The sequence below is a fragment of the Triticum aestivum genome, chromosome 5B, assembly GCF_018294505.1.
Source record: "Triticum aestivum cultivar Chinese Spring chromosome 5B, IWGSC CS RefSeq v2.1, whole genome shotgun sequence".
NCBI classification, from domain to species: domain Eukaryota; kingdom Viridiplantae; phylum Streptophyta; class Magnoliopsida; order Poales; family Poaceae; genus Triticum; species Triticum aestivum.
Window position 1 is genome coordinate 425,376,804 of NC_057807.1, and position 71,844 is coordinate 425,448,647.

Below are 71,844 nucleotides of genomic sequence, written 5' to 3' on the forward strand. Positions count from 1 at the left end.
GATTGACAACAAGAAGACGCTCGAACCCGCATCGAGCGCCGAAGAGAAGCGCGGCGTCAATCCGACAAGCGCGCTGGGCCCTCTGTTGACATGCATGCGCCAGGGGAACCAGGCGACCTGCCGTACGCGGTAGGTTGTCCTGCTTTCACTCGTGAGCTGCGGCAAGTCCAGTGGCCCAGCACAAAGAACTTTAAGCCAGACGTACCAGAGAAGTACGACGGCAAGACGCATCCGTCGGAGTTCCTCAGCATCTACACCATTGCGGTACAGGCTGCCGGGGGACGAGATGACAAGATCCTTGCCAACTACTTCCCGCTGGTGCTCAAGCCCAACGTCAGATCCTGGCTCATGCACTTGCCGGACAACTCCATATCCTCTTGGGCTGATCTGTGCCATCAGTTTGTCGGCGCCTTTACAGGCGGACACAAGCCTCATGGGCAGGAGAGTGATCTTCATCTGCTCGCCCAGAAGGAAGGAGAGCCCCTGCGCAAGTACATTCAGAGATTCAGCAGTGTGCAGCACAACATCCTAGACGTCCACCCTGCCGCGGTGATCAGCGCGTTCCATCAGAACATGCGGAACCGCAGGATGCGGGAGGAAATGGCGATGTGCAAGATCAGGGACGTCAGTGGGTTATATGCACTGGCCGATAAGTGTGCACATGCTGAGGAAGGGAGGAGACTCCCCGGAGAGAATGTAGGAGCGGGAGGATCTGACAGTGAGGATGCTACCCCGCCCAGGAAAAACCGGCGGCGGAACAACAGAAGGAGGAAAGGCAAAGAGGTGCTAGTTGTTGAGCAGTCCGGCAACGGTGGTGGCGCCAAGGAAGCCAAAGCTGGTGACTCCGGCAAGGAGGTTGCCGCGGAGGTGGCGGTCGCCGACAAGAAGGACGGCACCAACAAGCAATATTGCAAGATCCACCGCACCAAGGGCCATGATCTCCAGAACTGTAAGAAAGTCAAACAGCTTGTTGAGCAACAGAAAGCTGAATACGAGCGGTGCGACAAGGAGAAGGCCCAGGAAGGTACTGGGGGATCCAGCAAGAAACGTCCCGGCCGAGGAGGACGTCGCGGCAAGGCCAAGCAGCGGCAAGGAGACAGACCTCCTCGCGGCCGCGACAAGGATGAAGATGACGACGACGATGAGGACATGAATGATGAGGAGACTGATGAGCAGGAGTTCCAGAAAGCCACAGAGGTCCTGTGCGTTGACGGTGGTGCTTCTCTGCATGCCTCGCACCGCCAGCTCAAGCAGTGGGTGCGGGAAGTTAATGCAGCAGAACCACCCGTCGAGTCACGCAAGCCTCTGAAATGGTCCGGCACGCCTATCATCTTCGACATTGAGGACCATCCTGATTGCATAACTGCGGTCGGGTGTTTGCCGATGCTGGTTTCACCAACAATCCGCAACCTCAAGGTCACTAAGATGCTAGTTGACGGCAGGGCCGGCTTGAACCTGATCTCCTCCACGGTGCTTCACAAACTCCAGATCCCTGACAGCAAGCTCGAAGAGACCGGTACATTTCAAGGAATCAACCCGGGAAGGAGCAAGCCAAAGGGAAAGATCACGTTGCCGGTAACATTTGGCAGCGAGATGAACTTCAGGACTGAGAGGGTCACGTTTGACGTTGCCGACTTTCCATTACCTTACAATGGAATCCTTGGCCGACCGGCACTCGCCAAGTTCATGGCAGCCTCTCACTATGCGTACAACGTACTGAAAATGCCAGGCCCGATAAGTGTCATCTCTGTCCATGGCGACAAGAAGGATGCTCTTGTCTGTGCCGACAAGATCTACCGGGAAGCAGCAGCCGCAGCAGAACGCAAGACACTTTCTGCTGAAGCTCCCGGGGGGAAGAAGAAGACCAATTCCGGCAAGAGCTCTGATGCCCACTCCGGCAAGCGCACCTCTTCGGAGTGCTGCGCTACCGTCGAGGACGCACCATCGAGCTCCACCGGCAAGCGTAAGAAGGCAATGGCAGCTCCACCTGAGACCAAGAAGGTGTCCTCCAAGGAGGACGGCACTGGTGGTACCTTCACCATCAACGCCACTCTTGACCCCAAATAGGAAAGCGCGCTCGTTGCTTTCCCGCGGGCGAATGTCGACGTGTTTGCGTGGCAACCGTCTGATATCCCCGGTGTTCCCAGGAAAGTAATTGAGCACCACCTTGTCGTCTGTCTTCATGCGCGGCCCGTCAAGCAGAGAGTCAGGAAGCAGGCAGTAGAGTGCCAAGAATTCATCGCAGAAGAAATCAAGAAGTTGGAAGCAGCAGGCCTTGTCAGAGGAGTACTCCATCCCACATGGTTGGCCAATCCTGTTGTTGTGCGCAAGGCTAACGGGAAATGGAGACTTTGTATTGACTTCACTGATGTTAATAAAGCTTGTCCCAAAGACCCATTTCCCTTGCCGCGTATTGACCAGATTGTTGACTCCACAGCCGGATGTGATTTGCTTTCATTTCTTGATGCATACTCAGGATACCATCAAATCTTCGTGGCAGAAGAAGATGAAGAGAAAACCGCATTTATCACCCCGTGTGGCACGTACTGCTTCGTACGGATGCCTTTTGGTTTGAAGAATGCTGGTTCAACATTCGCAAGGGTAGTCCACCATGCTTTGAGCCGCAAATGCACAGAAATGTGGAAGCTTACATGGATGACATAGTGGTCAAGAGCAAGAACAAGGCGACCCTGATTCAAGATTTAGACGAGACATTTGCAAATCTGTGCAAGATCAACCTCAAGCTTAACCCCGAGAAGTGCGTGTTTGGAGTCCCTTCCGGCAAGCTTCTCGGGTTCTTCGTGTCTCAGCGGGGAATTGAAGGCAATCCCGACAAGATCAAAGACATTGAGCAGATCGAAGCACCAAAGCGCGTCAAGGATGTACGAAGGCTCCCCAGTTGCGTGGCTGCTCTCAGCAGGTTTATCTCTAGATCTGCTGAGCGCGCCCTGCCATTTTTCAAAATTTTGAAAAAGGCAGGTCCAATGAAATGGACTCCGGAAGCGGAGGCTGCGCTGCAGGACTTGAAGAGATACCTGTCCTCCACTCCAACGCTTGTCGCACCTAAGCCGCAAGAGAAGTTGCTGCTGTATATAGCGGCAACCAATCAAGTGGTTAGTGATGCGTTAGTGGCGAGAGGGAGGCGGATGATGAGCCAGCAACCACGACAGATCCATCCAGCGACAAGCGGGGAGCTTCGCCGACAAGCTCTGGTCCCGACAAACATGGGTTTGCGCAGGAGCATGATAAGATGTCAAAGAGAATGGTGTAGCGCCCAGTTTACTTTGTCAGTTCTCTTCTGCAGGGGGCTAGATCAAGGTACTCTGGTGTGCAGAAGTTGCTTTTCGGCCTCCTCATGGCCTCGAGAAAGCTGCGCCATTACTTCCAAGCACATGAGATCACAGTCGTCACTCGCTTTCCGCTGAAGAGGATACTGCAAAATCCAGAAGCAACAGGCAGGATTGTCGAGTGGGCGTTGGAACTGTCAAGCTTTGGCCTCAAGTTTGAGAGCACTTCAACTATCCAAAGCAGAGCATTGGCAGAGTTCATAGCAGAGTGGACGCCAACCCCAGATGAAGAAATTCCAGAAACAAGCATCCCCGTCAAAGAGGCAAGCAAAGAGTGGCTGATGTACTTTGATGGTGCCTTCTCGCTGCAAGGCGCCGGTGCAAGCATGCTGCTTGTCGCACCCATCGGAGAGCACCTCAAGTATGTGGTCCAGATGCACTTTCCCAAGGAGCAAGCAACCAACAATACTGCAGAGTATGAAGGATTGCTTGCCGGACTCAGAATCGCAGCAGACCTTGGGATCAAGAAGCTCATTGTCAGGGGTGACTCACAGCTTGTCGTCCGCCAAGTGAACAAGAACTACCAGAGTCCGTTGATGGAAGCATATGTTGATGAAGTGAGGAAGCTAGAAGAGCACTTTGACGGCCTACAAATGGAGCATATCCCAAGAGCTCAGAATGACATTGCTGATGGCCTGTCAAAGTGCGCCGCACTAAAGTTACCTGTGGAACCAGGGATCTTTGTGCTTAAGTTGACTCAACCATCCGTAACACCATCAACTGGACAAAGCAAGAAGAGGAAGTTGGTTTCTGGTGACTACTTTCCGGCAGAGCTCCCCGTAGCCGCCGCCAAGAAAGTCCCCAAGATCAACACCAAGGAGGCTGAGGGGCAGTCTGCTCCGGCAAGCCTTATGGTTTGTTCCGTTTAAGCAGACGCTCCCGACAAGTTTTGCTCCGGCAAGCTTGCCGGGGAACATCAAGCTCCGGCAGGACCTCAAGTCCTTGTCGTGGAAGCAGATGTTCCCGCAGCAGCAGATGCGCCTTTAGTCCTTGTTGTCGAGCCACAAGCTCCAGCATGGGCACAACAGATTGTCCACTTCCTTCAGACAGGAGAACTTCCCGAAGAACAAGAAGAAGCAGAAAGAGTAGCCCGGCAGTCAAGTATGTACCAGTTTGTCGATAGCATACTGTACAGAAGAAGACTCACGGTGTGAAATTGAAGTGTATTCGCCGGGAAGATGGACAAAAGCTGTTGGCAGAGATACATGGAGGCATATGTGGCCACCACATTGGCGCAAGAGCACTTGCCGGCAAAGCTTTCCGGTAAGGTTTCTTTTGGCCGACAGCCCTCCAGGATGCAACTGCACAAGTAACCAAGTGTGAAGCGTGCCAATTCCACTCCAAACAGATACACCAGCCAGCTCAAGCTCTCCAGACGAGCCCTTTATCCTGGCCATTTTCGGTCTGGGGACTCGATATCCTCGGCCCCTTCCCCCGAGCTGTCGGGGGCTTTGAGTACTTGTACGTCGCAATCGACAAGTTCACAAAGTGGCCGGAAGTGCAGCCAGTGAGGAAGGTGACAACACAGTCAGCAGTCAAGTTCTTCAGGTCAATTGTTTGCCGTTTCGGGATCCCTAACAGGATCATCACCGACAACGGCACGCAATTCACGAGCCGCACCTTCATGCAGTACGTCCAAGACCTTGGCGCCAAGGTCTGCTTCGCTTCTGTTGCTCATCCAAGAAGCAACGGTCAAGCAGAGAGGGCAAATGCTGAAGTGCTGCGCGGGCTCAAGACCAGAACTTTCGACAGGCTGCACAGGTGCGGAAGGAACTGGATCGAGGAGCTGCCGGTGGTTCTTTGGTCGATCAGAACGACGCCAAATTGAGCCACTGGCCAGACACCTTTTGCTCTAGTCTATGGAGCAGAGGCAGTTCTCCCCACGGAACTCGTATACAGATCACCTCAAGTGCTCGCTTATGATGAGCTTGAGCAAGAACAACTGCGACAAGACGACACGCTGCTCCTTGAGGAAGATCATCTTCAGGCTGCTGTACGAGCTGCTCGATACCAGCAAGCTTTGCGCCGCTATCATAGCCGCAAAGTTAAAGCCAGAAGCTTCGAGGAAGGCGACCTTGTTCTTCGGCGCGTTCAGTCCGCCAAGAATACCAACAAGTTGACGCCGAAGTGGGAAGGCCCTTATCGGGTGAGACGAGTCACAAGGCCTGGCGCTGTCCACCTTGAGACCGAAGATGGCATTCCGGTGAGCAACTCCTGGAGCATAGAACATCTTCGTAAGTTTTTCCCATAGGGCGCGGTTGCCGGAACCCGTTCCGGCAACCACCTTTTGTACAAGTCTTGTCGCTGTTGCATGTAATCCTTTGTATAAAGCCGGGCGCAGATCCCGTGCATAAGTAAAACCCCATGTGCTCCGCACAACTTGTCCATTTCATGCGTTAGTTCCTTTCTTGCATGTGATTACCTGACACTTTGTGCAGCACCTACATCCGGTAAGTACTAACGAGCCGAAGGGCTCCATATCATTATTTTCTCTTCTTTCTTCTTTTTAACAAAGGAAAAGAAGGTTCCCCCGCACACATGTTTGCCGGGGGAGGATTAGAGAAGATTGTGGTATGGATCAGGCATCGTTCAAGCGAAGTCCTGCCTTGCCGGGAAGCAAACGACAGAAAAGTTAAGTTGCCAAAGTTTGAGAAATCACTTTTTAAATTTTTGAGTTATCTTCCTCGAACGACCCTGCTTTGTATGAAAAACCTGTGCGCGGAGGAACCAACTCGTGGCTAGTTGCGCCCTTACTTTGTTTCGAGTCCACTCAACAGCTTAAGCGTGCTGCATCTAGTCGCGACAAGGTTTCTTGTCGGAAGCAGCGCCGCCAGCAGGCTGCTGAAGTTCCGCACTCAGCGCTTGCGGCTCGGGCGCCTGCGCCGACAAGTTCCCTAGAAGCGTAGGGTAAAAACATACAAAGGAAGGGATCTAGTAGAGGAAATAACATAGCAATTGATAACAGAAATAAAGTTATATTACAAGATAACTTGTCGCAGCTCTAACAGACTGTTTTCATAACATGATTAACAGTGACAAGGGAAAAGAAGAAATGGACGGCCTAGTCTACCGTCCGCCCTTGACCCTCTTGATCTCGCTCACCTTGTCCACAATGGGTGCGACAAGAGCCTTGAGTGCATCCAGATCGGCGTCAGGCGGCAAGGACCTGAGGACGTTGGTGAAGCTGAGGCCTGGATTGCGGAAGGCTACCTTCATCAGCACCTTCTGGAGAACCCCGACACAGATTTTGCGCGACTCGTCGGCCAGCTGCTTTGGGATCCTCTCCCGGAGCCGCTGGAGTGCCGTCGCCACGCCCTTGAAGAACAGGCTGAGCTTGGCGCTGGGTTGAAGACTCTCGTCGGAAGGATACCCAAAATCCTCCATCCCCAGCTGCGCCAGCTCCTCGTTGATGACTGCGGCAATGTTCACCAGACCCTCGGTCCAGTGCTCCACAGTGTCTCTGAACGAGTTCTGGGTAACTGCAATGCTCTCCAGCAGCACCGCGTCAGCCTTGACCTTCTCCGACAAGGTCTTCTCCCGCTCCTTGGCGGCCTCCAGCGTCTGCGTCAGCGTGGCCAGCTTCAGCTCCAGGTCTGCTTTGGAATCCTTGGCGGCGCTGAGCTCCTTGCCCCTCTCAGCGAGAAGACCTTGCAGCTTACCGTGGGCGGCAACATCCTTCTCACGCTCACGCTTGAGCGCGGCAAGCTCCTCGCCGCTCTTCCCAATGTTGGCCTCCAGCTGCGCCACCTTCTCCACCAGCTCTTTCTTGGCGGCCTCTGCAATTGCCGCAGCGTCCTTTGCCTCCTTGAGCGCCCCGCCAAGTGGTTGCTCGCGCTCGGCGAGCTCTTCCTCGTAGCTGTCGAGGTTGGCCTTCCGCTGCACTAGTTCACCTTCCCGCGCGGACTGCTTCTCGGCGGCCAGCCTTTGCTCCTCCTCAGCCTCGGCCTTCTCGAGAAGGAAGGCCGTGCGCTCCACGTCGAGTCGCTCCCGCTCCTGCGCCAGGGACCGGAGAGCTTCTTGATTTTGGCCCCGGAGCTCCTCCGCACGCTTCTCCATGTCAACTCCCGCCTTCGCGACAAGCGCTTCCCGGGAAGCTAGTTTGGCTTGCCGGGCGCGGTAGAGTGACAGTAGCTTCCGCAGCAGCTGTTCCTCCTCAGGCTCACCGCTGCTGCTGCTGGGCGTGTCAACCAACGACAGTCCAGCAGAGGCGAGCACCTCCCCGTCGAAAGTTTCCCCCTCGACCGGCGCTCTAGAGCTCGACGCCCAGGGTAGTTTGATGAAGATACCGTCGCCGGCCTTCAAGTAAGCGCCGGGCTGGGGCTCCTCGGAGCCCAGCTCCGCAGAAGCAGCAGAGGGATCGGCGATCGGTGCAGCGCCTGGCGCTCCTGCGGCCTCAGGGTCGTCAGTGCGATCGCCCGACCCCTCGCCGGCTTCTGCGGCGGCAGCCCTGGCGGCCTCCTCGCCGGCGGCCTCGTCAGCACCGGCCCCTTCCTCGCCGGCGCCCTCTGTCTCCATTGGCTCAGCCGCAGATGGGTCTAAAGAACGAAGAAGGGAGGAAAATCAATCAAAAATCCAAGAGAGGAAAAACGGAAGAAGCAAAACCCAAGGGAAAGTTTCTGGGCAAGTGGATTACCTGCGCCAAGATCTGCAGTTGTGGCCTCGGTCGCCGCAGGATCAGCAGTGTCGTCCCTTGCCGGAGGGCACTCCCTTGCCGGGGACTCCTCCCTTGGCGGCGTAGTCGAAGCAGATGGCACCTCGGGACCAGCTTCCGGGCGCTCCTGATGTGGCTGCTCTGCTCCTACACAAATCAACAAGCAAGATATCAACAAGGGAAAAAGCACTCAAGCGCGCCCGGCAGCAGAAGGCTAAACTATGAACTTACGCTGGGGGCTGCGCTGGGGGCTGCTTTGAGGAGTGATTGCCGGGTCCGTCAAGATGGTCTCGGACCCACCTCCTGCTGACACGATGGGGTCATCCTCGATGACGATCACCGCGGCCTTGGCTCTCTTCGCCGCTCTCTGGGCCAGCGTCCTGAAAAGAAAGAAGTCCAGATTGGAGCAAGTCAGATACAAGATGTAAACAGCAAGATTGAAGAACTACAAGAGCACCAAAGAAACTTACGCTTCTTCCTCCTCGTCGGAGCTGAGCGCGGAAAGATCGAAGTCCGGCCCTCCTCCGGTGCGGCGAGGTGGAGGAGTAGGATCCCTTGCCCGCTTGGCGGGGGCGGTGGCGGTGGCCCGGGAAGATCCCGCTCCAGTCGCCGCTATTGCGTGAGGCGCTCCCGCGGCAACATTGCTTGCCGCGGTAGAGCGCGTCGCACGGCTCGGCGGCTGTTGACCCGGCTGCCGCCCCGCTGCGTCCCCGACCCTACGAAGGCGCCTTCTTGGCGGGGCCGGGGGCTCCGCCTGCGGCAAGTTTTCTGAAGGCTCGGGCTCCTCCTCGCCGGCCTCGCTCGGCTCGGCTTCGGAACCGGCAAGCTCCTCCTCGCCCATGAACTCCGCGCGCTCGGCAAGGTTTGCCGCCTCCGCAGCCTCCGCCTCCTCCACAGTGAACCCAAACGCGCCCGCGGCAGCTGCGGCCGCAGCCTCTTCCGCCCTAGTGGCGATGCGCTGCAGCTCCTCGTTGGTGGTGTCACGGGTGAGGCTCTTCTGCTCGTCAGCGTGGACCGGCACTTCCTCCAGGGTGTCGAAGAACGCTCGCACAACGTCATCCGCAGGCTCTTGCCAAGTTGGGACGATTCCATGTGAATCGCACAACGGCATCATGGCGCGGATCCGGTCAAGCGAAGAGTTATTGCACAAAGGAACTACGCCCCTCGGCAGTATGAATGGGTGCTGGGGGTCGCGTTTGAATAACTCCAAGAGCATTGCGTCCAGCTCCAAGACAGTGAAGTTGTAGTTGAGGCCCGGCCGCAGTCTCATGATGTCTGCTGAATTCTTGAATTCCCAAGCGGGCCTCCCCCTCTCCTGCAGGGGGGCAATGCGGCGGCGGAGGAAATCTACCCCGACAGCACCTACGGTGAGCCCGGCAAGCCTGAGGCGAAGAATCCTAGTGATGGCGATCTTCAGTCTCTCGTCTTTCGGGGCCACATTGCTCCAGTCATTGCCGCGCACTATTGGAGTTTGGCGCACGGCGGTGAAGGGCTGCGGATTCTCCTCAACGATCCAGCACAACTCCGCTCTCCACTCCTCCCACTTGCTGCGGAGCTCACCCTCCAAGTACGCCTCTTTCTTGCCGACTCTCGAGATCCAGGCAATCCCTCCGGCAAGCGGCTCTCCTCTCTCTACCCGAGGTATGAAGAAGTGGCGGAAAAGGGCAACACTAGGGTGGACTCCGACAAAGTTTTCGCACAAATGTGCGAAAACTGCCATGGTCAGGACAGCGTTGGGGGTGAAGTCAAGGAGGCGGAAGCCATATGTGTTCATGATATCACAGAAGAACTCCGAGAAGGGCGGACAGAGCCCGCAGTAGAAGAATAGCGCGAAGAACGGGTACCCGTTTGGAGCCAACTCCGAAGCAGCGGCCGGGAGTACCCTCGTGCGCGGATGCGCACGCGTCTCCGTCGCCCAAAAGAGGTAGAAGTACTCCCTCAGCTCCTGCACGCCGAGCTGGGGGGTGAAGATCGCTCGCTCCTTCCGCAGCGCCGCGAGCCACTGCGCCTCGGCCGACTTCACGCCCTTTCCCTTGTCGTCTTTCGGGGCCATGACGGAGGTGGTGAAGGTCGACGGCGTTGGTGATGCTGGTGGCAATGGGGGGCGGAGCGCTGCTCTCTCGGCTTCGAGAAGAAGGGGGGAGCGGCGGAGTTTCTTGAAGATGAAGTAGCAGCAACCAGCGAGGGGGAACGAACTGCCCCTGTTTCCTCTGCTTATAAAGAGGGACGGGGCGGACATTTCGGCCTTCCAAATAAACAACCACCCACGATCTCTCCCACGATGCTGCATTCAACGAGTGCCGTTATGGGAGAGCGCGGTGGATACGGAGCAAGATTCGGTGTGGCCCAGTCCGCGTGTGCCCGTGCCCTGACTTGGGCCTAGCCCAACAGCGCTCGGCACCGTGTCTGGCCCAGGCCCGGGGGCTCCTGTCGATGTACTAGAATAGGGGTACCCTAGTACCCCGAACTTGTGCACGGGCAGTTGCAGCACCCCGCGACAAGGCTTGCCGGGCGAATGCCAAGATCCCCCAAGGTTCCCTTGGAGCCATCCAAGAACAAAGTATTTAAGCTAAGGAGACAAGGCCCCGGCAAGAGGAGCTTGCCGGGAAGGCCAACCAAGGCGCTCCAAGGAACTTGCTGCGACGCGCCACGCGCTCCGGCAAGGCAACAAGGCCCCGGCAAGAGGAGCTTGCCGGGAAGACTAAACAAGGTACCCCGAGGCCCGGTGAGCGACGAGCTTCTGGACCCGACAAGATAACAACAGCGGCAAGGCGCTTGCCGCGACAGGCGGCCACTCTGTACCCACGCTCCAGCGCATCCACCAACGTGTCGCTCTGGGGGCCTCTCCGGGCGCGCGTGGCGGGAGGCTGTGCAGCCAGCGGTGCGCAGTGGCATGCAAAGCTGACAAGATCGCCATCGCGGCGAACGGTGGCGCCCCTAACGGTCCTTTTCTGCACTGTTCGGGGGACTCAGACGGGCATTTAATGTCCTTGTCCCCTGCCGTCAGGGTTAGGTAGGGTGCACTGTACAAGTAACTGTATCAACTACCTCGCTTTTTACGTTTTTACCCTCCTCTGCGTTGCCACCTGTCGGTGACCCCTTTAGCGTATAAAAGGAGGCCCATGCGCAACGTAGAGGAGGTTCGGACGATTCGCTTCGATTCATTCGTAGCCCAGAAAACATCACGCTCTCCCTCTGGAGAGCAAGAACACCAGATAATACAACCAGACAAGCAGCAGTAGGAGTGTTATCTCTCCGGAGAGCTCTGAAGCTGGGTAAACTGCTCGTGTGCCTCGCCTCGATCTGCTCTTCGTGCGATCTCCGCCCCCCGCCGAACCGAAAGGGTCCTGGTCCGCCGGCTCCATAGGTGTTCGTGGATCAGTTTCCCCGACACGCCTGAAGTTCGTTAAGCTTATAAAGACTCACCAACATGCGTCAACACAACACATGTAAGAGGCGTACAAAATTTTAGACAATTTTGGGCACAACTTTTTTTGGTATTCCTCGTGTCAATGCTTTCATGCCTCCAAGTTAATAAATATGTTCATCCATTGTGCCCAGATATAGAGGTTGGAGATGGAGAAAACACGGGATAGATGGAAGTGGGCAGTTATCGGTGGACCGCGGACAACCAGATATGAGTAGCGGGGTTGCCGCAGGGCAAAGGTGGTGAAAATCTTAGCCATCCCACCGGTAGTTCCAATAATAAGTAGCGAGCGATTTATCTACCCTACAATTATCTTACCTCTGTGTGATGATGATCTTACAATACACCTCAAAAGCAAGGCATATTTCTAAAATTGCTAGTGGAAATTGATCTCCACGGATCTCGATACAGAAATACCATTTTATATAGCGTAAATAAACTGAATTCTTTTGTGAATACATACACACACGTGTATAATACGCATGTGAAATTTTATAATATTATACCTTCACATGTGGCTAAAAAAGACAAATATGTCTTTTCTAATGGGCTGGCTGTTTTTTTGTTGGGCCAAAATTTTGTTTTCTCTGTGCAGGCTACAACTCACAGTATTTTCAAACACAATTTTACATGTCCATACTGAACACATATAAGTTTTCACTGATTTTTTTGAATATTTTAAAAACTTTAAAATATGTTTTGGAATTTCTTTAAATACCGAGCTCTGTGGAGGTCGGCCTCCATACGTCCACACTACGCATGTTGTTAATTTCAGTTTTAAAAAGCCACTATTGAAAAATGCCACAACTATATATTTTCGAGACCTTATTGAAAACGCAGGAATTGATGTTGGTGAGGTGATATTTATAAATCAAACCACACGTTTGAAAATAAATTAATGGCGAACCTAAAAAACCATTCAAATCACAGAGAGTCACAACTCATCCAAGGAAAATAGAGATTCACGGAGGGTGCTGCCTGCAAAATGAGAGAGCTCAATTACGCCACCGCAAGTGCGCAACTAGTACTAGAGCGAAGCTGGCTGTGCAGGCTGCAAGCTAAACCCGATTCCCATTTTCCCACACGCGAGGGAGGGAAGAGACCAACTGCGGGAGCGCCACGCATCGCCATCGCCGCAATCCCAATTCCCACGCACGCCGACCAATCCCGCCCTTAACCCAATCGGGAACGCCACCCAATCGAATCCGCCAGCAGCAGAGGCCGCGCTTTGCTAGTCTGGCTGCGGTGGCTTGGACCGCGCCCCGTCCCGCCGCCCAGGAGCACCGCAGAGCTCGCGGTGCCTTTAATGGCGCTGGAGTCTTCCCCCGCGGTCCGTAGGCCCGCCACGAAGAGGATTTAACCTGCAGGCTCCTCGCTCCGTCCCGTCGCAGCGGACCGGCCCCTGGTGTTGGTAGAGGCGAGCATACGGCGTCGGAGATGAATGGCCGGGCTCGGAGGCCGGCGGCGGCGCACGGCGCGAAGGCCGCCCCGAAGGGCGACAGGGTAAGGCCTCTTCAACCCCTCCCCGTTTCTTTCGCCAGCTCTGGCTCTGCCACTTGCATTTGGATGATTTGAGTTAGAATTGCGCAACCTTTGCTCGTGGAATTGAGCGCCCAGGCGGTGACAATGTGCGGTTATTTTTTGGGTTTCCGTGAGGCGCTCTCGGTAGCCACCGCCCGCATGATCGGAAAGCTTGCGACTTTGCCGTCTGTTCGGGGGGCTCAGTCGTTCGAACTCCGTGTTTGAATGTTTTTTTCCTTTTTCCTCTCCGGTTTCCGTGCGCCTTTCCGTGGTTGGTTAGCATCTGCGTCCATCTGAAGTTGTTTAGCGTTTCAGGGCAGTGGTTGCTGTTAATCCTTCGCACCGTCCATGTCGTTTTTTGTCCGACGGACTATTAAATGCGGAAGAGTACAACGGCGAGCACTGTAGTTTCGTTTGCTGTTCGTGCAATGCCAAGCGATGATCCATACGGCCTGGTTCGCCTCCACGGCATCGGTTGCTTTAGGGAGGAGCAGCTCGAATTGGATACCCTCTCGATCGCTGCCGAGGCCCAATTTTCCCTCTTTAATCCGCTTTGCTTTACCTTTAATCGGCCAGGAATCTGTCGCTTTGCTTTTGTTGCTAGTTTCTTTGACAGCTAGGTAGCTGAATGAGCGAGGCTCTTTTCCCTCTTTTCCCTGATGGCATTTTGCGACTATCCAGATGATGATGCAGAAGGACCAGAGGAAGGCCATGCCGGCCAAGGGGCCGACCGCCAACGCGGCGGCGAGAGGCGTGGCGAACAGAGTCCACTCGAGGCGGGAGCGGAAGCTCGCGCTGCAGCAGGATGTGCGTGAATTCTATCTTGATTTTTGTTGAATCGATGGGCTTCGATGCGTGTGCGCATTGCGTTGCTGACGGTGTTGGGAATTCTGCTTGCTAGGTGGACAAGCTGAAGAAGAAGCTGCGGCACGAGGAGAACGTCCACCGAGCTCTGGAGCGGGCCTTCACCAGGCCGCTCGGCGCGCTGCCCCGCCTGCCCCCGTACCTGCCGTCCCAGGTCAGTACCCACTCACATTCTGCTTCGGAGGCAATTGGGCAATTCGATTTCTGTTTTGGAGCAATTCGATTCTGAGCTGAACTGTGCCGCGCAGACGCTGGCTCTTCTCGCGGAGGTGGCGGTGCTGGAGGAGGAGGTGGTGCGGCTGGAGGAGCAGGTGGTCAATTTCCGGCAAGGCATCTACCAGGAGGCCATCATCTTCTCCTCCGCCAAGAACGCGCACTTTCCCGCCGGCGAGGGATGCGTGCCGGCGCAGCCCATGCCGTCGAGCCCAACCCCAAATGCAGAGCTCTCTCCAACTGTTCGTCCGTCGCCGAACGGCAAGCAAACGCAAACACCAAGAAAGCCGATCCCCGCTCAGGCGAACCAGGACGAGCACTCCGGCGGCTCCGGGGCTGGAAAGGAGAACCTGTCGTGCAGCAACACCTCGACGGCCAGAAACTGCCGCGTCTCGCCGTCGCAGAAGGTCGCCGCCAAATCCAGGGCGCCGGCGGCGGCGGCGCCAGAGAAACGCAGGGCTGCTCCTCAGGTAAAACCAGCGAATTACCTACAGTTTTACTGCGAGCAGCCGAATTGTCCCCAAAATATTCTCCTCTGTCTCTCTGCGGGACGTTTGCTGAATTCGTGCTGCAAACTCTGCATTTTTTCGACAGCAGGCGATCGGTACGGCGCCTGACCGCAAAAGGGTCGCAGACGCTGCCGGCAATGATTCAGAGAAGGCGGCGGCCCCAGACGGGTCGAGCGCGCCCAACAGGCTGTCGGAGGAGCTGCTGAGCTGCCTGCTGACCATCTTCTCGCAGATGGGCTCCTCGCCGGCGGCGGCCGGCGCCGGCCAGGACGAGGAGCAGCAGCCATTGTCCCCGTCGGTGTCCGGGTCGTCGTCGTCGGAGGACGCGTACCCGCAGGACCCCTACGGCATCCTGGAGCTGGGCGGCCGGGGCGTCGGCCCCTACAGGCGGCTGCGCGTGGTCGACGCGGCGTCCTTCGACCGCGATGCGCTGGCCGGCAACACGCTCCTCGCCCGGAGACTGAGGTGAGTTCGCTGTCACGGCCACCATCTTGATTTCAAGTTAGATTTTGCTGTCCGGTGAGTAGGGGTGGGTGGCCGTTTGACCCGACGGCGTCGCTGATCTGGCGAATCTTGTGCAGGGCGTTGCTCCGGAAGCTGTCCTCGGTTGACCTGGGGGGGCTCTCGCACCAGCAGAAGCTGGCCTTCTGGATCAACATCTACAACTCCTGCATGATGAATGTGAGCTCCGCTGGCACCCATCATTGCGTCCTCCTCCTCCTAGTTTCCCTGAATTATTTCCATCTGCAGTCTATCTTATTGGAGATGGCGTGAAATTTCGTCTTCCGGGGCAGTTGCAGCTAGCTCAATTATCAGCGTCGCTTTTCGTAGAACCACTGTTTGTATGCTGGGGCTTTTCTGGGAGGCTCATTCATAACCAGTGGTGCGTGCCTGCCCGGCAGTACAGCCTGGGTGCTGTGGTAGTGGTGGTTCTGACGACGATGCATGCTTGCCTGCTTATTCTTTAGTAAGTTTGAGGTAGACTGGGAACGGGTACATTGGGTGGCATGTTGGTTCGTTCCTGGTGATTATACTTTTGGTTTAAGTAAATAAATGGTTCATGTCCCCTGCCCTAATCATCGCCGGAAGTAGGCTCAAGTTACTTGCTGGATCTTGTGAGTTTAATACGCTTACTTACTTGCGCTTGCCTGCCATGCACTGCAGGCATTCCTGGAGCAAGGGATACCTACCACGCCCCATATGCTCGTGGCAATGATGCCAAAGGTACCACCCCTGCCCTGCCCTACCCCCTCAATGCACCGGGAACGACCTACTCAAATGAGCCGTGCCTGCCTCTGCCTGCAGTAAGATTTTAAGGATGGTGGTCTGACGTGGGCGTTTTTTGGTTGCAGGCGACGGTAGATGTGGGCGGGCGCACGCACAGCGCCATGTCCATCGAGCACTTCATCCTGCGCCTGCCCTACAGCGTCAAGCATGTACGTCTGTCACCGTCGATAACGCCAGCGTAGCTAGCGAATGTAGTAGAATGAACTGTCCGACGCTGAAGCTGAACGTATGACCCGTGACCGTCCAGCAGGTGAGCCCTGAGGGCGAAGGAACGAAGGGTGGCGACGAGGCGGCGCGCGCTGGCGCCTACGGACTGGAGTGGCCGGAGCCGCTCGTCACCTTCGCGCTCTCCTGCGGGAGCTGGTCCTCCCCCGCCGTAAGATCTCGATCCCAGCAGTGGCACGCAACAGTTCCTCTGTACTGACGACGACGGTGGAGCTGATGATGGGGACGTGTTGTCTCGTCTGATGGTGCAGGTGAGGGTGTACACGGCGGCGCGGGTGGAGGAGGAGCTGGAGGGCGCCAAGCGGGACTACCTGCAGGCGGCCGTGGGGGTGTCCGCGCCGGCGAGCCTCGCCATCCCCAAGCTGCTGCACTGGTACCTCCTCGACTTCGCCAAGGACGTGGACTCGCTCATGGACTGGGTGTGCCTGCAGCTGCCGACCGAGCTGCAGCAGGGCGCCATGCGCGCCGTCGCCGCCGCCGACGCGCGCCGCCGCATCCAGGTCCTCCCCTACGAGTTCCGGTTCAGGTACCTCCTCGCCGCGTGACGCGTGCGGCGGTGCGTCCTGTTTGTAACTAGCTTTGTACACAGGGTTGGGTTGAAATGAATAAAGGTTTATGGTTTGTGTTTTCCTACAATTTGTCCTTTATTTCTCCCGGTGAAGAGGAGAAGAAATATATAGAGTATGAGAAAGTTTTTCTGTGCTCTGGTTGAGACAACCACCAAGTCACCACTCAAAATGGCAATTTTTCCCGTGGGGGTGGGTATCCGTGGGGATTTACCCGCTAAGAAGCGGTGATGGGGATCAAAATCCCCCCATAGGTATAACGGGGCGGGTACCCGAGAAGCTAGCGGGGCGGGGATGGGGGGCAAACCGGCTCCATGGAGGCTCCATGGATACCCGGGACCCCACCTGTCAGTCAAACATCCAAGTGAATATATAAAGAAGAAACCCTAACCAGCTCACCTCTCCACTCCTTTCCTCCCCATTCCCCCGACTAGCAGCCGCAGCCGCCTCTCCCCATTACCCCGATCTGGCCGCCTCCTCTCCCCATCACCAGATCCACCAGACCACCACCACCGGCAGCGGGCCGCGGGCGGCACCGGCCAGCACGGCAGCGCCTCATCCGGCCGCCCTTCCCCATCCGGGCGCCTCATCCGCCTCTCCCCATTGACCCTTAATCCCGTCGCCATCTCCTGTAGCCCTGCTCCTCGCCTGCTCGTGACGTTACCTCGTCCTCCTTCGCATCAAGGCACCGACCGACAGTCCGACACCTCATCAGCTCATCTGGTCTCGTCGCCGTCTCCTGCTCCTCGCCTCCTCGCGACCCCGCCTCCTCGACTCCTCCTTCACCTCAAGGCCGGGCAAGGCGGCTGCAAGTGCAGGACAACAGGAACAGGATGGTGGGGGTGGCAATGGCAAGTGCTCCTCTTCCCCATCCCAGGTGACCGGTGGCTTCTGCATCGACCCAAGACTCCAAGAGGCCGAGGCCATCAGGGTAAGCAGCCGAAACTTTCTGTTCTTGTAGTTGTTAGTTCTTGCTGTTGCATCTTGAACTTGCTGTTGAATAGGATCTTGTAGTGGTTAGTTCTTGCTGTTGCATCTGTTGAATGTGTAGGATCTTGCTGTTATTTGGTCAGTCATGAGTGGGTTATCTAAACATATGTCAAAATTGTGTAAATATCGAACAGTCCACACACATTCATTATATGTGATCCTTTTATATTTATCAATCATATGTGATCCTTTTATATTTATTCCAGCAGGTTTGTATATGTACCAGCACCTATCTTGTATGTCAAAATTGTGTAAATATCCAGCAGTAACATTCCTGATTATAGTGTTGCTTATCTATGTCAGGTTCATGTGCCTTTGGAGCTGACCGCGAGGACGACCGACAAGCGGCAACTCGCACCTCTTTCTCCACCTCAAGCAAATCTGCATCGACCCGAACCCGAGACCATCAAGGTGAGCAGCACAATAATATGTCAGGTTCAGGTGAATATTTTGAGCAAGATGAGTCACTTCGTGTGAAGAGAAAGACCATATCTGTGGTTTGGAATGAGTTCAATAGGGTTCTTGTTGAGGAAAAATGGAAGGTTGAATGTGTATGGTGTCACGGGCTATTTTGTGGAGATCCAAAGTATGGAAGCTCACATCTGCATGCTCATTTAGCAAGATGTGCTTCTAGGCAGGCCAATGGTAATTTGCCATCCTCAACCATCATCTTATTCTTTAATCTTAAGTAATGTTTCCACCTGCCAATGGTAGCTTACTAATGTTTCCACTTGTCTAATGTTCAGGTTGAGGAACTATCGACTTACTATATGCCTGCACGGAGCAGTGAAGAATGAAGATTGAAGTCTTAGATATTTGATGTTGTTAGTTCTTGTAGTTGTTATTTTCCCATGTAATTGAATCTTGCTGTTCAATGTGTATCGATCTGTTATTTGGCCAGTCATGAGTGGGTTATCTAAATATATGTCAGAATTATCTAAATATCCACATATCTAAATATATTGCAATCCTGATTATTGTTATAATTGAATGTCCACGTATATAAATATATTGCAATCCTGACTATTGTGATCCTTTTTATTCTAGATTATTGTGTTGCTTATTTTGTTGTGTGCCTTTGTTTTAGGACTGCTTGTTCTGATCAACAATGGCATCAAGTCCAACACAATCAGATGCAAGTGCATCGGCTGCAAATGAAGATACACCGGCCTCTAGTGCAATTCCCACTCCAACGCCAAGCTCTAGTGCCAATCCAACGCCAGCTGAATCTGTTGACTTGGAGGTGCCATCTCAAACAACAAGAGCAACTAAATCGCAGGATGCACACAAGTTGGCTGGTGTGAAGAGAAAGCTCAAGTCTAAGGTGTGGGATGAATTTGAGAGGGTTCTTGTGGGCGGAAAATGGAAGGCTGAATGTGAGTGGTGCCATAGTAAGCTTGGAGGAGAAACAAAGGATGGAACATTACATCTTCACTCACATTTGGCAACATGTGCTGCTAGGCAGACCACAACAGCCTGGAAGCAAGCAAAGCTGAAACTGACCAAGGCGGAAGATGGGAAAGTGAATGTGGAGAATTACATATTTGATCAAGAACTATGTAGGAAAGAACTTGCTTTAATGATATGTTGTCATGAGTACCCACTTGCTATGGTAGATCATGTAGGTTTTAGAAAGTTCTGTGCTATGTTGCAGCCTATGTTCAAGGTTGTGTGTAGGAATACCATTCGGAAAGATATTCTAGAAATGCATGAAGGACAAAGAGATAAGTTGATCAAGTACTTTGCAAACTTCAAGAATAGAGTTGCTGTGACTTCGGATATGTGGACTGCTGGACATCAAAAGAGAGGATACATGGCTGTAACAGGTCACTACATTGATGGTTCTTGGAATCTAAAGTCATTCCTTCTAAGGTACAATACCATTGCCCCTATCTTACCGCTTGTCTGAATACCTTTGCTTTTATTCATGCTTTCTAACCCAATAATTTATAATTTTGCAGGTTTGTATATGTACCAGCACCACATACATCTGAAGTGATTTGTGATGTTCTACATGAAGTTCTGGTAGAGTATCATCTTGAGAGAAAGATATCAACTATTACTCTTGATAACTGCACAACCAATGACAAGGCAGTGGAAGATCTCCTAGATAAGTTAGACTCCTCCTCTCTCATGCTAGGTGGTAAACTGTTGCATATGCGTTGTTGTGCTCACATATTAAATCTGATTGTGAAAGATGGGCTTGCTGTTTTGGGGGATGGTATTGAGAGGGTGCGGGATAGTGTGGGGTTTTGGTCAGCAACTCCAAAAAGACATGAGAAGTTCGAAAAAACTTGCCGCTTGATGAACATTGAGTACTCTAGGAGGTTGAACCTTGATTGTAAAACTAGGTGGAACTCCACATACATAATGCTTAGTATTGTTGTGCTGTATAGGGATGTTTTTGATCGTCTTAGTCTGCGTGAAAGGCTTTTTAATTGCTGTCCAACAACTGCTGATTGGGATTTTGCCAAAGAGATGATTGTTAGGCTCAAATTATTCTATGATGTCACTACCTTATGGTCAGGAACTAGTTATGTTACAGCAAATATGTTCTTCCCTAAGGTTTGTGGTATTAAGTTGGCAATTCGCAAATGGACTACACCTGATTATGAGTTGTTGCAAGATATGCCCGATGAGATGAAAAAGAAGTCTGAACTGATGCAAAAAATGTTTGAGGAGATGAAAAAGAAGTTTCAGAAGTATTGGACAGATATCCATGGTCTGATGGCTATTGCCACTGTTCTTGACCCAAGGTACAAACTCCATATGGTGCAGGCTTTGTATGGTCCTCTTTATGGACCTGAGGCTGCAATTCAAGAGGTTGCGCGCGTGAAGCAATTGCTCTGTGAACTGTTGGTTCAATACCAAGATGCCTCTTCTGCGGGAACATCAAATGTTGCTAGTGCTACACAGCCCACTGCTTCAGCTTCACAGGAAGAAGTTTTTGACATATTTGAACAGTACATGTCTTCACAACCTACTGCTTCATCTTTGTTGGTTCATACAGAGCTTGCCATGTATTTAGAAGAGCCAACCTTGCCAAGAACATCAGATTTTTGATATCATCAATTGGTGGAAGTTTGGGGGGATAAAATATCCAACTCTACAGCTTATTGCTCATGAAATCTTGCCTATTTCGGTCACAATGGTAGCAACAGAATTTGCATTCTCTACAAGTGGTAGAATCCTTAGCCCTCGTCGTAGTAGGCTCGCACCAAAGATCGTTGAAGCTATAATGTGTATGCAGGCTTGGTCTAATGCTGACATGCTAGGTAAGACAACTCAAATGTTGTTCTTTTGCTCCTATTCTACTTCTATTTTGTTGTTGCTACACTATTTTTTTCTTGCTTAGATAATTTACTAGAATATATACCTAAATCAGTTACACTACTGCCATCTAATGTTACAATGCTTGCAATTTTAGGTGAGAACAATTCGTCACTCTCTACTAAGTTTCAAACTTGTCTAGACGATGATGATGAACCAATGGTAACTTGACATTCTCAACTTTTATATTATGTCTTGATCTCGCAACTTTCATTTGCAACTTTCAATCTTAAGTCTTGATTTCATGCAACTTTCTAAATTATCTTGTACCATTTCCATGATCAGGATGAGGAACTCTCCACTTGCAATAACTATTAGGCTTGCTGCTTGCGGCTTGCCTCCATGGAGTCAAGAATGAAGAAAATGGAGGACCGAGGAGCTACTGTGATGGGCTCTTCAAGTCTTCATTTCATTTATTCTTCTTACCATGCTTGTGTTGTGTTAAGAGTTAGAACTTTCGGCTTGTAATCGTACTAAGTATTGTCGTCATTTGTGCCAATCGTACTTCCAGCTTATCAATTATGTGGTTAGACTTGAGTTGAGATGATTGAATCTATCAAACTTATGTGGTCAAAATTATTGTGTTTGTGCTGCTAACTTACTGTTGTGTAATGTGTTTGTCCTTCTGTATTGCTGTTTTGTTATGCCAAAATTATTGTTGTTTTGTTATGCCAAAATTATTGTTATGCTGCCAAAATTATTTTGGTTTGTTATGCCAATGTATTGTTGTTTTGTTGCTATAATGGATGATTGAATCTGTCAAAAAATATTGTGGTTTGTGCAATTGTGCTCCTCTTTTATTGTTGTTTTGTTGTTGTTGGTCTCCGTGGGGATCCCCATGAGGATCGGGTACCCGTTGTTAGCGGGGATGGGGATTGTTTCCACCCCCCCCCCCTCGCCAAGGTTGGCGGGGCTAGCGGGGATCGGGGCGGGGATGATGGCGTGTCCCCGGGTGATCCCCGTCCCCGTTGCCATTTTGAGTCACCACCATAAATGCTCCGGCCTCATCCGTTAGGGATTAAACAGACAGAAATCACGGTCCAACGCACAAAAGCAAACAGACGAGCATCCGTTTCCTATCCGCATTTGACCTATTCCCGGTTCAAATTTGAGTCACGTTTGCACTGAAACAAACAACGCACGGACGGGCGGGACATGTGCCCTTGTCCTTACCTGGCCTGCCCGTCGGGGACATAACCCCCTTATCTCTTCCCCTGCCCCTCCCCCGCCCGTCCACGTCGTGGCCGCCGCCGCATCCAGGTCCTGCCCTACGAGTTCAGGTACCTCTTGGCCACGTGAGGCAGACGGCGGCTGTCGGTGTCAAAACCGGCGGATCTCGGGTAGGGGGTCCCGAACTGTGCGTCTAAGGCTAATGGTAACAGGAGGCTGGGGACACGATGTTTACCCAGGTTCGGGCCCTCTCGATGGAGGTAATACCCTACTTCCTGCTTGATTGATCTTGATGATATAAGTATTACAAGAGTTGATCTACCACAAGATCAGAGAGGCTAAACCCTAGAAGCTAGCCTATGGTATGATTGTTGTTGATGATAATAAGTCCTACGGACTAAACCCTCCGGTTTATATAGACACCGGAGAGGGCTAGGGTTACACAGAGTCGGTTTACAGAAAAGGAGATCTACATCCGAATCCCAAGCTTGCCTTCCACGCCAAGGAGAGTCCCATCCGGACACGGGACGAAGTCTTCAATCTTGTATCTTCGTAGTCCAACAGTCCAGCCAAAGTATATAGTCCGGCTGTCCGGATACCCCCTTATCCAGGACTCCCTCAGTAGCCCCTGAACCAGGCTTCAATGACGATGAGTCCGGTGCGTAGATTGTCTTCGGCATTGCGAGGCGGGTTCCATCTCCGAATACTCCAAAAATAATTCCGAACACAAGGACCGTGTCCGGCTCTGCAAGATAACATTCCATATATCACCGTAGAGAGAATAATAATAATCCACGAATCTAGTCTGCTGACAATTCTTCGAAAAGTGGGATCACTCCACGGTCCGGTTTTTATTCGAACCGTTTTCCACAACCTGCTTCCGCACTCATCGCGAGGCGGTTTCTTTGGCACGTCTTTGTCAAAGCAGAGATCGTGTCCCCTTATCACGGGATCTCCATCAATACGGGTATGGGTAACCCAACCAGTGCCATTAATCGAGGCGCTTGGAAAGATAAGAGATTTCGAGAGGCAAGTGGGGAGGCGCACATTTCCACAATGCCTTTATAAAGGGGCAGAGGTCTCCCATTTTTCACCCACGCCTTATTCCTCCTTCGCTCATCCGTTCTCGCACCCTCGAGCTCCAGTGCCCAAGTTCTCACCTTCTCCGTAGGACCGTAGCATGTCTCGAGCGGGAGGCAAGTGGATGGCCACCTCTGTCACGGAGGAGAACATTACCAAGCTTCGGGAGGCCAGATACCTGGCCGCTAATATCGCGCACAGGCTTCTAGAGCTCTTCAAAGACGGGCGTTTGATATGTGGGAGTTCGACCCGGCCGCACACCAAATGCTACTAGAGCTCTTCGACACAACGCACAAAGAAATCTGGAAGGTTTTGTTCAAGACCGGCGAAGTCCCTCCTCCCCTTGCTGAGGACCGGGGGCTTAGCGCAACGCGCCTCGCCAGTCCGGTAAGTCCTCTGGCTATTACAAGATGCTTCCTTCCGAATACATTTGTGGGAGGATTCTTAGGTCGCTATGCTGACCAAACAGGATTGGGCGGAGACAGCGGAGCGGATTGACTGTCTGGCTCCATTGCCTGAGGACCCAGTAAGCGCACTCCTGGCGGAGATGCTGGTTCCGGCGTCGTACAAGGTGCCGGAGAAAAAGGCCGAAAAGAAGGCCACGAGGACCTGGAAGGGTCTTCGGCATGAGGCCGCACCCGACGCCTCGCCAGAAGAGGACGAGGCGCACTCCTCCCACGAAGGGGAGGAGAGGATGATGAAGAAGAAGAAGGCCGCTTCAACTGAGGGGGCCGAAGGGCCCAAGAAGGCAGCCGCGGGGACCAGAAAAAGTCTCCGGCGCAGGGCCGTGATAGAGTCGTCATCCGAAGATGACGAGGAAGATTCTCCCCCCGAAGATGGGGGAGAACATGAAGAAATGCCTCCTCCCCATGCTAGAGAGGAGAAGAAAAGGAAGGCCGCCCCGTCGGGGGAGGCCGGGACGCCGAAGAAGGGAAAGGCGTCCCTTCCAGACCAATCCACTACCGCCGCTTTCAGTGACGAGGAGTGATTGCCCATGGGCAAACCCCAGGTGAGGTCGTAAGTATCTGCATTCCATAATATTTTCCGTGCGACTTTGGCCTCATGGTTTGTGATGACGCCGAACACGTATATGCAGTCCGGTCGGGTCTGATCTCGGAGAGTCCTCTTCGGAGGAGTCTCTGAACGAGTCGGAGATGAACTCGCTCCCAACGGCAACCTCCCCAAGACCAGTGGATGACACCTAGGTGTTGTCCTTGAGGATGCCAAAGCAGGAGGCGCTGGTTCCGAATACGCCCCAACGCAAAATCTCGGGCGCCAGACGCATGGGGGGGTGAGAACCCCATGGATTATGATGACGGGTGCCACAACAAGTCTGGCTCCCAGCCGGTTACTGCACAGGAGCCTACGAAGGTTCTGGATTTCAGTAAGCAGTCCCTCGCGAAGGAGGGCGATCCGGCCGTGCTGATTACCTCCGCCCAGCCGGAGGCATCGGATAATTTGTTGGAAGTGCTTCGAGGCGCTTCCATCGAGGATGAGCACCGTACACTTATGGGTACGGTGATTGAGAAGGTTCGGTCCGCCAAGAGCGGATTGACCGAAGCCTGCACCAGCCTACTAACAGGCTTTGAGGTAAAGAAAGTGTGAGAAAATATCACTCGATAGATAGTATCCCCTGATACTCTGGTTGGTGTTTGAAAAGAAAAGCCAAACAGAGGGTCAACTAAAAAAACGCAGGAAGCTAATAGTATTTGTCTGTATGAATCAAACAGGCACTGCTGCTGACCGCCGCTGCACGCACGGCTGAGGTTGCTGGACTCAAGCGCGAACTGGGGCAGGCCGAAGAAGAGCTCGACCTCGTGAAGAAGCAGTTCAAGGCGAACAACGGTAAGAGAAACCCCGTCCATATGTCGTATAGAGGATAAAAAGTTGGTGATGCTAATAAAAAGCATCATGGCTTTTGATAGGAACCGCGACCAAAGTGGCGGCCCTGAAGGAAGCGTTGTCCGCGGCCGAAGCCAAGGCGGATACAGAGTGCACCGAGCGAGAGAAGCAAGATGCTCGGGTGAGAGAGGTACAGCAGGAGCTCCAGAAGCTCGGCCAGAAGTTCGGCTCCTTGGAGCATGACTACAAGATGCAAGCGTCTGAGCTTGCAAAGACCCTCCAGAGCGCGGCCGACGCCAAGGCCGAAGCCCAAAAGGCCCTCCAGGAAATCCAGGCGGCCAAGAAGATAGCGGAGGGTAAGGCATTCTTTATGCAAAGCAAGCATGTGGAGGAGTCATTTCTTTTACTTACACGAATCCGGAGCTCTCCAGGGGCATTCGCAGATTAGCCACGCAGCATTTCGGATGCCGAGGAGTTCTATCGCGCTGAAGAGGGGAGCTCTACGGAGAAGCTATTCTGGTCCCAATATACTGGGGCCGAACACCCGATGCCTCTGAGTGACCAACTGAAGCAGCTGGTCGAACTCCACAATGCGGCCGAACAGGCCATGGGGGACCTCATAGTCCGGATGTGGCCTGGTGAGCCCCTGCCCGACAGCTACTTTGGCCTGGTGAAGCGGATGGTGCATGCATGTCCACGGCTAGAAGTTATCAAGCAGTCCGTATGTATTGAGGGTGCCCGACGGGCCTTTGCCCGCGCGAAGATGCATTGGGGCAATCTGGATGCTGAGAAGCTCGTGAAGGATGGACCCCCCGAAGGGCAAGGAGCACCACTATCCCGAAATTTATTATGATGACGTTATGAAAGGCGCGCGGCTTGTGGCGAGTGAATGTCCTAAGAACATTATTTTTGAGTAAATGTACTCATGTCGTCTGTGTAATATGAGGACGCGTTTGATTGCGCTATATAACGCTTTGTTTGATTCAAAATATTACCTTCTCTTCGATCGTTTATCAAAATCTGAAAGTAGGCCAGTCGTCGGCTTCCGCCCCCTTGTAACTAGTACTGGGGTGTTCGTGGAAAACCTAAAAACTCCTTTTCCAAATTCTTGGTCCTTTAAGGAGGTGTTTAGCGCAGCGAACCAGGCAATTGGACTATTTGGCTTTATAACTCTCACTTGGCCATAGAAGTCTATAATTTTAAATTTCGGCGAAGCCCCTAGTATTCGGAAAGCCGAACTGGGGCGTTATACACGCCTATATCGGGCAAGGCCGATTCCTCGCCTTAAGCGGACAAATCTTTAGGGATTTTAGTACCTCGCGAACAGCGACCATCTCTCGCCGCATCATGACGGTCAGTTTTCGGCTTTCTCTACTGAGGTGCTCGTCCGGAAGAACCGGGATACAATCGCAGTAGTTCTCCCTGCGCTACCTTAGCCGATAGAATGGAACGTAAGGTACCAAAACAAGGGAGCCGGTCTAACCCAACTATTGACCGAAGACATGATTCGGAGCTGATGCATATAATGCTATAAGTTCGGGGTGCCGCACTGTTGAAAGTGTTCGGACTTTTCTTGCCATTTTATGGGGCTCGATAAGAAGCCCCTGGCAAACTGACCGTACCAAAATGTACGGATGCAATATTGAATAAATATTCAACAGAAAATATGAGGATAGTAATAATAAGCTGACGCTATGTACTACTTCCAATTTATTTGGACAATACAGCGAAGCATAGGTGTACCATTAATGCATTCAGCAGAAAAAATAGGACTATTTGACATATCCTATCCAAGGGCAGGCTACATGCGGGTATGTAAGAGCAGGTATAATTATCATTGAAGAAGACCACCTGAGTATTCCCCTGTGTGCAAAGCCTCTTGCCTACTTGGTGTTCCCACTGTAGTGAGTCCGGTTAACCGATCTCTCTGGAGGGGCTGCCCGAAAGTGGGGTCCTGAAAAAAGATAAAATAGGATGCGGGCCTCCTGGCGGCTGACCCGCACTCTGGCTGCATTGTCGTCTCGCCTCCACCTATGCCCATGGTATTTTGAGCGTGTAGTTGTGTACACGTGGCACGAACGCTTCTTGGATGGGACTGGGGTGGAGGCTGGATTGCTAATCGAGCTCCTGGCATGCCTGACGATCCTGTTGCGGGGTACTCCAGACTTGCTTGACGGTGTTCGGGGATGTCGTTGTCGGATTGGCTGTTTGTCGGAGGAGGCTGCTTTGTACTTCTGCCGCGAGGGCCGCAGTATGCTCTTCCGTATAGAGGGAGCGGTCTGTATTTCCATTGACTGTTATGACCCCGCGAGGTCCTGGCATCTTGAGCTTGAGGTATGCATAGTGAGGTACCGCATTGAAACGAGCGAACGCGGTTCGTCCAAGTAGTGCATGGTAGCCACTACGGAAAGGGACGATATCGAAGATTAACTCCTCGCTTCAGAAGTTGTCCGGAGATCCGAAGACCACTTTCAGTGTTATTGAGCCCGTGCAGCGGGCCTCTACCCCTGGAATTACACCTTTGAAGGTGGTTTTGGTGGGTTTGATCCGTGATGGATCGATGCCCATTTTGCGCACTGTGTCCTGATAAAGCAGGTTCAGGCTGCTGCCACCGTCCATGAGGACTCGCGTGAGGTGGAATCCGTCGATGATTGGGTCAAGGACTAGTGCGGCTGAGCCGCCATGACGGATGCTGGTGGGGTGGTCCCTACGATCAAAGGTGATCGGGCAGGATGACCATGGGTTGAATTTCAGGGCGACGGGCTCCATCGCATAGACGTCCCTAAGTGCATGCTTTCGCTCCCGTTTGGGGATGTGAGTGGCATAGATCATGTTCACCGTTTTTACCTGGGGGGGATTTCTTCTGCCCTCCAGTGTTCGGATGCCGGGGTTCCTCGTCATCATCGCTATGCAGCCCCTTGTCCTTGTTCTCGGCGTTTATCTTGCCGGCCTGTTTGAACACCCAGCAATCTCTGTTAGTGTGATTGGCTGGTTTATCGAGGGCGCCATGAATCTGGCACGAGCGGTCGAGTATGCGGTCCAGACTGGACGATTCCGGATTGTTTCTTTTGAACGGCTTCTTTTGCTGACCGGATTTGGAGTTGCTGAATCCGGCATTGACTGTCGTATCCTCCGCATTGTCGCCATTATTTCGACGCTTGTGTCTATTGCGCCGTGGCTTTCCGTTACTGTCATGGATGTGTGAAGTACCAAGGTTTCCAAGCGCGGTGTTGCTGCGAGCCAGCCAACTGTCCTCGCCCGCGCAAAAGCGGGTCATTAGTGTCGTGAGGGCCGCCATGGTCTTCGGTTTTTCTTGGCCGAGGTGTCGGGCAAGCCACTCATCGCGGATATTATGCTTAAAGGCCGCCAGGGCCTCAGCGTCGGACAGTCGACAATTTGGTTCTTTTTATTGAGAAACCGAGTCTAGAATTTCCTGGCTGACTATCCGGGCGGTTGGGTAATGTGACTTAAGTCATCAGCATCCGGTGGTCGCACATAGGTGCCCTAGAAGTTATCGAGGAATGCGTCCTCAAGATTTTCCCAGCTGCCAATGGAGTTTGCTGGCAGGTTATTCAGCCAGTGTCTTGCTGGCCCTTTAATCTTGAGTGGGAGATACTTGATGGCATGTAGGTCATCACCGCGGGCCATGTGAATGTGGAGAAGGAAATCCTCGATCCACACCGCAGGGTCTGTTGTGCCATCATATGACTCGATGTTGACGGGTTTAAACCCTTCTGGTAATTCATGTTTCATTATTTCATCAGTGAAGCAGAGGGGGTGTGCGACGCCTCTGTGTCGGGCTATGTCGCGGCGTATTCTGATTGGGTCTGGTCGGTAATGTCCGGCCCGACCGGATTTATCAGCATTGTATCCGGCATGACGATCGGTGTCATGAGCTGTGGCGCGCCCCCGTGATCCGTACATCGATCTTGGTTGTCCTGCGTTGTTTTCCAATATGTCTTGCAGGTCCTGCGTATTGCCCCGGGCCGCAGTGAACCGGCGTGGGGGTGCGGGCTAGTGTCCAGCCTGATAGCCTGTTTTATCCTGGCCACGAGGTGGCCGGTCAGCCTCATCTTGTGCTAGAAGTTCAGGCTCTTCGGCCTCTTCTTCTAGCGGTTTATGCTTTGGGTATCCCCTGCTCGGGGGCTCGAGTCCGTATTCCTCGGCCGCCAGGACTTCGGTCCATCTGTGTGCGAGCAGGTCTTGGTCAGCTTGGAGCTGCTGCTGCTTCTTCTTCAGGCTTCTTGCAGTGGCTATAAGCCTGCGCTTGAAGCGCTCCTGCTCTATGGGATCCTATGGTACGCCGAATTCATCATCACCGAGGCTCACCTCGTCTTTGGAGGGGGGCATATAGTTATCGTCCTCCAAGTATCCATCCGTCGCCTGTTCGTCTGGGCTAGCCAGCCCGTGTTCCTGTTCGGCTTGCTCGAAGGTGGGTTGATCAGGATCGTATTCCTCTTCGGCACCCTCTGGATTTTCTTCTCCAGTGCCGGTATTGTTGTGGCGAGGCTTGGAGCGGCGCTGATGACGCCCATGTTTTGCTTTCTTCCTTGAGGGGTTATCTTTAGTTGCCTCATCGCCATTGGTTTCTTTGGGAGTATCCACCATGTATATATCATATGAAGAGGTGGCAGTCCAGCGCCCTGTGGGCGGTGGTTCCTGTTCTTCTCCTGCATCATCGTCTATACCGTCGATGTCTTCGGAGTCGAAGTTAAGCACGTCGGTCAAGTCATTGACCGTGGCTATTAAGTGGGTGGTGGGTGGGAAATGAATTTCTTCGTCGCCAGCTTCCCACTCGAGTCGGACATAGTTCGGCCAGGAGTCTCCAGATAGAGAGAGAGACCTCAAAGAATCTAGCATGTCTCCGAAGGGTGAGTGCTAAAAGATGTACGCGGCGGTGAACTCCATGACTGGAGCCCGGTTAGATTCAATGGGCACGGATGCGCGCGGTCCGGAACACACGGCCGGAGATGAGTCTGGGGGTCCGGAGACACAGATCCCTTTAGGAGAGGGGTCCGTGTTCGGCTCCAACACCGAGGAGTATGCGGCCTCCGGGGCGGGGTCCATCCACCCGTCCTCGGAAGGCAAGACCTTCTCTTGAACAGAGTACGGAGCTGTAGCAGGTGCGATGTTCCGAATACTGTCCGACTGCAGACCTAAGTCATGCACGTCGTGATTGTTCGGCGCTCCTGACATGGGCCCGAATCCGTCAAAGATCAAGTCTCCACGGATGTCGGTCGTGTAGTTTAGGTTTCCAAACCTGACCTGATGGCCAGGGGCGTAGCTATCAATCTGCTCCAGATGGCCAAGCGAGTTGGCCCGCAGTGCGAAGCTGCCGAACACGAAGATCTGTCCTGGGAGAAAAGTCTCTCCTAGGACAGCGTGGTTGAAGGTTGGAGAAGCCATCTAACCTTGCAGCGACAACACAGAGGGACTCTCAATGAAAGCACCAATGTCGGTGTCAAAATCGGCGGATCTCGGGTAGGGGGTCCCGAACTGTGCGTCTAAGGCTAATGGTAACAGGAGTCTGGGGACACGATGTTTACCCAGGTTCGGGCCCTCTCGATGGAGTTAATACCCTACTTCCTGCTTGATTGATCTTGATGATATAAGTATTACAAGTTTTGACCTACCACGAGATTAGAGAGGCTAAACCCTAGAAGCTAGCCTATGGTATGATTGTTGTTGACGATAATGAGTCCTACGGACTAAACCCTCCGGTTTATATAGACACCGGAGAGGGCTAGGGTTACATAGAGTCGGTTTACAGAGAAGGAGATCTACATCCGAATTGCCAAGCTTTCCTTCCACGCCAAGGAGAGTCCCATCCGGACACGGGACGAAGTCTTCAATCTTGTATCTTCGTAGTCCAACAGTCCGGCCAAAGTATATAGTCCGGCTATCCAGATACCCCCTTATCCAGGACTCCCTCAGCAACGACGGGTTCATGTCGTGTTTGTAACTAGAGTTGTACACAGGGTAGGGTTGCGATGGATGAATAGAGGTTTGCGGTTTGTGTTTTGCTGCAATTTGGCCCTCTTTTTATGGTGAAGAGGAAAAGGAATATGTGTATAAGGACGTCTTTGAAGGAAACCCGCAAATTTTTCTCCCGTATCCATTCATGGATGCGGGAGACCACCATCCAACCATAGCCGCATATATTTCAAACTCTTTTTCGACAAACCGGATGGAATTCGTGCAAACAAGGCCTGATTTTTCATATAAACATGACGGGTTTCATACAAACACGACGGATGTTCAGTACATTTCGAACATCTTAGAACAACAAAAAACGACCCAACCCTAAACCTATCTACGGCGGCGGCGACCAACGTCCAAGCCCGTGTCTTCCACCATCCACCGTCTTCATGACCGCCAGTGATAAGATAGATGAAGTGAAGGTGCGGTCTCTGGTGAGGAAGAGTAGAACACGGGAGACAGACTGGCCCATATGGGACACAAGGCCCTGCCACCTCTCGTTCCCTACTCATCCTCGGAGTAGTCCACGAGCTATCCGTCGCTGGTGGACGTGAGGTCCGTGATGGAACTGGTGGCGCCTGCGCTGTCGTTGTCCCACCGGGTCCCCTGATGGTTCGTCGATGACGCATAGGAGGCGCAGCCCGCGTTGTTGCCTTTTGCGATCGCCTGCAACTGCGCCTCCGCGATGTTCGCTTCCTAACAAGCAGTGGCTTGAGCTCGGACGACATCGTAGATGGCACTCTGCTCGCGGCGAAGTTGGGGTTCGCCACTGTTGGAAATATGCCCTAGAGGCAATAATAAAATGGTTATTATTGAATTTCCTTGTTCATGATAATTGTCTATTATTCATGCTATAATTGTATTGACCGGAAACCGCAATACATGTGTGAATACATAGACCACAACATGTCCCTAGTGAGCCTCTAGTTGACTAGCTCATTGATCAACAGATGGTCATGGTTTCCTGACCATGGACATTGGATGTCATTAATAACGGGATCACATCATTAGGAGAATGATGTGATGGACAAGACCCAATCCTAAGCCTAGCACAAGATCGTGTAGTTCATATGCTAAAGCTTTTCTAAATGTCAAGTATCTTTTCCTTAGACCATGAGATTGTGAAACTCCCGGATACCGTAGGAATTCTTTGGGTGTACCAAATGTCACAACGTAACTGGGTGGCTATAAAGGTGCACTACGGGTATCTCCGAAAGTGTCTGTTGGGTTGGCACGAATCGAGACTGGGATTTGTCACTCCGTGTGACGAAGAGGTATCTCTGGGCCCACTCGGTAGGACATCATCATAATGTGCACAATGTGATCAAGGAGTTGATCGTGGGATGATGTGTTACGGAACGAGTAAAGAGACTTGCCGGTAACGAGATTGAACAAGGTATCGGCATACCGACGATCGAATCTCGGGCAAGTACTATAGCAGTAGACAAAGGGAATTGTATACGGGATTGATTGAATCCTTGACATCGTGGTTCATCCGATGAGATCATCGTGGAACATGTGGGAGCCAACATGGGTGTCCAGATCCCGCTGTTGGTTATTGGCCGGAGAGTTTTCTCGGTCATGTCTGCATGGTTCCCGAACCCGTAGGGTCTACACACTTGAGGTTCGACGACGCTAGGGTTATAGGGAATAGATATACGTGGTTACCAAATGTTGTTTGGAGTCCCGAATGAGATATCGGACGTCACGAGGAGTTCCGGAATGGTCCGAAGGTAAAAATTTATATATGGGAAGTCCTGTTTTGGTCACCGGAAAAGTTTTGGGTACTATCGGTAAGGTACCGGGACCACGAGGAGGGTCCCGGGGGTCCACCAGGTGGGGCCACCGGCCCCAGAGGGCTGTATGGGCCAAGTGTGGGAGGGGACCAGCCCCAGGTGGGCTGGTGCGCCCCCCCCTCCACCAGGACCCAAGGCGCCTAGGGTTGAAAACCCTAGGGGAGGGGGGCGCCTCCACCTTGCTTGGGGGGCAAGTCTCCCCCTCTCCCCCTTTGGCTGCCAGCCTAGATGGGATCTAGGGGCTGCCGCACCCCTTGGGGTGGGAACCCTAGAGTGGGCGCAGCCCCCTCCCTCTCCCCCATATATAGTTGAGGTCTAGGGGCTGCCAAACACATGAGTTATTCTCTCCAAGGCGCAGCCCTACCTCTCTCCCTCCTCGTCTCTCGTAGTGCTTGGCGAAGCCCTGCTGGAGTACCGCGCTCCTCCACCACCACCACGCCGTCGTGCTGCTGCTGGACGGAGTCTTTCCCAACCTCTCCCTCTCTCCTTGCTGGATCAAGGCATGGGAGACATCACCGGGCAGCACGTGTGTTGAACGCGGAGGCGCTGTTGTTCGGCGCTTAGATCGGAATCGACCGCGATCTGAATCGCCACGAGTACGACTACCTCATCCGCGTTCTTACAACGCTTCCTCTTAGCGATCTTCAAGGGTATAAAGATGCACTCCCTCTCTCTCTCATTGCTAGTCTCTCCATAGATAGATCTTGGTGACTCGTAGGAAAATTTTGAATTTCTGCTACGTTCCCCAACAGTGGCATCATGAGCTAGGTCTCTTGCGTAGATTCTATGCACGAGTAGAACACAAGTTGTTGTGGGCGTTGATTTTGTTCAATATGCTTACCGTTACTAGTCCTATCTTGTTTCGACGGTATTGTGGGATGAAGCGGCTCGGACCGACCTTACACGTACACTTACGTGAGACAGGTTCCACCGACTGACATGCATTTGTTGCATAAGGTGGCTAGCGGGTGCCAGTCTCTCCCACTTTAGTCGGATCGGATTCGATGAAAAGGGTCCTTATGAAGGGTAAATAGCAATTGGCATATCATGTTGTGGCTTTTGCGTAGGTAACAAACGTTCTTGCTAGAAACCCATAGAAGCCACGTAAAACATGCAAACAACAATTAGAGGACGTCTAACTTGTTTTTGCAGGGTATGCTATGTGATGTGATATGGCCAAAAGAATGTGATGAGTGATATGTGATGTATGACATTGATCATGTTCTTGTAATAGGAATCACGACTTGCATGTCGATGAGTATGAAAACCGGCAGGAGCCATAGGAGTTGTCTTAATTTATTGTATGACCTGCGTGTCATTGAACAACGCCATGTAATTACTTTACTTTATTGCTAACCGTTAGCCATAGTAGTAGAAGTAATAGTTGGCGAGACAACTTCATGGAGACACGATGACGGCGATCATGATGATGGAGATCATGGTGTCATGCCGGTGACGATGATGATCATGGAGCCCCAAAGATGGAGATCAGAAGGAGCAAAATGATATTGGCCATATCATGTCACTTTTTGATTGCATGTGATGTTTATCATGTTTATGCATCTTATTTGCTTAGAACGACGGTAGTAAATAAGATGATCCCTCATAATAATTTCAAGAAAGTGTTCCCCCTAACTGTGCACCGTTGCAAAAGTTCGTTGTTTCGAAGCACCACGTGATGATCGGGTGTGATAGATTCTAACGTTCACATACAACGGGTGTAAGCCAGATTTACACACGCGAAACACTTAGGTTGACTTGACAAGCCTAGCATGTACAGACATGGCCTCGGAACACAAGAGACCGAAAGGTCGAACATGAGTCGTATAGTGGATACGATCAACATGAAGATGTTCATCGATGATGACTAGTCCGTCTCACGTGATGATCGGACACGGCCTAGTTGACTCGGATCATGTATCACTTAAGATGACTAGAGGGATGTCTATCTGAGTGGGAGTACAGTAGATGAACTTAATTATCATGAACATAGTCAAAAGTTCTTTGCAAATTATGTCTTAAGCTCGCGTTTTAGTTCTACTGTTATAGATATGTTCCTAGAGAAAATTTAGTTGGAAGTTGATAGTAGCAATTATACGGACTGGGTCCGTAAACTGAGGATTGTCCTCATTGCTGCGTAGAAGGCTTATGTCCTTAATGCATCGCTCGGTGTGCTGAACCTCGAACGTCGTCTGCGGATGTTGCAAACATCTGACATACACGTTTTGATGACTACGTGATAGTTCAGTAATTTTAAACGGTTTAGAATTGAGGCTCTAAAGACGTTTTAGAAACGCCGCGGAACATATGAGATGTTCCAAGGGCTGAAATTGGGATTTCAGGCTCGTGCCCACGTCAAGAGGTATAAGACCTCTGACGAGTTTCTTAGCCTACAAACTAAGGGAGAAAAGCTCAATCGTTGAGCTTGTACTCAGATTGTCTGGGTACAACAATCACTTGAATCGAGTGGGAGTTAATCTTCCAGATGAGATAGTGATATTTCTCCAAACTCATTTCCACGAAGCTGCTAGAGCTTCGTGATGAACTATAACATATCAGGGATAGATATGATGATCCTTGAAATATTCACGATGTTTGACACCGCGAAAGTAGAAGTCAAGTAGGAGCATCAATTGTTGATGGTTAGTAAAACCATTAGTTTCAAGAAGGGCAAGGGCAAGAAGGGATACTTCATGAAACGGCAAAACAGTTGCTGCTCTAGTGAAGAAACCCAGGGTTGAACCCAAACCCGAGACTAAGTGCTTCTGTAATGAGGGAACGGTCACTGAAGAAGAACTAGATACTTGGTAGATGAGAAGGCTGGCAAGGTTGACAGAAGTATATTGGCTATACATTGAATTAAATGTGTACTTTACTAGTAATCCTAGTAGCACCAGGGTATTAAGATACCGGTTCGATTGCTAAGTGTTAGTAACTCGAAATAAAAGAGCTACGGAATAAACGGAGACTAGCTAAAGGTGAGACGACGATGTGTATTGGAAGTGTTTCCAAGGTTGATGTGATCAAGCATCACCTGCTCCGTCTACCATCGAGATTGGTGTTAAACCTAAATAATTGTTATTTGGTGTTTGCGTTGAGCATAGACATGATTGGATTATGTCTATCGCAATACGGTTATTCATTTAAGGAGAATAATGGTTACTCTATTTATTTGAATAATACCTTCAATGGTCTTGCACCTAAAAGAATGGTTTATTGAATCTCAATCGTAGTGATACACATTTTCATGCCAAAAGATATAAGATAGTAATGATAGTACCACTTACTTGTGGCACTACCATGTAAGTCATATTGGTATAAAACGCATGAAGAAGCTCCATGTTGATGGATCTTTGGACTCACTCGTTTTTGACAAGTTTGAGACATGCGAACCATGTCTATTGTTGTATACGCATGAAGAAACTCCATGCAGATGGATCGTTTGGACTCACTTGATTTTGAATCACTTGAGATATGCAAATCATACCACATGGGCAAGATGACTGAAAAGCCTCATTTTCAGTAAGATGGAACAAGATAGCAACTTGTTGGAAGTAACACATTTTGATGTGTGCAGTCCAATGAGTGCTGAGGCATGCAGTGAATATCGTTATGTTCTTACTTCACAGATGATTTGAGTAGATGTTGAGTATATTTACTTGATGAAACACAAGTCTGAATTATTGAAAGGTTCAAGTAATTTCAGAGTGAAGTTGAAGATCTTCGTGACAAGAGGATAAAATGTCGGTGATATGATCATAGAGATGGATATCTGAGTTGCGAGTTTGGTCCACAATTGAGACATTGTGGAAATTGTTTCACAACTAACACCGCCTGGAACACCATAGTGTGATGGTGTGTCCGAACATCATAGATGCACCCTATTGGATATGGGGCATACCATGATGTCTCTTATCGAATTACTACTATCATTCATGGGTTAGGCATTAGAGACAACCACATTCACTTTAATAGGGCACCACATAATTCCGTTGAGATGACACCGTATGAACTATGGTTTAGAGAAACCTAAGCTGTCGTTTCTTGAAAGTTTGGGGCTGCGACGCTTATATGAAAAGGTTTCATCCTGATGAGCTCGAACCCAAAGCGGATAAATACATCTTCATAGGACACCCAAAACAGTTGGGTATACCTCCTATTTCAGATCTGTAAGCAAAAGTGATTGTTTCTAGAAACGGGTCCTTTCTCGAGGAAAAGTTTCTCTCGAAAGAATTGAGTGGGAGGATGGTGGAGACTTGATATGGTTATTGAACCGTCACTACAACTAGTGTGTAGCAGGGCACAGGAAGTTGTTCATGTGGCACCTACACCAATTGAAGTGGAAGCTGATGATAGTGATCATGAAGCTTCGGATCAAGTCACTACCGAACCTCGTGGGACGACAAGGACGCGTACTGCTTCAGAGTGGTACGGTAATCCTGTCTTGGAGGTCATGTTGCTAGACAACAATGAACCTACGAGCTATGGAGAAGCGATGGTGGGCCCGGATTCTGACAAATGGCTCGAGGCCATAAAATCGGATAGAAGATCCATGTATAAAACAAAGTGTAGACTTTGGAAGAACTACTTGATGGTCATAAGACTGTTGGGTACAGATGGATTTTAAAAGGGAATACAGACAATGATGGTAAGTGTCACCATTAACAAAGCTCGACTTGTCGCTAAGATGTTTTCCGACAAGTTCAAGGGGTTGACTACGATGAGACTTTCTCACTCGTAGCGATGCTAAGAGTCTGTTAGAATTAGATTAGCAACTACTGCATTATTTATGAAATCTTGCAGATAGGATGTCAAAAATATAGTTTCCTCGACGATTTTCTTGAAGAAAGGTTGTATCTGATACAACCAGAAGGTTTTGACAATCCTAAAAGATGCTAACAAGTATGCAAAGCTCCAGCAATCCTTCTAAGGACTGGAGTAAGCATCTTGAAGTTGGAATATACGCTTTGATGAGATGATCAAAGATTTTGGATTTATACAAAGTTTATGAGAAACTTGTATTTCCAAAGAAGTGAGTGGGAGCACTGTAGCATTTCTGATGAGTATATGTTGTTGACATATTGTTGACCGGAAATGATGTAGAATTTCTGGAAAGCATATAGGGTTATTTGAAAAGTGTTTTTCAATGGAAAACCTGGATTAAGCTACTTGAACATTGAGCATCAAGATTTATAAGGATAGATCAAAACACTTAATAGTACTTTTAAATGAATACATACCGTGACAAGATTTTGAAGGAGTTCAAAATAGATCAGCAAAGAAGGAGTTCTTGGTTGTGTTATATGGTGTGAGTATTGAGTAAGACTCAAGACGCGACCACGGCAGAAGAGAGAGAAAGGACGAAGGTCGTCCCCTATGCTTCAGACGTAGGCTTTATAGTATGCTATGCTGTGTACCGCACCGGAAGTGTGCCTTGCCATGAGTTAGTCAAGGGGTACAAGAGTGATCCAGGAATGGATCACAGGACAGCGGTCAAACTTATCCTTAGAAACTAGTGGACTAAGGAATTTTCTCGATTATGGAGGTGGTAAAAGAGTTCGTCAGAAAGGGTTACGCCGATGCAAACTTTGACACTAATCCGGATTATTCTAAGTAGTAAACCGGATTCATATAGTAGAACAGTTATTTGGAATAGCTCCAAATAGAGCATGGTAGCTGCATCTAGGAGATGACATAGAGATTTGCAGAGCACACACGGATCTGAAAGGTTCATATCCGTTGACTAATAACCTCTCTCACAAGCGAGATATGATCAAACCCCATGGGTGTCGATTCATAACAATCACATAGTGATGTGAACTAGATCATTGACTCTAGTGCAAGTGGGATACTGTTGGAAATATGCCCTAGAGGCAATAATAAAATGGTTATTATTGTATTTCCTTGTTCATGATAATTGTCTATTATTCATGCTATAATTGTATTGACCGAAAACCGCAATACATGTGTGAATACATAGACCACAATATGTCCCTAGTGAGCCTCTAGTTGACTAGCTCATTGATCAACAGATGGTCATGGTTTCCTGATCATGGACATTGGATGTCATTGATAACGGGATCACATCATTAGGAGAATGATGTGATGGACAAGACCCAATCCTAAGCCTAGCACAAGATCGTGTAGTTCGTATGCTAAAGCTTTTCTAAATGTCAAGTATCTTTTCCTTAGACCATGAGATTGTGCAACTCCCGAATACCGTAGGAATGCTTTGGGTGTACCAAACGTCACAACGTAACTGGGTGGCTATAAAGGTGCACTACGGGTATCTCCGAAAGTGTCTGTTGGGTTGGCACGAATCGAGACTGGGATTTGTCACTCCGTGTGACGGAGAGGTATCTCTGGGCCCACTCGGTAGGACATCATCATCATGTGCACAATGTGATCAAGTAGTTGATCGCGGGATGATGTGTTACGGAACGAGTAAAGAGACTTGCCGGTAACGAGATTGAACAAGGTATCGGCATACCGACGATCGAATCTCGGGCAAGTACTATACCGGTCGACAAAGGGAATTGTATACGGGATTGATTAAATCCTTGACATCGTGGTTCATCCGATGAGATCATTGTGGAACATGTGGGAGCCAACATTGGTATCCATATACCGCTGTTGGTTATTGGCCGGAGAGTTGTCTCAGTCATGTCTGCATGGTTACCGAACCCGTAGGGTCTGCACACTTAAGGTTCGATGATGCTAGGGTTATAGGGAATAGATATACGTGGTTACCGAATGTTGTTCGGAGTCCTGGATGAGATCCCGGACGTCACAAGGAGTTCTGGAATGGTCCGGAGGTAATGATTTATATATGGGAAGTCCTGTTTTGGTTACCGGAAAAGTTTCGGGTACTATCGGTAACGTACCGGGACCACCGGGAGGGTCCCGGGGGTCCACCAGGTGGGGCCACCGGCCCCAGAGGGCTGCATGGGCCAAGTGTGGGAGGGGACCAGCCCCAGGTGGGCTGGTGCGCCCCCACCAGGGCCCAAGGCGCCTAGGGTTGAAAACCCTAGGGGAGGGGGGCGCCTCCACCTTGCTTGGGGGGCAGGTCTCTCCCTCTCCCCCTTTGGCCGCCACCCTAGATGGGATTTAGGGGCTGCCGCACCCCTTGGGGTGGGAACCCTAGAGGGGGCGCAGCCCCCTCCCTTTCCCCTATATATAGTTGAGGTCTAGGGGCTACCCAACACATGAGTTATTCTCTCCAAGGCGCAGCCCTACCTCTCTCCCTCCTCGTCTCTCGTAGTGCTTGGCGAAGCCCTGCTGGAGTACCGCGCTCCTCCACCACCACAACACCGTCGTGCTGCTGCTGGACGGAGTCTTCCCCAACCTCTCCCTCTCTCCTTGCTGGATCAAGACATGGGAGACGTCACTGGGCTGCACGTGTGTTGAACGCGAAGGCGGCGTTGTTCGGCGCTTAGATCGGAATCGACCGCGATCTGAATCGCGGCAAGGGCGGCCACGATGTGCTTCATCTTCGTGGAAAGTCTCTCCCATAGAGTTTCGCCGCCCGCAGTCATGGCGGATGTAGTGCAAGGGAGGAAGATGAGAAGGTGCTTGTGCTGTGGTGTGGAGTTAGCCGGGTGTAGCCGCCTTTAAATAGCGGATTCCGGTGAGGCGAGGCGTCCTGATGCGTCAATGCGCAGCGCCGGAGTGAGTTTCTCGGCCGGTGAGCCTTCTTAATGGTGGCATACAGACGGGCAACGACATTGAACGGGCGTGATAGATAGCCGTCCCGTCCCTTTCGGGTCACGCGTCTCCGGCATTGAACATGCGTGGACACCAGAGACACATCGCGGGCGGCGCCCTCGGCCGACGCGCCGCTTCAATTGCGGTAGCACTGAGAGGTTGCGTCCGCCTTGAGCCGTGTTCAATGTTGAGCGGCGCGCTTTATAGTGGCATGAATGCGGGCGGCTGACGCCGGGCAGGAACACACGCGGGGTGAGGGAGGAGGGGTTTTGATGGGTCAGGGCGGTCAGAAGCGGATGTAGGATCGGTTTAGACTCCCGTAAATCCTCTCACGTTTATCTTCGATTTATGGAAGAAATCACATTCAAACCACGCCGCGGACTGATGCAAAGCTGCATTGGATGGCTTCCGCTACGGTGCAGACGCACGGGGAGGTTTGCGGGTAAACCTGGGCAAACGTCGGGTCGGGCCGGGTTTCGGGCCGGGCTTGTAAAAGCCCGACCTTCATTTCTCAAGCCCGAGCCCTGCCTGAAGCCCGAAATACTTCATATTTTCAAGCCTGAGCACGGCCCGAAATCAAGCCCGAAAGCCCGGCCCGAATGCTGGTTTTTAGTACGTGCACGTGGAAGCCCGGCCCGAAGCCCGAAAGCCCGGCCCGAAATACGGAAAAATTAAAGCCCGAGCCCGGCCCGAACTATCTTTTGGGCTGCAAAACAAAGCCCGAGCCTGGCCCGAATGTTAAGCCCGGCCCGGGTTTTTCGGGCCAGGTCGTCGGGCCGGGCTGCCCATGCAAGACGGGCAAGAAAGGTTTTTTGTGTGTGTGTGTGCGCTCCGGTTGAGTGATGGTGGATCATAGTAGATGGTCATTCAGTGGCACTGTTTTTACTTGTACCTTTTTCTGGCATGAGAAGATGTAGCAGCACTCCACAGTTTGATCGCAGGCGTGTCAGGCTTCTTGTTGCCGAAAAGCGAAAGGCACCCACGGCAGGCACGCAGCGTGCTGTCAGTGAGTAGCCTGCCTCAGCCTGCAGGCGGCCTTTTTGTCGACGTCCCTTCCTCGCTCCACAGTTTGCTCCGATGATTGCAAACCGACGGTAGAACGCGCGTAATCTGCACGACTACACGTGACGACGGTAGTAATAAACCCCGTGCAAACGTGAGTAGGTGACCGGCCAGTTCTCGCACCCGGACCACACTTGGCACGGAGCCGCTGCACGAGGGACGCAGATTCTTCCCTGCTCTGTATTTTTGTTGGTTCATTTCTCAGCGATTTGTCGCTACTGATCACAGGGCTAATCTCGCCCGTCGTTACACGACAGATCGAGAAGCTGCACGGTAGGTGTTCGTGTACGTATGCTTAGATCCGTGGGGTCCAACAGAGGGTCCTACGTCTACGGACTACGGCTGACAGCCCCCGGTGCCGTATAAAGACTCACAGGCTTGCCTTGGGACGTCGCGTGCAGAGGGATACGATCGAATTGGGGCCTTTGGAGCTACGTGCGCGTTTGGCGATGGGCAACAGCAACAAGCGACGGTTTTGGAACCTTGGACGGAGCACACCAATGCTCCAGGCTGGTTGTGGTTGGGCTGTCCGTCCGCCCGTGCATCGGTGTCTGGGAAGCAAGCAGGGGAAGGGAAGGGCATGATTGGGCTCCGTGGCTCGGTGCAAATAACTGCGCCGCACACCACTGTCTGTCTGGTTCCCGTAGCCATAGTCGGGGACCTTTCATCTTTGTGTGCGTGCGTATCCATCATGTCCATGCATCCGGCATGCATCATCCCGAGGTGCTACGGCCCACTCTTTTTTCCTTTATTTTTTTTCCTTTGGGAAAGGGGGAAAAGAAGCTACGGGGATTGTGTTCCTGACTTCCCGTGGTGATGGAATCATTGGGCAACTGTGGATTCCTCATTCGGTCTCCAAAGCAAAAGAAAAGGGCAGGGCAATCGATTGCGGTGCTATGGCTTTGAAGGAGCTGCTAGTAGAATAGGGCATTTTGGAGACCAAGCTCCATGAAGCCCTTTATTTTGAAAAATCCAAAATTCATAAAATTCAGATTCAAAAAATCTTAAAAAATACATATGTATGCAAGGATGTTAAAAAATACATATATATGTTAAAAAGCCTCAGATTTGTCTCTTTTGTGTAGCTCACATTTTAACGTATTTTTTGACCTAAAAATTTGCAAACATGTGCATTATGTATCTAGGTATATGTGTATTTATTTTCATAATTTTTTGTAACTAAAAAATTGAATTTTTGAAGTTTTCAAATAAATGCCTCTATGGATTTCGGCCTCAGTTTGGTATTTTCGCTGCTAGTAGTACTATTAACTTATTTCTAGGCTCTTTGGTTCAACGAAGTATGAGCTGTTGCACTGTGTGGTGCTACTGATGACATGGGAATAATTGTTTCGTTCATCTTTTTCTCTCTAGTTAGCAAAAATGGAAGATTGAAATCCACGAGTATCAACATCTGCGGATATGTATAACCACAATATCATTAAAGTTGATTTTCAAAACAAGGTAAAATCATCTGCAAGGAGAATATACAATAGAGACAAGAGCAATTTTTTACAAGACATGACCTATACATAAACGGCAAAGTGTATGTTATTCCACAAAATATCTCAGATTCATGCTCCGACGGCTTGGGATTGCTCGGTACATGGCCAGGGCGAAATCCCTGCATCTTATGCTGGCAGCGGCGACACCCGCGGTTGCCATCCCCTTCTTGGAGGTGCTGCCATGGCCGGTATCCATGCCCCTCTTCGAGGATCAGGGGAAACCCTAGGCCGGGTTCCCCAGATCGGAAGTCGATGGCGTCTTGGTGTCCTCCTCCTCCGTGAAGGCGTTGTCTTGTTTGCTCGCGGCGTCCTCGGTGATGAATTTGGAGATGTTGGTCATCTAGTTGTTGCTTGGGCTGCTTCTCTGGTTGGCGAGTTTAGTTGTGTTTTTCTTTGTTTGGGTAGAGCATTTCATTTCTCTCTGCTTCGGGCGTCATGTTCACGCCTCTTGCTTCGTGCCATGGGTTGTACCACATCCTGTACTCACTATAAAATCTTCTATGAATGGAATGATACACAAGCTTTGTATATTCGTGAAAAACATCTCAGAAAAGTATTTCACTACAATTTGAACATCAGATTTCTTTTAGCATGGCAAATCAAAAGTTTTTTATGGCAAAAATATGTTGTCATGAGGATGGTAATTTCTTTTAGCAAGCAAGACAAATTCTCGCCGTCTTTTATCAGGATTTGCCATGCTTGCTAAACAAATTTTTCATCCTCGTGGTGACATAATTTGCCATAACAATATATTTGATTTGCCATGGTTAAATATCCGAGTTGGATTTTTAACATTGGGACACTGCAATTTCTTCTAATTAAAATCAGAGAGGAAGCTATATTTATAAAATAAATATTTCCAACATTACTGCAAAAATATAAACACACTCGCGCTCACGGCAACAATTTCAGCATCTTCCAGTTAGAATAAGGTTTTTTACGGTACTAAAAACCGGCAGTAGGCCTGATAGGATGGTATACGAGACCAAAAGTATCCGAGAGGATCAACCACCAGCGTTCATCCAAGTTTGGGCCGTAATCGTAGAAGTAATACCTTACTCCTGCTTGGATTTGATTGATGTATGGGTTGTCTCGTATGAGGGGTTTACAATGTTGTGGAGATGGTTCTATCGAGACTAAGGTAAAAAATATATTATTCAATGCCTCGACTACCCCTTAGGTCTTGTCTTATGGGGGTGAGGGGAGGGGGAGGTATAACTGAAGGAAATATGCCCTAGAGGCAATAATAAAGTTATTATTTATTTCCTTATTTCATGATAAACATTTATTATTCATGCTAGAATTGTATTAACCAGAAACATAATACATGTGTGAATACATAGACAGACAGATTGTCACTAGTATGCCTCTACTTAACTAGCTCGTTAATCAAAGATGGTTGTAGTTTCCTCACCATAGACATGAGTTGTCATTTGATAAACGGGATCACATCATTAGGAGAATGATGTGATTGACTTGACCCATTTTCATTAGCTTAGCACTTGATCGTTTAGCATATTGCTATTGCTTTCTTCATAACTTATACATGTTCCTATGACTACGAGATTATGCAACTCCCGAATACTGGAGGAACACTTTGTGTGCTACCAAACGTCACAACGTAACTGTGTGATTATAAAGATGCTCTACAGGTGTCTCCGATGGTACTTGTTGAGTTGGCATAGATAGGTAGTCAGAATCCCGACTCGACTGCTAGAATCCTACGACTTCACGACCCTACGGAAGCATGTAGATCCAAATCCCACTATGAATCCATATCAGGTAGAATCCATGTTGAGTCGCGATCCAAATCATAGAATCTTGTATAAAACTGTATAATCCCAACTACGCTATGGACTATGTCCGATTCTACTAATTTATCTAAGTCGTTTGTTTAGTTGTTGCAGAATAGTATGCCATCATCCAAAACACTTTTCATATACCTCATGGACCTTTATTCCCCTCCCAAGCCCAAACGCTCAACCGCCGACAGCTTTGATCTGGCTCACAGAAATCCTAGATCGAAATTGAGTATCAGGCTTGTCGACAGATGGAATTGGTGTGAAAAGGAGGATGCTTCAAGATTTATCGGAGAAGAAGAGCAAGGCCCTTCAAGGTTTAGCACTGCAGGCCAGATAGACAAGTGATCGAGTATTCATGCACTTTAAAAAGAACCTAAGTAAATTTCGTGCATTGAAGGTTTAAATGTTCTATATATTTCTCTCTCATATATGTTCCATACATACGAGCTAGATGGTAGGTTAGCTATAAAAAGAAGTGGAATACAACTAGCATTGATGTGTACGTTCTTTGCTCCATATTTAATTAGTGTCAAAACTCTATAGAACCCATATAAATTTCTTGTGTGCATACAAAATATCTTATTTGAGTAAATCTAGTAGAATCCTCGATTCCATGACTCGACCTTACGACTCGATTCTGTCTGAGGAAAATCGATCCGACTCCGAATCCTGACTCTGACTACCTTGTTGTCACTCCGATTGTCGGAGAGGTATCTCTAGGCCCTCTCGGTAATGCACATCACTATAAGCCTTGCAAGCAATGTGACTAATGAGTTAGTTGCGAGATGATGCATTACAGAACAAGTAAAGATACTTGCCGGTAACGAGATTGAACTAGGTATTGAGATACCGACGATCGAATCTCGGGCAAGTAACATACCGATAACAAAGGGAACAACGTATGTTGTTATGCAGTTCGACTGATAAAGATCTTCGTAGAATATGTAGGAGCCAATATGGGCATCCAGGTTCCGCTATTGGTTATTGACCAGAGAGGTGTCTCGATCATGTCTACATAGTTCTCGAACCCGTAGGGTCCGCACGCTTAACGTTCGTTGATGATATAGTATTATATGAGTTATGTATGTTGGTGACCGAATGTTGTTCGGAGTCCCGGATATGATCACGAACATGACCAGGAACTCCGAAATGGTCCGGAGATAAAGATTGATATATAGGATAATAGTGTTTGGTCTCCGGAAGGGTTCCGGAATTCAACGGAAGGGGTTCCGCATGTTTCCCAAAATATTTGGGTACGAGAACACTTTATTTGGGCCAAAGGGGAAAGCCCACAAGGTTTTTGGAAAGCGCAGAAGGAAGTTTTGCGGAGTCGAGGGGCCTTGGCGTCTGGGTCCAGACGCCGGGAACCCTGGCGTCTGGTCCTGGAGTCCGAGAAGGACTCTTGCCTTTCGGGTGAAACCGACTTTGTGGAGGCTTTTACTCCAAGTTTCGACCCCAAGGCTCAACATATAAATAAAGGGGCGGGGCTAGCACTAAAGAAACATCAAGAAACACCAAGCCGTGTGCCGTCAACCCCGTCCCCTCTAGTTTATCCTCCGTCATAGTTTTCGTAGTGCTTAGGCGAAGCCCTGCGGAGATTGTTCTTCACCAACACCGTCACCATGCCGTCGTGTTGCCGGAACTCATTTACTACTTCGCCCGTCTTGCTGGATCAGAAGGCGAGGACGTCATCGAGCTGAACGTGTGCTGAACACGGAGGTGCCGTACGTTTGGTACTTGATCGGGGCGGATCGTGAAGGTGTACGACTACATCAACCGCGTTAATAAACACTTCCGCTTAGTGATCTTCAAGGGTATGAAGATACACCCCCCCTCTCGTTGCTATGCATCACATAGATAGATCTTGCGTGATCGTAGGAATTTTTTTGAAATTACTACGTTCCCCAACAGTAATGCCCAACATACTGTCCAGGTCTCAATAAAGACTTTGCAATATTTGCTAATATTAGAAGCACATACTAGTCACTCCAGCATATGATTTCACAACATACACACACTGCATATGCCGGTGAACAAAGATGGAACCACAACAAGTACAACTAAACAAGATAGAAGAGTTTAAGACGAGTGAACAATAGCGCAAACATCCGGAATTGGGTATTTTGGAGGCCGAGCTCAATGGAAGCCTTTATTTTCAAATTTTAAAATTCAAAATTTTCAGTTCTCAAAAGATTCTGAAAAAAATACACATGTATCTTAGGTTGTAATGTGTATGTGCGTAATTTTTCTGGATGAAATACGTTGAGTTGTGAGCTGCACAAAATAACAAATCATGGACTTTGAGGGTGAAGAGTACATACGCTAAAGACCCGGATTTCGTTTCTTTTTTGTATAATATGACGAATTGTTTAAAATACACCCTGAACATTTTTTGAATATGCGAGGACCATTTTAAAATGTACATGATGACCTTTTTTCTTCTTCTAAAAACATGATATAAAACTTCCTATACATGATGTACAACATTTTAAAATACACAATGATCATTTTTTGGGTACACATTTTAGAGTATTTATAAACATATGATGAATATTTTTGTATACATGATGATTTTTTTGAAATATAACCTGAAAGTTTTCCGGATATGCGATGACCATTTTTAAAATGAATAATGAATAATTTATATACATGATCGATGATATTTTAAATACACAAATGCATGATGCTATTCTTAAATATGCGATAATTATTTTGGAAATACATGATGATTTTTTTGATAAAAACACAATGAATATTTATAAACACATCTTGAGCATTTTTCGTAAATTCATGATGAACCATTTTAAACGTATTAATAACCTTTTGAAATACACGGTGATCATTTTTTGTACATGATGAAGAATTTTTTCAGGTACCAACGAGTAGTTTTAAAATAACATGAGTTCATTTTATAAATATGTTGGACATTTTTTCAAGTACAATTTTTTCTATGAAAATGATTCAAATATTTTTATAAATAAGCGATAAGAATAAGAACCAAAAGAAATGGAGAATATTCAAGTAATTCAATTGAAAAATAAAGAAGGAACAATAGAACATAAAAACAAGACTACAAAAATAAAAAACAACATAAGTAAATGAAAATAAAAAAAACGAAATTATAAATAATAATGACCAAACAAAAACTAAAAATCACAAAACCAAAACCCCTAAAAATTTCACCAAGAATTGCTTCTAGTTCCTTAACTACTGGGTTGGCCATGTCGTGTGGCCTTGGGGCGCGTGCAAAGTTAGTTGCAATATGCCATGAGCAACTCCCGTGCTCGGTTTATTGCGAAGGGGATGTAGCCGTCGCAATGGCTCTCGCGTGAGCTGGTCGGGCGGAGTCGTTTTAGGAACCTTCCATTCGGGTTTTAGAAGGTTGCCCTTAGTTTTGTTCTTTTTTCCTTTTTCTTTTTCCCTTTTCTTTTTAGTTGTTACTTCCCTTTTTTATTCTTGTTTCTTTTTTACTTTGTGTATTTTTGGTTGTATCATAAAAAAGTGAACATTTTTTAAATATTGCGTGAACACATTTTTATACATTAATGTTTAGTTTTAATACATGTGCGAACTTTAAGGGTTATGAAAATTTTCTAAATTTTTGGGAACAATTTTTTACATTTTAGAAATATCATGAACATGTTTTTAAATATGTGGTAATTTATTTCAATGTTTTGGAATTTTTTGAAAATGCATGAACTTTTTTACAAATGCATGAACATTTTTTATAATTTTATTGAAATTTTGTTAGATATGCAAAACACTTATTTGAAGTGAACCCCGAACAAAAAAAATCTTCTCTGCGTGTGCTAGCTTCGCAGCAGGTGAGTATATCCCGTCGCATGTCCGCCTTGGCCCAATACTTGCCTCAGAAAACGGTAGACGCGTGACCCAGATGCGCATGCTATCCCCAGCCAGTACCGACATGTAATATGTGAGTTGCATGCGAATTCTTTTTGGTTGTATCTTTATCATCCATTTCACTGTTTTGCATCAATTTTCTTCAGCTTTTCTTTGTTTTTTCTAAGGTTTTCTTTGGTTTTTAATTTTTACTCCCTCCGTTCCGAATTACTTGTCGCACGTATGGATGTCTCTAGATGTATTTTAGTTTTAGATACACAGCGACGAGTAATTTGGAATGGAGGGAGTACATTTCTTTTTCTTGAGTTTTCTCTAGTGTTTCTTGTTTGCTTCTTCAGTTTTCGCTGTTTTTTTTACCAGATGTATAACTTTTTCGAACATATTGCACCTTTTTCGTGTACATCATGAACATTTTTACCTACATTTACAATTTTTCAAAATACATGACCAACATTCTTCCACATATCCCATCCCCCCCCCCCCCCCCAAAAAAACATTCTTTCACATATGTGTTTTGATGTATAGTTTTTCATACACATCATACCTTTTTTATACATTTAAAACTTTTTTGGAGTGTTTAATATTTTCTAAATACATGATTAATATGTTTTTCAAAAACATACGTTGATTTTTTTTGAATATGGGGTAAAAATTTTCAAACACACAGTGAAACATTGGATTTAATGAAATGAATATTTTTTGAACTACACAACACTTTTTTACACTGTATAATTTTTTTTTAAATGTTGAGAAAATATTTTATTAAACGAGTGAAATTTATTTAATTATAACGCACATGATTAATGGTACTTAATTTGTGTTAGTTGCATGTACATTTTTTATATTCTATATATTTCTTTGTAAAAAAACCTTGTATATATTTTGAAACATGTGAACATTTTTTAAATCACAAGCATTTTTTGAAAGCTATCTACATTTTTCTAAATTTTGCTTTAACAAATTGCTTTACACTGCACGATTTTTTTATCAAATTCACAATTTTGAATTTGTAAGTCAACTGAACTTTGAAAAAAATGTACTTATATTTTTTCATTAAAATATGAACTGCAGTAAAAAAGAACAGATGAATGATGAATATAAAAGAAAACAGACTTTTTTGTAGACATAAAGGGAAAAAAGAGAGCGGCGATTTGGTACCCGGGCGCAGATGAGCCCGGGCATGAAGAGTACTTCATTTAAAATACAAAAAAAGTTTAAAAATTCTAATATTTTGGGTGGTGCAAGACGCTCCTGTCCAGAAACTCCGTGCAAAATTTTGTGAAGTTTGGACTTTCGAATAGGTCGTGGCAAAAGAGACAAATTTTAGATGTCTTAGAAACTTTTGAAAATCACATTGTTCACGCCTGATTTTGTCTTTTTTGCCACGTGCTACTCGAATGTCCAAACTTCACAAAATTTTCCACAGAGTTCACAACATGAGCATCTTGCACCACAAAAAAAAATGAATTTCGTTCAAGTTTTTACTACTTAGAATTGAGGTACTGTTCACCGGGCTCATCTAAGCCCGGTCTCCGGGTTGAATTATCAAGGAAAAAAAATACCTTGGATGTTTGGCTGGCCCAACATTAGCAAGTGAGGGCAGTCCTTCAGGCAAAACTTAGTTCAGCGTCGCATGAAGCAATACATAGCCACGCCCTGAGCCAGATGCACACGAGAAATCTCAAGGTGTTGTGGTGATTCCTATTTGAAGTTCGTGAGTGTCAAAATGGAGAGCAACTAACGAAGGAGCGCTCCTTCATGAGCCTTCCAAGGGTCATTTGGGTGGCTGAGAGTATGCCACTGAGAGCGTGCCGCTACGTGTCACGCTCTGGGTGCTTCCTCTGGGGTTTTTTCGATGCGTTTTTTGTCTTTTTAGATGATTTCCCCCTTTTTTGGCTTTTCGATTTTCTACCCGTATTTCTTAGTTTTCAGGGAAAAAATTGCACAACAAAACACGTTTTCTTTTGCTTCTGCGAGAGACATTGGTGTGCTTCTCGAAAACGAAAAAAAAACTGCGTTCTTTTTAATTCCGCGAGGGGCCATGCCTCTTGAAAAACGAAAAAAATTTTGTTTTCTTCTGTTTTTTCCTTCCGCAAGATGCACGAATTTGTTTCGCAAGCGGCACGGCCGTGCCTCTCAAAAACGGGAAAAAACACGATTTCTTCTTTAATTTCTTTCTGAGAGGCATGCATTTGCTTCTGCGAGAGGCACGGCTGTGCCTCTTGGAAACGATAAATGCATTTTTTCCTTCCGCGAGAACCACGGGTTTGCTTCGGCGAGACGCTCGGCCGTGTCTCTCGGAAACAAAAAAAAACATTTTTTTCTTTTCCTTTCACGAGAGGCTCGGCCGTGCCTCTCGGAGATGAGAAAAATGCGTTTTTTTCCTTCCACGGGAGGCATGTATTTACTTCTCGTGGAGGCGAGAGGCACAGTCGCATCTTTTTAGAAAAAGAAAAAAATCATGCTCCCGGTTCGTTTTTTTGTGTTTTTTTGTCAAAACTTATCAACATAGGATCTAGTTTTAAATATCTCGATGCAATAAATCCAACGGTGAAAAAGGTTCAAGATTTGAACGCACGGTTTAAGAGATAAATCATTTTGAATAAACGAATTTACGCAAAAAAGAAAAAAAACTCCCATGTTCCAACAAGTGACGCACATGCAGTACGCCATTTAATGAAAACTGAGGAGATGGGAGCGACCTTTGCAAAGAGTGCTCATTAATTAGAAAGAGTGCTCATTAATTAGTGATTTTGGTCAAAATGGCGTGGTTTTGTTGAATCTCGGCGTCGCGCACCTCAGTTTGGGCCGGGCCACGGTCGCTTTGTTGTATCTTCTTTTTCTGCTTCTTTTTCTTTCTTTTTTCTGTTTCTGCTTCCATTTCTTTCTTTTCTCCTTTTTGCTTTTTTATCACTTTCCCGTATCATACAAACTTCATTGCATTACAAAAATGTTCACCGTATGGGAAAGAAATGTGCATGGAATACTACAAAAAGTTTATCATGCATTTTGAAAATGTGTATCATATATTAGAAATTGTTCAACGTATATAAAAATGCTTAATGTGTATACAGAAATTGTTCAATGTATATTACAAAATATTCGATGTGCATTTGAAAAAATTTCAACGCATATTAAAATATGTTCAATATTCAAAAAGTGTCCAACACATATATTCATATTTTTCAAATGTTCACCATATAATATGGAAAAGTTCATCGTGTATTATTTGAAATTTTCATCATATATTAGGAAACTCTCCAACATATATTACAAAAATGTTCAGCGGATATTACAAGATGTTCAATGTGTATTTTTCAAACTTTTTCAAAATAAGTTTGGCACTTATACATTCGCTGCACAAACTATCATTAGATCTTATTAGCTTGATCAGTTAGTAACACTTATTCACGAGAGGGAGGTCACGAGTTCAAGCTCTCACTCGCACATGAATTTTTGACGATCGTTTCATGCATGTCGATCTCGTTACCTCCAAATGAGCCGGCCCATTCGCCCTTGCGTTAAGCGAAGCCTCGACCGTTTGTCGCCCGCGGGTGGCAAATAGGAATCTCAGGTGTTGTGGAGCCTCTACCGTTTTCACACTACATTTTATAAAATGTTCACGCAATTCAAGAAAAAGTGTGTAACAAGGCAATGTTTATCTAATGTGTAAAAATGTTCGCATAGTTTGCACCATATATCAAAATGTTTCAACTTGTGTTGAAAAATCTTTATCATGTATTCGAAACAATGTTCAATCTGGAAAATAAAATTTAATTATTTATTTGAAAAATTTAAACATATATAGAAATGTGTTAGATGTGTACGAAAATGTACAATGTATATGACAAAAATTAGGCTTCAGAAAATAGATTTGAATGCCTAAAAACATATATTTGAAAATTCCTAATCATGTATTGAAGAAGTATTAAACACATATAAAAAATCCTTGATGCATTCGAAAAATGCTTAGTTTGTATGAAAAAATTAGACATGTGTTTTAGAAAGGAAAAAAATTTGAAAACCTTTGGAAATTGAAGGAAAAAACAATGGAAACCAGAATAAAAATAAAAATAAAAATAAGTAAACCTGTAGTAAACACTGAATTAAAACTGAAAACCGAAGAAAATCGAGAAAGAAACAGAGAAAATGAAATAGGAAAAAACTAATGCAAAACAATGGAAAACTGTCAAAACAGTGCTATAGGACTGAGGCGGCCGAATAGCACCACCCTTTAGGCGAGTCCTTTCAGAAAACAGTACGGCGAGAGGAAGGTCCTGCGCAACCAAAGTTGTGATGGTCCGTCGTACTGCTTATCCCACAATCTGTCACTTTGGCGTTAGCACTTGCAGCGCGCGAGACGGCAGGCCCGGTGCTTAACTCGGGTTGTCATGGTGGTCATGTGTGCACCATGTACTCATGTCGAGAGGAAGGAAAACCTGATTCTTCTTCCGTCATGGCGTGCCATGATTGGTACCATCAAGCGACAGCAACTGAATGATGCTGACAGGGACAGCAACAGCGTTAACAGTGCGCATCACAATCTCGATTCTCCGTCGATGGATGGATCCGCGGTCAGCCCCCAATTGCCCGAGAAACTTTGATCATTCTCCAGGCTTCATATTACCAGCGCCAACTTCAGAATATCCATGATCGGCATCATCTTGGCACATGTTCTTCAACTGCAATTCATGTTTTTCAACGGAAATGGGTCTGCTCGATCGACACTACAAGTAACCCCATAACAAACCGGCATGAAATACGGGAGAATTTCTCCTGTTTAAGATCCAGAAGAAGGTGTGACATTTGTAGGAAGGAAATGATATGGGTCCGTGTGCTGATCTGTGGACTACCACGTATCGACAAGTGATTCGCAAGGTAGCTAGCGAACTGTATAGAAGTGGTCCCAGAACTTCAGGGTTTCAACGGAACGCACGTACAGAACAGGAAAACACCAAGGAGCTTCCTGTGCAGCAGGAACGAGCTAGCGAGATGAGATGCCGTCCGACGATCGAGAGCAAGCAAGCGCGGCGTCGTGTCCCTCTCCGGCGTGGGGCACGCATGGCATGGGATGGGTCCACGGACGAAGGCCGACCGGCCGGAAAGCAGGCAGGCAGGCAGGAGCATATGGCAACAGCTAGATCTCTTCGGGAAGTTAAGGAGAGCGAGGCGCAGCGTCACGTGCGTGCTCGCCTTCCTTTCAACGACGGGTCGCCGTCGCCGTCGATCGAACGACGCCTAATAAATTAGATCCTTCGATTCTCTTCCATGTGTTGTCCTGGGTCCATATGCGTATGCCGGCCGGCTTTCCCTTCCATCGTCGTCTTCTTCTTTCCGCCGTCTCACCGAACAGAGATAGATGATGGAGTACAGTAGCTCTAGCTCTAGCCATGGATCGGAAGCTCCTTAATTTAATCTATCTCCAATTATTAGCTACTAAGATCCTAGCACGTGGCTGGTCGATCGAATTCTCTACTTGTCAAAACAAAGCCTGGCCGATCATGCTTAATTTGGATACTGATCATGAGGTCTTTTGATCTGAACTAAGCTGTAACTAACACAGCCTGCCGCACATGCAGACGCAGTACGCTAAGTGTCATCTTCTTCTCACGATCGGAAATGAACTACGTAACACAAACAACGTCAACGTGGATACACATATGAAGCCCGTCCCATCGATCAAACATGCCATGTGCATGCACACCGGCCCACAACTTAATCCACTGGCGCCATGGCTAGCGCATCCACGCATTCTCCAATAATTCGCTAGCTAGCCAGCATCATTATACGTACGGGCAAGAGATCACTAGCTTGTGCCCCCCACGGTTCGGATTAGATGGAGTATCACTACGCAAAGTAGTGCCTCGCTGACAAGGCAACAAAGGTAACACCGGTAGAATTGTATGTTTCTTTGACCATGACATGCGTGTATGATGCATATATGTGGATCATATGGTTGGCGTTTCCGTCATCCTGACATGCGAGGAGCACTCAAAGGAATGACAAATGGAAGCTAGCTTTGTGGTGACTAGCTAGTGGTGCTTGATGCGGAGATCAGCAAGTTGAACAGAGCCCATGACGGCAACTTTGAGGGTAATCCTCAATAGGGTGTGGACAGTGGAGACACATGCCGAACTGGAAAAGAACCCTTCTTCCACCCGGCACCACTCCGAGTGGTCCTTCCAGCATCCCCATCTATCCCATTGGCCATAGGGCTGAAACACATCTTTATTGGATACTGACTACTAAACTACCACAATGTAATTCAAGACCGGCCTTAGGACAATATACATGCATACTCTCCAGCCGTCTGGTTTTCGTGGACCCGATTTGTCAGATATGTGCCACATCAATGAGATACAAATTTCTCCCATATTTAGCACCATATACTTTTGATTCTGGGAAAACTTTGTTTTTACCATTCTAGCTTTTGCCTACTTTGATTATGCCACTCTATAATTTGACATATCACTTCTGCCACTCTTAATTTTGACAATAGATCACAAATGTCATTCCATGGCAAAATCAATAACTTTTCATTTCACTTTTGCCACTCTTAGGTTTTGATAATGTATTACAATTGCCACTTTAAAATTATTGCTTTTGCCACGGAATGACAATTGTGGAGTATTGTCCAAAACTAAGAGTGGCAAAAGTGAAATGTCAAATTATAGATTGGCATAAGTAAATTGGTCAAAAGCTAGAGTGGCAAAAATAAAGTTTTCCCTTTGATTCTTGCGTGCGCATGCACCCAAATTAACAGTAAAAATGGTATAAAATAACAATTCTGAATATTTTTGTAGCAAACATGATCGAGTCTTCTACCCACATGTATTTTTTTAGAAGGAATGGCATTCATGGTGTTCTCAACAAAAAGTCAAAATTGATGCTCTAAAAAAGGTCTTTTTGAAGCATTTTGGAGGTTCGGTTTTGTCTTCTTCGCCCATAGAGCAGTATGAATTTCATTTCGTCATGAAAATCCACATGTGAGTAGAACACTTCACTATGTTTGTTGTAAAAAAAGTTAGAATAGTTTTTTTAAAGATTTTACTGTTCAGTCAGGTGATGGGGAATGACGTCCACCATAGCATTGTTTATAATTGCATGGAGGGTGGCTGAAGGAGAGGGAAAAAAAGGGAAAATATGGGACCTGTTGCATCCTCGCTGATGTTGCTTATGATCTCATTTGTGTTGCAGCCTTCTTAAGTGTAGTTTCTATCTCTCCTCCGCATGGATACTTCTTGTTTATTTTGGTATTGTAATGGAGTCTTATGGAGTTTGGTTTATTTGGGATTTGCAAGGTCATCCCCCCTCCTTTTCTAGAGTAGATAGCTTTTGAGTCATAAAAGAGAGTTGCGTCTTTACTCTTGTGATTCTACCTTTGCTTTGCTGCTCGTTCCTGGTACTTTTTAGCTCTTATGGTAGGCTTTGGGTCTTAGTCTCGTGAACCTCTAATGGTTCTATTTCGGGAAACCCCTTTTGCTAAGAATAAGAATTGCATAGAGAAGTTTGGTGATCCAAATTTGTCGTAACGAATCAAAGGAAAACATTGTTTGCACGTCTACTCTTGCATCGCAAAAGGTTAGGCTCACTGGCAATGCCAAAAGGAGGTGCGCCAAAGAGTATTTGTGCAAGTAACACGATCTAAATTTGCAAAACAATCCCTAGTTCACCACATTCCACCATATTTTCGTAGTAACACACCAAATAGAGATAATGAGCCATGTGTAGAACTCGCGTTAAACTGTTAATACGACCTTGCAATTGCATATGCATATTTTTTTCCTCGTGACAACACATGGGTACCAACTATATATATATATATATATATATATATATATATATATATATATATATATATATATATATATATATATATATATATATATATATATATATATATATATATATATATAGGACAAGGAGGCTTGCCCCGGGCCTCTGCATCCGAAAGATGCATGCGGTCATATTATTAAAAAGTTCAAAGCAATACAAAGTCTTAGATTCATTACAGCTCGCCAACAGAGCAAAAAGAAAAATAAAAACTCATTGCCACAACCGGTAGGTATGATAAGACAAGATCCCTAGACTCCCATCTTATTATGAGACCGTCATTCAAACCGGTTGAATATAGCCCGTGCTATCATCTCCCACTGGTTGCACCCAGTAACCAAAGGCTTCCTGGAGTCCGTAGGAATGAGTAAGGACCGCGTACGGATCCATGTCGTAGCCTTGAAGATGACATGTAGTTGCCTCGACATCACGGCGCTTGGCTGCCCTCATGGCACGCCCTAACTGCAAGTCGTCCGCGTCTAGTTGCTCCCGGATCCGGTTGCTGACACGCCTGCCAGCCGACACCGGGTCCAAGATCCCACCAAAAGCGATAATCTCCTCAGCCGTCCTCTCTCGGGGTGTCTGATCCCCGAGCTTACACCCGCCCATCATGGTTGGCGAACAGACGGGGGACGCGGCCGAAGTAGCACCTCCAGAAGGTACTATTGGAGAAGGGGACTGAAGAGCCTCCTGCTCGGCAGTCCCTATACCCACCACAACGGCCGGTCTGCAAGGAGTCGCCACGGGAGATGAGGGCCTCCTGCCCCCCCCTCCCAACGACGGTCTTGGCGCACCGGGTGCCTGCAGCTGAAGAGACGGAAGTGAGGGCCTCCTGCCCCTTCCTTTCCTCGTCCACGTCATCAGCGAAACGTGGCGGTACCACCAACGGCTTGGAGATCTCCCGGGCCGGTGGGTGTGATGGTGGTGATATGCGAGCATCAAACATCATCGGCGGTAACTCATGATTCGCCAGGTCATCCATCTCGACTCTGTGGTAGCAACTATATACAGTACAACATCCATTTAGATACACTCATTTCAGCGACAGCTAACCCCGAACGGAGGGAGTACTCAGTGGACGGTAGTCAGTACAACATAAGTGTACCTAAGAATTGTACAAGGAGCACGGATCGAACTATATGGAAATGCATGTCAGGTCACGCTCAGATGCAGAGGGGACGCCCGGACCGATCCAAGCAGCAGCAGGTAAACGATGAGTTCGATCAGGCTCCACGATGGTACGGTACACAGCGCAATAACGACGAGCCAACCTCTTTGAGCATAATTGGTTTGATGCCAACAATTGGCATTGCCAATATTTGGCAAGCCAACATTTGGCAAAATCAAAAGTTGCCAAATGTTGGCAACTTTTTTGTGAGGTTGAGAAGAAAAGTTGATAGCCAACCAATCACTAGCCAACATTTGGCATTTGCCAAATATTGGCATACCAACTTTTGGCATCGAACCAATCATGCTCTTTCCCTCGTCCCTATGGCTGGCCGGCTGGCTATATATCCGCACGACAAGGGAAGCCCCTTTGCTTAAGAAAAAAGCCTCGCTGCACCAACTCGATCGCCAAGTACAGGTTCTATCTCACTCGTCGATGCCGTCTTTCATCGACGGCCCCAGTCTCCGGTCGCTGCTCCGGCCGTCCACAAACGGGCGCCGGACCAAGACCCCAGACAGCGCCGGTGGCGGCGGCGGCGACGGCAAAGGAGGCGGGCATGGAGGAGGGATCTTCAAGATGTTCAAGCTCATGCCGATGCTCTCGTCGGGGTGCAAGATGGTGGCGCTGCTGGGCCGGCACAACAGCAGGGCGCTCCTCGCGGACCACGCGACGACGGTGACGCTCTTCGGCCACCGGCGCGGCCGCGTCAGCCTGGCCATCCACGAGGACACCCGCGCGCCGCCGGTGTTCCTCATCGAGCTGCCCATGCTCACCAGCGCGCTGCACAAGGAGATCGCGTCCGGGGTGGTCAAGCTCGCGCTGGAGAGCGACACCCGCAGCGCGCGCCGCCGGCTCGTGGAGGAGTACGTGTGGGCCGTCTTCTGCAACGGCCGCAAGGCCGGCTACTCCATCCGCCGCAAGGACGCCTCCGACGACGAGCGCCACGTCATGCGCCTGCTCCGCGGCGTCTCCATGGGCGCCGGCGTGCTGCCGGCCGCGCCCGAGAAGGACGGCGGCGTGCCCGCGGGGCCCGACGGGGAGCTCACGTACGTGCGCGCCCGCGTCGAGCGCGTCGTCGGCTCCAAGGACTCCGAGGCGTTCTACATGATCAACCCCCACGAGGGTGGCGTTGGAGGCGATGGTGGCGGCGACGACGACGGCAGCGCACCGGAGCTGAGCATTTTCCTAGTGAGAATGAAGTGAACAAAGTAAAGAGATCAGTGCTTCGTCTTCCGTATAGTAGCAACTCCAATGCAGCGACCCAAACAGACGCTTATTTTGCTTCTCTTTCTGGATACCCTCAATCCCTCATGCGAGCAGGTCACATCAGTTTTCGGCGAAATTGGAATATACATAGAGAGATTATGTGTAATATAGCAAGTTTAATGTACATATCCATCCATGCTGGACAGTTACCTCTGCCCTTCTCAGTTGGGACGAGACTGAATTCCTGCTGCGAGTCGTTGACAGATCAGTTGCCTAGAAAGGTAAAAATACAACAGATCACAGCAAAAAATCAAATCAGTTTAGAACTTTAGATCTTAATTACCAATTGTTCTTGTTACAGAACCACTGCAGTATATCCTCACTGTAAGTACAAGAAACTTCAGAGTTCTAGCTTAGCTAGAGCGTGATTTTTCTCAGCTTTAAGTTATTATATGCAGCAACAACAGTTATAATAGTAAGTAGCTATCGATCAGCATCAATCCAGCATGGCAGTTGGCAGATGGATGCAAGCATCGCCCTTGGACAGGTTCTGGTCCTGAAACTGATCGAATGGCAATCATCTTCAGTGCTGCGTGTGGGGCGGTTCATCTTTCAAGATGCATGGCATGGGGCGACCTATGCGTCTAGTGTAGTCCATCCTCGCATCGCATGCAGGCTGGGCCACCATGCACGATCTGGATTAATGGGAATGTCCATGATGAACTACTGTTAGCGTTCGATTGGTGGTGAGAGGTGTACATCATTAACTTTCCAGCTCGCCTTCGTACCCTCCCAGCCTCTCTCTGTGGGCATGCACGCATCATCCGGCCATGAATCTCTTCACAAATGGAATCGGTTACGTGTGGTTGCTCCAAGTCCACAAGGCTTGAACAGAGGGTGAGCCAGCTTACGAGTGTGCACCGACGCCGGACGTCGATATCATTTAGTATGTCTAGAGGAGGGTTAATAGACTACAAGCAAAACCTAGGAGATTTTTTCTTCTCAATTTTAAGTTATTGGCAAATTTTAAACTTAGCTAGCGGTTGTCTAAGACTTTCTACATTGCAAACCTACAAGAGTGAGGAGACAAAATTGAAACTTGCATAAATAAGAGGTAGGATTAGGAGATTGCAGACACAAGGAGGTTTGAAGAACATTTTCCCGGTGATACAAACAGTTGGTGCTATGCTACTCCATGTTGATGTAGACATCGAATCATGGAGGTTTAGGATCTCTACGCCTATTCCCGGGGAGCAACCACTAGTAGAAAACAGGGCATTGGTCCTGGTTCCTAAGGGCCTTTAGTCCCGCTTCTACAACCGGGACTAAAAGCCCCCACTTATAGTCCCGGTTGTGTTACGAACCGGGACTTAAGGAGCTCCACGTGGCCGCTGGCGGGCGTCTAGACAGGAGGATCTTTAGTCCCGGTTGGTAACAAAGGCAACCACGCGTCAGCACCTACCAAGCGCTGTGTTTATTTTTTGAAATGAGGGGTTTAGGATTTTGGAGGGTTTAGGGGTTTCATATTGTGTTTCCCCCTTTTCTTTTTGTGTTTACCATTCAATTCTTTTACATTAGGGTTTTCGTTTTTATTTTAGGTTTTCCATTCAACTCGACGCTAGCTACTACATATAGCAATGAAGGAACCATTACACAAATCGCCATGAATATAGAGAGAAGTGACCTCTCTTTCTTCATGCTTGGTCGAACAACAAGTTTTCATATATCTATTCGACGCTACTACATATAGTACATGTTCATGCATATATACAATGTAACATCTCTTACGATCCATAATATCTAATTACCAACATTCACTACCAATTCTCGATGGTATTCTCCGGTTTTAGCTATGATCTCTTCAAGAATCCCACCAATTCCTCTTGAATTGCTCGTATGCGAGCCTTTGGTAGGAGTTCGCCCCGCTTCCATTCGATCTAATTTAAAGAAGGGGATTAATATATATACTCAACACAATTGATATAATAAAATAATTTTGTGAATATTGTTTACGTACTTCAAGTTTTTCCAAAAATCTGCCCGTCTCAGAGGTCGTCTGGCGAATGAACTCGCAAGCGTAGTATCCACATAAGTTATTCCCGGATCCCTGCCTCGAGCACTTTACGAGAATAGTGTTCATTTAAAATAATAATCAAGCATGATAGTGGTATTGAAACTACAATCAAAGAGATGCGCGGACCTAGCTAGTACTGCTTACACTGAGTTGTTGAAATCACAGCTCCTCTCTCCATTCACCCCTAGTTTTCTTTTGGTGAACTCTTTCCAAACCCTGCCCGACAAAGAAAATGAATAAAGAAGTTATTAATTACTTGATATCAGGAAATGAACGAAAATTGCAGATATAGTGCGATAATAATTGAATTTACCTCTGGAGCATTTTTCTCAGGTCCACCCACATCTCCATGTCTTTACATAACGAGTCCATAAGAAGTACTTTTCCTGCGTCAAGCTGAATGACTAGCAAAATAAAGTGGAACCTGCGCACGCATAACTCATCAATTACACTTAACATCGAGTAAGAGAAACAGAATGGTGTGTACAAGATAGTATAACACTCACTGGAAGTTGTAAGGAAATAGTATTTCCCTTTTGGTTTGTTGTTGAATTAACGCCCTTAGCAAGATCTTCTCTGCATCCTTGGCGTTCCATTTTACCGTAGTTTCATGAATAGTATTTGGGTTAATGAATCCAATGTCCTAGATTTGTCCTCTTTTGCATTCGGGGATCTTATACATGCAATGAACGGGTTGAGCTAGAGAACTAATTACAGAAATGATACTTACAAACAATAGCAACTGACGACAGATTTGTCGATGGCGTCTTGATTGTATAACTGAAATAATTCTTCAAGTTGAACTTAAATCTCCTCGTCTCCATTGAAGTAATCCTCATCTTTAACCCCCGCAATGATATAGTCGGCCCCTTGCCTTTGAGGCTTCCAAGTACCAGTCATGCAATCTTTGCATCATCGTTGGTAGATGCAGGAGATCCTCAGCTCTGACAAGAGGCTTCCCATGCTCGAATCTAAAGGCTAACTCAGCCATTTCGAACTGTACCTCATCACCTAAGTAATCACCAAGAGTGAAACCAGGATCAGCGACCGCTACCCCCGGATCATTAGCAATATCGGCAAACACCTTGAGCGGGGGGCACGATCGGTTTTTCTGTTCGCCGAGCTGGGGAATTGTTTTCCCCTTGTACTACTGCTAGTACTTCCCGAACGCTGCCGTGGATCTCTATATGACATTACAATAGAGCAGTCATAGTCTGATAGCAGCGGAGGCGGCGGTGGTTTCGTAATGTTTTTCAGACAGTGCCTCGCTTTTACCGGATCTATTTTCTCCTGTTGCTCGCGCCGTTTCTGCGCAAGCTGGCGTTTCACGTCGGCAGCCACAAACTCCTTGGTTTCCTCCTCAGTCATGTCGTATGCTAACTTGGCAGGAGCCTTCTTGACGCTACATGCTCTGGATTTCTTTGTTGTTGTACTACTAGCCACCGGAGCGGCGGCGGATCTCTTCCGCCGGTGCTGAGGCGGCGGAGGAGGTGGAGTCATCTAACGCAGCAGATTCTGCTGAGGGCCCTTCTCTGGCGAAGTTCGCTGACGCGGCGGAGACAATTGAGGTCCCCGAGTGTGCTGACACGGCAAAGACGGCTGAGGCAGCGGAGATAGAGCTTGACTGTGAGGAGTCTGCTAATGCAGCGTCCAGTGTGGAAGCACGATGTGTTCCTTTATCCATAGAATGGTAGTCCTTATGAAATCTCCCAGATGACTCTCCCCTTCACCTGTAGGGTACTCAAGCTCTAGCTGCTCAAATCCATTGGTAACTTCATCCACCCCGACAACAGCATAGCCATCTGGAATTGGAGAGCAATGGTAAGTTTCATCAGGTCCACGAGGTAAGGCATAGCCGACCGCCACCTTCAAGGTTATGTTCGTGCATTTCGCATATAGATCACAATGTTTCTTCTCTGTGATATCATCCGCGGGGTAGCAAGGAGCCGTGATATCATCTATGGGCGGCCGCACGAGCTACGTGGAAGCCACACTGCTTTTTCACTGAGATGATGGGGTACCTCCATGGGTAGTATCTAATGAAGTATCTTCATGCCGCTAGGATTATGAGCCGGTAGCTCGCTGGCTGGTAAGTTCATCTATTTTCTTCTGCTGCGACGCTACTATTTATTCTATCTTCTGCAGCCGGTCTGCTTCCTCTTTCTTCTTTCTCCCTCGGCTTCTATATGTGTCACTATTGTCGGGAAACCGTAGCTTCCACGGAACGGAGCCTGATGTGCCTCGTGTTTGTCCAGGGTGTTCGGGATTCCCGAGGGCACGTGACATCTCATCCTTCTGTCTGTCGGGGTGGAACTTCCCTTCCTGGATGACCTGGATTGCTTCCTGAATCATTTTGATGGGTGTTGCAAGGTGAGCTTTTGTATAAACACACTTCCCTGTTTTTGGGTGCAAAGTTCGCCCATGCCCGAAGAACCAAGTCCTGTTCGGGCCAGTTCAATGTCTCTGGATGGATGCCTTTATCAAGCAGGTCGTTCTCAGCTTTGTACCACTTAGGCCAGGCAACCTATAGCCACCTGACCCCGTAACATGGTGATATTCCTTATTTACAGCATTTTGCTTATTTATCTGTGACCTTTTCTTACCTTTCTCCGATGTCTTGTATGCCACAAATGCGGGCCAGTGATCTTTTATCTTCTCATATTGACCGGTGAATGTTGGAGTCTTCTCTTTTAGGACAAACTTTTTGTGCAATCTTTTCTTCCAGTTCTTGAATTGTTCAGCCATCTTCCTAAGAGCCCACGCCTTGACTTTTTGCTCTATAACATTGTTATTTGGATCCACCTCTGGTGGTAGGCTGAAATTTGTCATGAGCGTATTCCAAAGCTCATCTTAGGATCTATCATTGACATAAGAAACTTCATCATCAGCCTTTGGCTTATTCCATTCTTGAATGCTGATCGGGATAATGTCCCTAACAACAACTCCACACTGACTTGTAAATCAGTCTGCGGTACGCTTGGGAGCAGTCGGTTTGCCATCTGCAACGATTTCTTTGATCGTGAACCTTTCATTCTCACCCAACCTTTTCTTTGGGCCCTGTCTCTTTACAAAAGGTTGGCTTGATCCAGAGGGCTAAAAGAAGAAAGAAGCGTTAATATATGTACATACAAGTCAATTAATGCATATAGTCAGAGCATAGGCTTAACTAATATACCTTGCCGGACTTTGCAACAGTTAAGGCTCCAACACCGCCGGAGCCGCAATCTTCTCCCTCCACGATCACCGGAGCCGTCGCGGATTATTTCCTCCAACACCTCTTCTTTTTCTAAGTCTCTGTCGTGTTCCATAATTTCTGCAAATATTACAACATGGATCTGTGAGTTGACAAGTTTTTCAGACTTAATGAAATCTGGGAATGCAAAACAATAACATTATGATGACAACTTGAGAGCAAGATTGAGTCATGCTACAACAACTTTACATGGCAACAAAGGGCATGGCATCAAAGTACAAATTACATAGACCAAATCGCAAGAAGGATTCATATGCATATGAGCAATGGATTAGTGGCGAACATCGTGCAAAATTGACAAGTTTTATAACAGTCAGTTTCAGACTTAGCAGTTTTTCAGCAAGTGTAAACAAAGTTTATTCATTAAATACCAGTAGCAAATAGACATGAAAATGCACCAAACACATGTACAAAGTTTATTCATGTCGATCATCGGGGAAGACTCCTCCGACGATCGTCGGGCCTCCTCCCGCCTAATGTCAAAGTTATACCGAAGTTATCGGGGTTATGTTTTAACGACCCCCCTCATGTTGAAGTTATACTGAATTTATCGGGGTTATGTTTTAACGCCTCCCCCCCCATGTCTAAGTCAATGAACTACATGAAAATTTCTAATTCAATGAACAACTCTAAAAATTTTACATGTACTCCTACAACATGAAATTTTTTAAGTGATTGCTAAACTGTTTGCTAAACTTTTATGCTTCATTTATATGAAAGTCAATTATTCAATATAACTATGTTCGTGATATGAGGCATTGGACATTATCTAGAATCATATCTGAAGAGTCATCCTATCTTTCAGGAGAGGATACTTTGCGGACCGCCTCTCTCATGCCTGTCCAACGAGCAAATCATGTTTTCATATGCCTCAAAATCAAAGGGAAATCTCCTCTCACAACTCTCCGCGGTGCCGAACAATTTGAAATCATTCACTAATATTGATGTTGGACTCGACTAAATATGCACTCCAAAGTCCAATCAACTATATAAGCCCGCGGTGATCAAACACATACATGTTACAAAAATTTTTATGTTCACAAAAATATATAAGCCCGAGGGGAATTAAATGGCCGTGGCTCAGATAGCGGGGGCAGCGTTGCACCGAAGTTATACCGAAGTTATCGGGGTTATGTTTATACAACAACTGGACACCTTTTGTCGAACAAAGGAGGGACGATCAGGGATCAACAACTCCAACGTCGACGATCACTCCACGGAGATGCAACACCACAAATCATGTAATTCCACCGAGTGAAAAAAATTAGGTCACCACAATTTTGTTCTTCATTTTGTTGTAGCAAGACCATCATGATGAAGTAACCACTCATCATATGCAAATTTTAACATTTATTTCTCTATCAAAAAAAAACAAAAAAAATTTCTCTTCCATCCCATCTCATCTTCACAAAACATCTATCTATCACATTGAGTATATGTATCTAAAAACCTAGTAAAACTACACAAAAGTCAAAAAACAAATTCAGCCATATCCATCTCATCTCATCCATCTCCGGCCGGCCCCTTTCCTTAACATCGGGGACTCCTCCAGCAATCGTCGGGGCCTCCTCACCGGTGATCGTCGGGGCCCCCTCCCTGCGGTGAGCTCTCTGGCCGCCCCCCTTTCCTTAGCACTTAACATCGGGGACTCCTTCGGCAACCGTCGGGGACTCATCACCGGCGATAGTTGGGGACTCCTCTGGCAATCGACGACCGCGGAGTCATCACCAAGGATCGTCGGGGACTCCTCCGATCTGGCGATCGTCAGGGACTCCTCCGATCTGGCGATCGTCAGGGACTCCTCCGGCGATCATCAGGGACTCGTCATTGGCGATCGTCGGGGACTCCTTTGGCGATCGTCGGGGCCTCCTCCCGCAAGCACCACCTGTCTATATATATATATATATATATATATATATATATATATATATATTATTTCACCACACGTGTATGGCCCTACTTGCGATTGTGCTAAAAATGACAAGAATGTAGTGGATGAAGATTTTGTCGTAGGTAGTTAGACAAAATGTGCCATGGTCCATATAATATATTTGTTGTAGATACCCAAAAAAGAGTTGCCGCTATTCTGAGCATTATATTTGTGCCTAAATTAACATACATTGCCATGGTCTCTATAATAGATTTGCCATGGCAATAAATAACTCTGTAGATCAACGCAACTGCCAAATATGTGAAATTGCTAAGCAATAAATAAATAAAAACATTCTGCCAATGGATGTCAAACTAAAAGACGCCATCTTCTATATAATAGATTTGCCATGGACACACGAAAAAGAGTTGCCGCTAGTTTGATATTGTTGTTCAAGTCTATAATTAACAAAAAATATATGAGCGGTGGCCGGAGTGCGGGCGGCGTCGACCAACTGCAGTGGGAATAGGAGGGCGAGGAGCGGGGGTGCTCATAGCGAGGAGGGGGCGTCGGGGCAGGGCGTCGGCAAGGGCGTCGTGGGGCAGGGCGGGCAGCGTGCAGCATGCTCGGCATCGGGGAAGGGCATCGACAAAAGGGCATCAGGATAGGGCGTTGGGGCAGGTGTCGCGGCAGCCTGGCGGCGGCGTGTTCGACGTCGGGGTAGGGCATCACACGAAAGATTGAAAATGGAGAAGTGTTGGGGGAGGAAGAATGCCGCGGTTATATACCCCAGGGCTTTAGTCCAGGTTGGTGGCTCCAACCGGGACTAAAGGCAGCCTTTAGTCCCGGTTGGAACCTGGACTAAAGCCCCTTTGCCTATTTTTGGTTTTATACCTTTTTAGGATATTTTAGTTTTAGTGTTCTTTTAAACATATGCATACATGCCTAGTTTTCATTTAATTCTTTTTGCTATTAAAGTTTTTAAGAAAAAATACTTTATGAAAATTTTAGTTGGATAATTTTTATATAATTTTAAGTTAATATTATTTTGATCATAACTAGAGTTTTATAAAAGCTTTCTAGTTGATTATTTTTGGCATTGAAGAATATTATAAAATACTTTTTGTTAACTTAATAATGTTATATTTTCTTTTCTGTTAAGTTATTAGTTTAACCTAATACTTTTTGTTAACCTAATTTATTTTGATGCATAGACACATGGTGGTTCAGAAAAAGCCGACACCAATGTTCCCTATGTGTAGGAGATAGACCCTTACTATGAATCTTGTAGAAGATTCATAGTAAGAGTTAATATCCTTAACAAAGGATGCAATGATGTCAGAAGGTTATCCCTTCTGGATGACCCGAATATTTAATTAAGGTGGTCGACTAGCTCATCACTTGGTGAGGTGGGACTAATACGGGTGTGAAAATGTGTCGTAGGCCTTTAGTCCCAGTTGATGCCACCAACCGGGACTAAAGCTAGGTTTTAGTTTAGTATTTTCTGTTAACCTAATAATGTTAGATTTACTTTTCTATTAAGTTATAAGTTTAATATTTTTTTGCTGCTAAGTTTTATTTAGGACAAAAACTATTTTTGTTATTTATAGTTAAGTCCTACAGTTTCGGCCCTTAGGAGTTTCTATTTGGATTTGCTTGAAGTTTTGTTTTGCTTTCTATTTGCTTTTTCTTATTGTTTTCTTTATTGCTTTATTCATTAATTGCATTTTGATTTCTAGAGTGAATGCTTATATGGATGCAATGTTTGATTATATAGATTTTCATCAGAGAGTGACAAATTGTTCTATCAAGTTATTTTTCATAGGCACCATTGCCGCAACATTTTGCATTGAAGGGCCATCATCAGGTGGTGGTTTGTCATTTGAAAATATGACACAAGGCGATCAATGTTGTCAAAATCTTTCTTCCGGAATCTAAAGCCCTTTGGGTATAACCCAACATACTTACATGTTAGGTAAACTTGGATCATGGTTATTTCTCGAGAATGGCCATCTCTTCATGGTTATTTCTCGAGAATGGCCATCTGATATGTTGTCCTCAGTTTCACCAGAAAGCGACCAGAGAACTGATCCTCATCTAGACTTGGCTCGTCATAAGGGGTCCTTCGATTAGAGAAACCACATAGTACCTCCAACTTTATGCCATACAACATTTCTCTCTTATCATCTCTGATGCTTCTGCTGTGTTCATGTATGTCAAGACGTTTAAGCCATGCATATATTAACCTTGTTATTTTATATGGAGCCACCAACCGGGAGTAACCGCGTATGATCAACCTTGCAAAACATGGGACTGAAATCACTACAACTGGCGAGGGCTAACTCCTCTATATAATTAAAGCACTAAAAGGATATGAATAATTGAAATTTCATAAATTAATAAATAATTATTATAAAATCATGTTTCAAATGCCAAAATGCCCTAGCTAGCTCTTACAAAGATTCCCTCCAGTTTGTCCGAAGTGGCACTTTGTAGCTACAAGTCTGGAAACTCACACTAGTGAGAAAGTGATGGCGGTGAAGCCGGTCACATCCTAGAGTGGGATCTTTTGGGGTGTAAAACTATTTTTTCGCGTGTGTCCCTTGCTTATTGCGCCATAACTATGGATAATCTTCATCATTTAACAGGATGCTTGGGTCAGTCTTCAATGTGAAAGGAGTAATTTCATGAAATTTTTCATAATGTTCTGACATGTCTATCTTGTCCTCCACGCCCACGATGTTTATTTTCCCTGAAAGAACTATGTGGCACTTTGGCTCATCGTATGATGTATTCGCATCCTTATCTTTTCTTTTTCTCGGTTTTGTGGACATGTCCTTCACATAGAAAACCCGCGCCACATCATTGGCTAGGACGAATGGTTCGTTTGTGTACCCAAGATTCTTGAGATCCACTATTGTCATTCCATACTGTGGGTCTACCTATACCCTGCCTCCTGACAGATTAACCCATTTGCACCAAAACAAAGGTACCTTAAATTCATGTCCATAGTCAAGTTCCCATATCTCCTCTATGTAACCATAATATGTGTCCTTTGCCTTATTGGTGTTTGCTGCATCAAAGCGGACACCACTGTTCTGGTTGGTGCTCTTTTTATCTTGGGCCTATAGGCCTAAAATGTATTCCCATTTATCTCATACCCTTGGAAAGTCAATACAGTCGAAGATGGTGTCCTGGCCAACAAGTACAACTCATCTCCAACAAGCAATTGGTTCATACTTTTTAACACGCTTCAACATTTTCAACCCTCACGCAATACATGAGTGCAAGCCATGGATATAGCACTATAGGTGGAATAGAGTATGATGGTGGAGGTTGTGTGGAGAAGACAAAAAGGGAGAAAGTCTCACATCGACGCGACTAATCAACGGGCTATGGAGATTCCCATCAATTGATGTCAATGCGAGGAGTAGGGATGGCCATGCAACGGATGCACTAGAGCTATAAGTGTATGAAAGCTCAAACTGAAACTAAGTGGGTGTGCATCCAACTTGCTTGCTCATGAAGACCTCGGGCATTTGAGGAAGCCCATCATCGGAATATACAAGCCAAGTTCTATAATGAAAATTCCCACTAGTATATGAAAGTGATAACTCAAGAGACTCTCTATATGAAGAACATGGTGCTACTCTCAAGCACAAGTGTGGTAAAAGGATAGTAACATTGCCCCTTCTCTCTTTTCTCTCATTTTTTGTTTTCTCTTTTTTTTGTAGCCTTCTTTGGCCTCTCTCTTCTTTTTTTAGGGCTTCTTTGGCCACTTTTATTTTGATAACCTCACATGGGACAATGTTCTAATAATGATGATCATCACACTTTTATTTACTTACAACTCAATATTACAACTCAATACTAGAACAAAGATATGACTCTATATGAATGCCTTCGGCGGTGTACCGAGATGTGCAATGATCTAGCATAGCAATGACATAAAAAATGGACAAGCCATGTGTAAGTGCATCTAGTGCCACCCCTAGTTGGTTTTGGAGTATTGACGACAAAGTTGGTTGAGGGACTAATGCGTTTGTGAGAATTGCAGGATAACGCAGGAAGTGTCCCTCATTGATTCGGTTTACCTACCGGAGATGACCCCTAAAAATGTATGAAGACATTGAAGACAATGGTGGTGTGTGAAGATATTCACACACAAGTCTATGACATCAGAAGACATTGAGTGAAGACTATGGAGCGCGAAGACTGAGTTGTTTCGTTGTTTCCTTTTCTTCTTTGTTGAGTCATAGGAACCACCGTACTGTTAAGTGGGGTCCAAGTGAACTAAGTCAGAGTGACTGAAGTGATGCTCAACCCAAATCCTATGTCTTCGAGCGAAGACAATGAGAGCAAATCTTATCCAGAGCTGGATGAGTCAGCTTTGCTTGTAGCCCAAGTAAAGTTGCCGTGTGTGTTTGAAATCTGACCGTTGGAACACGTGTCAGTTCCTTAGTGACCCAGGGTCAATTCGAACATATCAGGTCGGGTTGCCTTGTGGCTATAAATAGCCCACCCCCTACACCATAAATTGGTGGCTGCTCAGAGTTAGTTTACGGCTTTTGTCGTTTTGAGAGCAACCCACCTCGAAGCCTTTGAGAGAGAAATCCTTGCGAGGACAAAGCCCAAACACCCAGAGCCAAAGAGTGTTAGGCATCACTGAAGTCTTTCTGTCTGTGTGACCTGAAGACTTATTACACTTGAGGACTGTGTATCCTCCAGCCGGTTAGGCGTCGCGTTCTGAGCATCCAAGAGTCATTGTGGATTGCCGGTGAACAAAGTCTGTGAAGGTTCGGAAGTCTACCTTGAAGACTTATCAGAGTGATTGGGCGAGGACTGTGTGTCCTTAGCTCAAGGGGAATAAGGTGAAGACACGGTCTTCTGAGTTGAATCTCAGCCTCCCTAACCAGACGTACAGTTGTCACCGCAACTGGAACTGGTCCAACAAATCCTGTGTCTTCAACAAGTGACTGGTTCTATCCCTTCCCTCATTTACTTTGAGTTTATCTTCATGAAGTCATTGCTTATCTGTCTTATCTGTTTGACTTTAATGTTTGACTACTATTGTTGATTGGCTTCATACTATCTTCCATCCTGATCCTTACTACCTAGCTGCTATTAGTCTTCGTACGTTAATACTATTGCATACTTGACTATGGCTTGCTTGTTGTAGTTTATCTTCCGCTGCATATCAATTAGGTCATTTCTATTGTTTGTCTTCGAAACTTCCACGTTTTGAAGACTTTGATAAAAATCGCCTATTCACCCCCCCTCTAGTCGATAACTAGCACTTTCAATTGGTATCAGAGCGAGGTACTCCCTTGTTCTATGTGATTCGGTTTAACCACCTGGAGTTTAGCTATGTCGACTGCAGGGATAATCAAAGTCTCCGCTTCTTGCCCCGTGTTCGATGGAACTGAATATCCCTACTGGAAGAATAAGATGCGCATGCATCTTGAAGCCATTGATGTCGACCTCTGGTATGTTGTCAAGAACGGCGTTCCAAAAACTGGTGAAGGTGTCACCCCTGCTGATGTCAAGAAGTTCATTCAACTGGACTCGACTGCAAAGAACATCATCTGTGGTCATCTGACCAAAGGACAGTATGGCCGTGTGAGTGCTCTGGAAACGTCAAAGCTAGTCTGGGACTGGCTATCCAAGGTCAACGAAGGCGTCTCTACACAGAGAGACCAGAGGATTAGTGTT

General features: G+C 47.7%; 2 protein-coding genes across 4 annotated transcripts; both read left to right on the plus strand.

Annotated features, from left to right (window-relative positions):
* The first annotated feature begins 12,471 nt into the window (after positions 1-12,471).
* On the plus strand, positions 12,472-16,675 carry LOC123112249 (uncharacterized). Of its 3 annotated transcripts, none has more exons than XM_044533197.1 (10): positions 12,472-12,928; positions 13,628-13,753; positions 13,848-13,964; positions 14,059-14,493; positions 14,618-14,997; positions 15,114-15,213; positions 15,697-15,756; positions 15,885-15,968; positions 16,070-16,195; positions 16,296-16,675. In XM_044533197.1, the coding sequence occupies exons 1-10, from the start codon at positions 12,863-12,865 to the stop codon at positions 16,587-16,589; spliced, it is 1,788 nt and encodes a 595-aa protein (XP_044389132.1). In that variant the 5' UTR covers positions 12,472-12,862; the 3' UTR covers positions 16,590-16,675. The 3 variants fall into 3 exon arrangements, with proteins under 3 accessions (XP_044389132.1, XP_044389130.1, XP_044389131.1); XM_044533195.1 differs by having other exon boundaries at positions 12,473-12,928; positions 16,067-16,195; XM_044533196.1 differs by having other exon boundaries at positions 12,473-12,928; positions 14,621-14,997; positions 16,067-16,195.
* Positions 16,676-58,081: 41,406 nt separating this feature from the next.
* LOC123116300 (protein MIZU-KUSSEI 1) lies at positions 58,082-59,159 on the plus strand. Its single transcript, XM_044537278.1, has one exon. It carries the CDS (start codon positions 58,165-58,167, stop codon positions 58,930-58,932), a length of 768 nt encoding a protein of 255 aa, XP_044393213.1. The 5' UTR covers positions 58,082-58,164; the 3' UTR covers positions 58,933-59,159.
* The last annotated feature ends 12,685 nt before the right edge of the window (positions 59,160-71,844 follow it).

Excerpts from the sequence above, each read along its gene's own strand:
- LOC123112249 (XM_044533195.1), top strand. The coding sequence starts at position 12,863 with ATGAATGGCCGGGCTCGGAGGCCGGCGGCGGCGCACGGCGCGAAGGCC. Across the intron at positions 12,929-13,627 it reads CCGCCCCGAAGGGCGACAGG|ATGATGATGCAGAAGGACCA; the intron begins GTAAGGCCTCTT and ends GCGACTATCCAG. Across the intron at positions 15,214-15,696 it reads ACAACTCCTGCATGATGAAT|GCATTCCTGGAGCAAGGGAT; the intron begins GTGAGCTCCGCT and ends CATGCACTGCAG.
- LOC123116300 (XM_044537278.1), top strand. The coding sequence starts at position 58,165 with ATGCCGTCTTTCATCGACGGCCCCAGTCTCCGGTCGCTGCTCCGGCCG.